The sequence below is a fragment of the Schistocerca cancellata genome, chromosome 5 (assembly GCF_023864275.1).
Source record: "Schistocerca cancellata isolate TAMUIC-IGC-003103 chromosome 5, iqSchCanc2.1, whole genome shotgun sequence".
NCBI classification, from domain to species: Eukaryota; Metazoa; Arthropoda; class Insecta; order Orthoptera; family Acrididae; genus Schistocerca; species Schistocerca cancellata.
In genome coordinates this window covers 487,530,241-487,602,329 of record NC_064630.1, presented here as the reverse complement: position 1 = coordinate 487,602,329, position 72,089 = coordinate 487,530,241, and positions in this window count along the sequence as shown.

The window sequence follows — 72,089 nt, the reverse complement described above, 5'->3', positions numbered from 1 at the left end:
AGCTCATGTACGGTTTTGCAAGCTACACATTTGCTGAGTTTCTTTTCGGAATCGTGCGTGCCGTGTGCTCAGAATATAAATGTATGCATATAAACACAAAAAGATTGAAGACTGGCATAATTATTCTTACATTTTGTGTGCCATAGCTGTGCTGCGTATTGTGTACAGTGATGTATTTGTTTACTTGGTGTGATAAAGCTGGTTTCATGCTACTTCTTCTCAACATATCACATTCTGAGAAATTTGTGATGATGGAGAAGTTAGCAAAGGCCTGCGTCATACTTTGTACCACTTTCGAAACGTCAGGAGCGTAAAATCGTAAGCATTTTTCTGAGTGGAAACTAAGGTGCTGGTTGGAAGATGTGGTCGATTACGTCTCTTTTGTAAGAATCTGTTTTTGACGGTTGCATTTGGAGTTACTCCAATAACTCTTTATGTCGCTTTCAGGAAACTGAATGACTTCACAATGTTTCTACATTAAAAAGTCTAGATTACAGGCGGAAAGGTCTGTAATTCCCTGAGAACAGATAGTTCTTTGTTTTAAATTACAGTTTAAAATTGCAACAGGAGCCCTTTGTACGCAGATTATAAAGTACAAATTACTCTGTGAATCAATCTTATTATAATTTTGTATATGGATAGTCATTTTCGAAAGTCTGTATATACAACAGGTGGTCGCATATTTTAAACTTTAACTTCCGAAAAGCGCGTAGGTGAGGTATAACGTGAAAGTGTGAATTATTCTGATGCTGAATCTTAGAAATAGAAATGTAGAACGATGGTCATGGGGCTAAAGTGCGATACTGGAAACCGCCCCCTCCCACCCCTCTCCCCAACCCCTAGAAATCTTGCTTGTGGTGAGACTGAGCTATAGCAAAGTCTAATTTTTATGTTCGCCTCTTATTTAACCGCATTTTCCCATATTAACTTACTTTTCGTCGTAAAAACTACGCTCTTGTTCAGAAGAAAGGAGAACACCTTGAGCGACAAGAGATAGGACGTTCATATTCACAGAACATGTACATTAGTATGTTATGTAGAACTGATTAGCATTTCAGTCGTCTCTGTTCAACATGTCTCGTGTTGCATAGTAGGCATAGGGCCCGCCATTGGCCCTGACAGCTTTTTCCTAGCGTGATGACATCGACGCGTATAAGACGCAAGCTGTGTCTTGTGGTGTAGCCATTGATGGAGCATCCACCTGGTTCCAAATTTCATCCGCGGTGATTGACATTGGGTCACTGCGCTGCACCATCTCCCACAAATTTCCGACTCGCGAAAATTCTACTGATCTGGCGGGCCAGGGCAAACCAAGTAGGCACGTGCTCTTGCAGTAACAAGTGTTCGTCCAGCTACACGTGGTCGTGCATTGTATTGCTTAAAAATGGCGTCTGGGGTGTACAGCAGAAAGGGCGTGGCTACAGGTCGCAGGATGTCATTCATGTAGTTCCCACTGGTCACAGTGACCTGGACACTCACCAACTGTGATTTGCAGCTGTACCCAATAGCACCCCACACCATATGGCCAGTCGGCGCTTTATGTCTTGTGCGGGTGCAGTCACTGTGATGTTTCTAACCTTGTGTGCGGTGAACCAAAATGCAGCCATCATTTTCAAACAAACAGAACCTGGATTAATCCTAAAACACTATCTGATGCTGTTCTCATCCCCAGTGACGTTGTTCCATACACCATTGCCGTCTAGCATGGTTCTGACATTCGTCAAAGGTAGGCGGAGAAGTCGATGACCCGCACATATCCCACGCCGACGGACTGCCACCCTTGTAGGGTACGATGTGTCACACTGTTCCACGTTTGCGCCAGAGCCGAGGAGGACTCAGGTTGTCCTGAAGTGCCGATCATCTTGGGGGGCTGTCTGGGTGGTGCGATCAGACACGTCTCACCTTGTTCTACGGTCTTCCGTTAACCATTCTACACACACCCGTTGCAGTGACGAAACACTTCGTCTCACGCGAGGAGCAGTATTTCGAATGGGCGCATCACATTCTGCCACGCCAGTACTACACCCTCAAACTCCTGATCTGACGGTACGGTTAGCTCATACAGTCTGCGAGGTATCCTGTGTACTCTCACTCATGAGAAAGACATGGTAGTATATTGGCTATTACTTTAATAAACTTATAGTCAATCAAAAAATTCATGGTATACTGGACTGACTGCGTGGCTTAGAACGTAATATACCTGCTATGTCGGGTGGTGTCGCCCTGCTCAGTGCAACACAGGTTTTGTTTTCAATGTGAAATGAATGATACATATAATCGAAATTAGCGTAAACTTTCTGTAGAAAGATCGTCTCTGAAAACATTGTTGTTCTCTGAGAGTTTAGTTCTCCGTAGGAAAGGCCATGCTAAAACACACGAAAATGGATGCTAAACTAAATTTTACACGCCGTGTCTTCTTCTTGTGAATGACCTGCTAGCGAGCATCTGGAATTGCAGTATTTAAATAAAAGCTACTGATACTGTCAAGAGAAGGTGTATATAAAGTGTAAGTGCGCTATATTCAGAGGTAATATTGTTAATAAACACTAACAGTTGCAAATTCCTTAATTTCCTTACGCACTGTAGCGATAAACGCCCCTTTCTTTGACTTCTGGAAACATGGCGGAGGCTTCTTCAGTTTGCTTCGCTCTGGTCGTGGTGTTGCCTCGCTATGGTATTCTGTCTCTTTGGTTGAGGTATTAGCGTTTTTGTAATTGTTTTTCTCTTTTAAACCTGTCAGTGGTTGTTATTTGCAGTTCATGTTTAGGAGCCTTAAGGCAATTCTGAATCATAGTGGAGCTAATGCCCGATGTCTTTTACGTCGGTAAAAGTGGCTTACTCGCTGTATTTAGTTGTTGGTCTCCATACGAAGTTATACTTCAGCATATTTGAATTTGAGAAGTGTTGAAATTATAAGAACGCTGTGAAACTTTTATGATGTTAAGCGTTGCACAGCGGTGACTGATGTGTAGCTTAATTGACTTCATTGGTTGTTGGTTCTGTTCCTTGACCTGCGTATTGTAATTAGAAGCCGTTTAGTATCAGTATATTGCTCATGTGACCGAGCAGGGGTTTCCATATGAGCCCGAGCGTGCTGGTCACGTTGTACACATTTGACTTTGTAACGAAAACTTTCATTATCATAAAGTATACCGCGAAAGGCCTCTGTCTATCTTTCGTTTTAACAGAAGACTGCAATACAATCTTTCAGCAACCAAAGATTTATTCAAGCCATTTCCCGACATGCTCTTGTGACTACGTTACGGAAGCAACACAAAATCGTCGTCTCAGTATCTTCCTTAATCATCTTAATTATTGAGAGAAAGTTGGGTCGAATTATGATTACGAGTTTTCAAAACGACACGACACACCACGAAGGGATTATGCTAACGGGATGGAAATCGGCAGACGTGACGATCATGTACAGGCAAACAAACAATTACAATTTCAGAAAAAGAATGATTAATTCAAGAGAAAATGCTTTACAAAATGAGCAAGTCAATAATGCGTTGGTTCACCTTTGGCCCTTATGCAAGCAGATATTTGACTTTGCATTCATGACAGAGTTGTTGGATGTCCTGAGGGATATCGTCCATATTCTGCCCAATTGGCGCATTAGATTGTCAAAATCCCGAAGTTGTTGGAGAGCCCTGCCCGTAATGCTCCAAACGTTCTCAGTTGAGGAGAGGTCCGGCTACCTTTCTGGCCAAGGTAGGCTTTGGCGAGCACGAACACAAGCACTAAAAACTCTCACCGCCTGAGGGCGGTCGTAACTTTGCTGAAAGGTAAGCTGAGGAAGGCAACAACACGGAGAGTAGGATATTCTTGACGTACCGCTGTACTGTAAAGGTATCGCAGATTACAGCCAAAGAGGTCCTACTATGAAATGAAATGGCACCCACGAATATCACTCCTATTTGTAGGGCGGGTGACAGTCAGGTTGCTATCTCATGGCTGTCCGGTTGGTCTCCAGACACGTAGTTCTACCAGACACGTAGTTCTAGGTTGTAGGGGACTGATGAAGTCAGCAGTTAAGTCCCATAGTGCTCAGAGCCATTTGAACCATTTGGTTCGACAACCAGGAATGATGGTCTAGCGTGCCGTTTTCATAGCAGGACCCCTTTGTCATTCGCGGCAGCGGTGTGTCCACGATATTTTACGCTCCGTTTCGTTGCCCTTCGTGGCAGACCTTGCATGGGGGCATAATTAAATAAAAAAATTAAAATGCCAATAATTTTAGTTGCTGTATGTCCGATTACGCAAGTCTCGTAAACGGCTGGCCCTGACTAGTAATTGTTACGCTATCTGACTGCATAGAATGACAACAAAGAATGTAAGAAAATTTCTGTTAACACAATTAACTAATTAAGTCCCCAGCAACTATAAAACCTACGAAACCAACAAGCACAAGTGTAGCTGTTCTGTATGTGGTAGTATGACTCAACGCACATCTGGCACGGTTCTTCTTCAACAAGACAAGAATTTTTTAATACCAATTATACTGACGTGATAAAGGAAAATTAGAAATACTACAATTGCGCAAGAAATCAGAATTACACTCTAATACAAGGACACACGCCAGATGCTTTGTTGACTGAACCTGTAATGAAGCATTATTCAGGACACACAAATAATAAGAAAATAAAGAACAGTAGTTAGTTACCTTAATTTATATTGACGAAAAGCACTCAGATCATTTCAATATCTCCATTAGAATAACATCTGCTATCTCTCCCATCACATAGCTGCATAACATGGAACAACACTCACTACTACCTCATCTCATTCCCACTTCAGATACCAGCAGTGTCCACCACGACTGCTCGGCAAGAACTGCTTGCCACTACCTCTCAATGAGCACTACCAGTGGAGGCGGCGGAACAATACTCTCTCTGGCGCGATTTTTGGCGCTGTGGCTCAGTGTAGCCACCTTTCAACCCTCCTAGGCTTATATTTCAGCAGCATAATGCCCGCTCACACGCAGTGTGAGTTTCTACCGCCTGTCTTCGTGCTTGCCAAATCCCACCTTGGCCAGCAACGCCACCGGATCTCTCACCAGTTCAGAATGTTTTAACATGTTGGGCGTGGTCCTCTTACCATCTCGGGATTTTTTGACGATATAACGCGCCATTTGGACAGAGTGCCCCACTATATGCCCTAGGAGTAAACCGACTAACACTTGCATAAGGGCCAGATATGGAGCGGCGCATTATTGACTTGCTCAGTTTGTGAGTTTTTCTTCGTGAATAAATTATCCAATTTTTCTGGAATTGGAACCATTTAGTTCGTTTGTCCATGTATGTCACATCTAACAGTATTTTTGACTTGTAGTGTAATTCAGCGCGTGAACTGGCTGATATGGACATCTTTGATTCCTTCTTCGTTTCATAATGGCTTTAGGCACTCTCTTTCTTTGTTTTCTGATTGCCTATAATTGCTCGAATTAATACAGAACTATAGATAAATTCAGTAGCATATGTTGTCACTCATTCGTAGATTTCCATCAATTGGTTACGTTATGCTAACAGTAACATCTGCAGGAACAATCCTCCTATCTTTGCTATTGTCAACTTTAACGAAAATCATAGGAAAAGTTTTTGTACATCCCAAGTAGTATATTCCGTAAATCCTTCCTATCGATCCCAACAGCATAAAATTTCCTTCCACAATATATCAATGAAGTGCCCCTCCCCGTTTCGCTGAATATTACAATATTAAGACTTCCTAGAGATAACCTCTGCATCTCTACCAATTTAGCATCATATTTACAGCAACAGTACGAGGGAAATCGTAAACGCAGGAGGATAAGTTACGTTAAAGTTCTAGGAACATAAGCCTGAGACTATGAAGTTTTTAATTTACAGCACTTCATTACAAATGCTCGACGTTAACTAAATAGCTACAACTGAAAACACCATCAATGAAAAAGCTGAACCATCTGTTATAAGAGACGAGCACAACACGCGCAAAGGCCTCATATTATGCCGACAGCGGACGGCTGCAGTAACATGAACAGTCTGGTTACATGGTGGTACAGGTGACATTTAAAAGAAGAACATTCACACTTTAAAGCCTACACTATAAAGGATATGGAAATGAAGTCCCATGCTTCTTGATAGAGCGTAGAGGAACGATGCGGGGGACCCGCAGAGTAGTACTAAGCAAGGTCTTAATGGAGGTGGTTTGTCGTTGCCTTCCTTCGACCGTAATAGGGATGAATGGACGATGATGAAGACGACACAACACCACCCAGTCATCTCGGGGCAGGTGAAAATCCCTGACCTTGTCGAGATTCGAACCCGTGACCCTGTGCGAGAACGCTACCGTGAGACCACGAGCGGCGGACATAAAATATATAATGCACAAATAATTGACCTAACTCGAGCAGTTGTTAATAAAGAATATATTGTGCACAACAAGAAGCTTTACATTTATTTAAAACAAATACAGAGGGGTCCAAAAAATCTATCCACTGTTTAAAAGTCCATAACTTGCAAACTAATTGTCGGAGTTGTCTCATTTTTGGTGAAGAGTAGCTTAAAGTCCAACGTTTAAAGATATCACTGTAGGTGTTAGAAATGGTCACCATTAACATCCACACACAAACGATTCCGCCTAACTGCAGCACGAACTACTGACTGCAAAGTGTTCAAATGGATATTTGCACATGAATGTACGATGTATTCTCGAAGTTCATCCAATGTGCGTGGCTTTTGTCGATAAACGACGTCCTTTAGTGTTCCCCACAGGTAAAAGTCCAGAGGAGTTAGATCTGGGGAACGTGGTGGATACTCCACAGCACCTCTATGGCTTATCCATCTTCCTGGTAGATTTTCGTCGAGATACGCCCTAAACGATATTTTGATAGTCGGCTGGGACACCATCTTGTTGAATGTAAACTCTTCCGTCTCCATACAAGTCTCGGATGGCAGGTAAAATGGATGTCTGAAGCTTCTGAAGGTAAACCTCACCGGTAACTGTGCCAGTGGAAGATGGATAGGCCGTAGAGGTGCTGTGGAGTATCCACCACGTTCCCCATACCTAACTCCTCTGGACTTTTACCTGCAGGGAACACTAAAGGACGTCGTTTATCGACAAAAGCCACGCCCATTGGATGAACTTCGAGAATACATCGTACATTCATGTGCAAATATCCAATTGAAACGTTGCGGGCAGTAGTTCGTGCTGCAGCTCGGCGGCATCGTTTGTGTGTGGATGTTAATGGAGACCATTTCGAACACCTACACTGATATCTTTAAGTTGGACTGTAAGTTACACTTTCACCAAAAATCAGACAACTTCGTCAATTAATTTTCCATTTATGGACTTTTAAACTGTGGATCATTTTTTACGACTCCTCTGTATCCACGACATCTACTAAATCATGCCGCGGTAATTACTCGGCTGTTTAATTGTTTTTTAAGAAACCAAGCGCTAACGGTAACCGCCCAGTACCATAGAAATTTACGAACGATAACTGCCGTGAATTAATGACCCGATGGTTTCAAGTTGCTGTAATTTAATGACAGTCTCTTTGAATAAACCGTAGAAACACTTAAAAGCTTCGGAATATCTAAATCACTAAAAGATAATTATATTAAACTTTAAGAACAACATGTAATATCAAAACGCTGTCCTTAAGTGTACTCCGCCCACCGATTAGCAAACGCAACATACGAGAAAATATGTCAACATGAACAAAAGTCATAGAAGTTTTACACAGTACGAGAACCCACTCAATCAAACCAATGGCAAGGAACTGAGTATATTTCATAGACCTCCAGTGTTCGCCTTTATTAACGCGTAGTGATCTTTGCCTTTATCCGACCTCTTACAATAACTTTCAAGTAGAAAAACGCTTTCCAGCGAGAAGCCAGCAGAAGCCTCATAGCGTCCACAGCACGCCACATTTTGAGAGCCACACAGTGCCACCGCCCAGTGTGGTTTCGACGGCCGACTAACGTCGATGCAACAGCGAGCTTACTACCCGGCGACGTATCCGAATACAAGACGGCACCACATGGTAAATAACACGTCACGCTGAGAATAGTACACTTCCGCTGATATGCAATCTAGAATCACATTGCCAACACAGCCGTCGTTACACATTGTCAGTAGGCTGTTTAGGTTTTATGTTGGTAATGCCATGTAGTGCTGTGTATTAAAATCGCTGACTGCGCTGTGCGCAGTCTGTTGCTGGTTGGACTCATTGTTGGAATATTCGCTTGTGTAGTGTTGGACAGTTGGATGTCAACAGCGCGTAGTGTTGGGCAGTTGGAGGTGAGCCTCCAGCAGTGATGGATGTGGAGAGACAGAGATGCAGGGTTTTGAGGGGTTGCTGTGAGCTGACGATCTGGACGTGTGTCCGCCAGAAAAAGGAAATTTGTAAAGATGGATGTCATGAACTGATACATACATATGATGACTTTTGAACACTATTGAGGTAAATACATTATTTGTTCTCTATCAAAATGTTTCATTTTCTAGCTATACGTATCAGTAGTTAGTGCCTTCAGTAGTTAGAATCTTTTATTCAGCTGGCGGTACTGGCGCTCGCTGTATTGCAGTAGTTCGAGTAACGAAGATTTTGTGAGGTAAGTGATTCATGAAAGGTACAGGTTATTGTTAGTCAGGGCCATTCTTTTGTAGGGATTGTTGAAAGTCAGATTGCATTGCGCTAAAATTATTGTCTGTCAGTTTAGTGATGATCAGAGTAGGTAAAGAGAAAACTGAGTTTAACTTAGCTGTTTCTGTATGAAACGACGTAAGAGTTTTTCCAGCACTGTCATTCATAATTTTTCTAACGGTACATTTCAACATGCATCCATACACTTTACTCAACCTGGACTGCTGTCTGCTACAGTCATTACAGCACACTTCGATGCTTCACCATCCAGTGGCTGTCCCTAAATCAATAATCGAGCGAGGAAAACCAAGCGAGTCGGTCACCCAACGGTGATGTTCACTTACCTGGCAAAAACTGTACTTCCTCCAAACTGTGTGCGTCTCCTACCTTCATGTTTTCGGCGCTCAATTCCCATCACCTAGAGGGAGCGATACATACAACGCACAAAGGAAGCAAACCAATATCTGGAATCGATTACAGACCATGTCAGTCAAGTTCTGTACATTGCTCACAGACAGGCACACAATTGATTTTATTTCAAAAATGGCTCTGAGCACTATGCTACTTAACTTCTGAGGTCATCAGTCCCCTAGAACTTAGAACTAATTAAACCTAACTAACCTAAGGACATCACACACATCCATACCCGAGGCAGGATTCGAACCTGCGACCGTAGCGGTCGCTCCGTTCCAGACTGTAGCGCCTAGAACCCCCGGCCACTCCGGCCGGCGATTTTATTTCAGCCTGAAAGATAAGTTCATCGCAGAATGAGTCTACAGGACCGATAGAGACATTTCGTTGTGCATAACATCACAGTTCAATGTGAGTCATCACATTTTAGAACATACTTTAAAGCCATTAAGCACCATCGAGCAGTTCAGTACTTTCTAATTCCCTATAGACGAAAACTACAATTTAATAAATTCAGGATATACAGTGGATAACATTCGTTGAACTGATTGATTTCATATTACATGCACTGGATTAACTTATTATAGCGTTCACAACTCTATTTTCATTACATTAGATAGCAAGAAATATTTTCAGATAGCTTTCAACTGTATGGTTATTAGTCCCTCAATCCGTAGACAACTTTCGAAGACCTAGATGCGACATTTCTCTCATCACGTGTATTACTAGATGACTGAAAACATGACAAAGTATGTATTCGTCATAAACCTAAAATTAACATCCTATTTATAGCACTTCAAAATGGCAAGGATAAAGGGCTAATTGACAGCATTGTATAGACCAGCGCTGACGAAGGTGGTACACACAGTGCACCCAGAAACATTGCCGAGCATGTTCCTTTAGGTGGTATGGGAGTTATGGTGTGGGGTGGTATAATGTTGCATGGGCGCACTGACACCGAAACTTTGAACGCGGTACAGTCGCTGGTCAGTGCTATTGTAACACTGTACTCCTTCCCCATATGCGATATTTCAGGGATGCGTTCGGACTGATTTCAATTTAAGGGCGACAAAGCGTGCTCGCATCGGACAGCGCAAGTGGACGAGTTCTTGGAAGGAGAGGATATTCGGCGGATGGACTGGCCTGTCCGTTTCCACGAATTAAAACCAATCGAGGACGTGTGGTATGCGTTGGAGAGAAGTATTGCAACACCCCGACATGAACCTACGACCACAGAGCATTTGTCAACCGACGCAGTGGCAGGATGGAAAACACCACCACAAGAACCTTACGGCCAGCATGTGCGCACGTTCCAGAGATTGCACTGCCATCAGTGGTGATTATAACACTATTAAAAATCATGTCGTGCCCTTTTTAACGTCCAGAGGGCCTTCATGAATCGCGGTGACTTCTGTGTAATGTCGTGTGACTAGGGCCTCCCGTCGGGTAGACCGTTCGCCGTGTGCTAGTCTGTCGATTTGACGTCACTTCAGCGACTTGAGTGTCGATGGGGATGAATTTATGATGATAATGATAACACAACACCCAGTCCCTGAGCGGAGAAAATCTCCGACGCAGCCCGGAATCGAACCCGGTACTTAGAATTGACATTCTGTCGAGCTCTTCACTCATCTACCGGGGGCAGACTACTGTGTAATTATTGTCTTCGAATAAAAGTGTAATCGTATTTCTTTGAGTTATCTTCTGTACTGTACTGTAGCCGTTCTTTCTATGTATTGTCTAAGTTTCATCGAACTATGAAACTTGACATTGACACATCAAGCGTAAGTTACTTTCGTCCTTACGTTTTGCACACCTGTGTATTAGCGGGTGCAGTAGACGGTCATGAAGAATGCTTCAGTTCCTTTTCATAATCTGATTTAACTGAAAAGGCTACGTTAAATAATTTCGTGCAACAGTCGGGAGTCGGCGGTTGCCCTTTGGGGTGTAAGAAGCGAGAGGTGTGCCCCGCTGGATGGACCGCGTATTTTGCGCGTTGCGTGTACTATGTCGGGGTTGAGTTATCCTCATAGCCAATAAAGTTGTTTTATCGGTAGGGGAAGCCCTGAAAGAATTCGCAACAGCGACCCCCTGCGCGGACGGCGGATTCTGATCGAGTAGTTTCCGGTCATGTTGGTGAGTTTTTAAACCTGGGGTAAAAACAGTCTACACCGCAATAAAATACTTATTTGCAGTGGTAACCGGTTTCGGCCCGAGTGTGACCATCTTTAGACCATTTACACCGAAATACAGACACACAATGATTTAGAGGGAAGTCTGATAACAGTAGAAACATGTGAAATACATGATATACAACCAAAATATAAAAAGAAACTACATGATGAGAGGCTGTGGCTGGTGAACGAAGCAGGTACCGTGGCTCCACGAACGTCAACTGCTGAAGAAAGGAATGGAGCTGCTACTTAAATACGCGATACTTCGCCAACCACATACCACGTTACACCACCAATAGCCAGTCACACACACAGAACGAAAAACAGTTATTACAATAGCGTATATAAAAACAATTACAGAAGCAGGTACATTACATTATGTGAAATAACTGCTGTAGATAGCGTCTCGTCAGTACGTGATAATAAACGTGACGACACATCCAATTATAAACGGTTGTGAGAACATCGATATCTATCTGTGCGGATTTTCGAAAACTCGTAGATCGTACGCCAGCAAATCAAAGTCCATTCTGTATTTATATTATAGTTAAAAATTGTCTGTATATGGTCACATTCGACCCGAAACCGATTACCGTTACAAATAAGTATTTTATTGCTGTCAAGACCGTTTTTAATCCAGTTTTAAAGTATTTTAACTAGATCACTGGTTTTTTCCATGAGAAATGCTTTCAAAAATTGCTGTCTGTGTGAATGTCAAGTAGCTAGCCGGGGGTTATGTTCAATGAGCAAAGTGGACTTTGTGAGGTTTTACTCAAGCAAATAAGTTCCATTTCTTTCCGTGAAAATCTCAGCGTGGTGTTTCTGTGTGACTTCCTTTTTCCCTACTGGCTTTGAACTGAATTTCTATCTTTTGATGAGGATATTATCAATGGGAGATACTAGGGACCAGTTGTAGGCAGTGTCTGAAGTGTTAGCGGTATACATATTGCAATGTAGTGGTCGTACCTCACAATCTCACTGAGAGTATTTTGCTAGCGGGCTTTTAACCTTCTATGGACATAATTATTAAGCAATGAAGACAAAAAGTTACTAAGATTCATAAAAAAACGTATTTTGTCAAAAATTAGATTTTAGTTATTTTTATATATTTTTTAATGTTACAGTTAAGGACGCAGATGAATTAAATGTTGTCTTCTGAAAAAATTACAGTTATGCTTTTCTGACATGTGAAAATACTTAAGAATGTGATACTTTTAATCTTTATTGGTCCTGTTTCGCAAGTTCAGAAAATAGTTTCTTTTCTTCTAGCCGTACAAATTAACATTACACTTCTAGCACATAACTGATAGTCTTCCCTTGCAGTACAACATCTTGCATCTATCTGTCATGACAGCCACAACTGACCAATGTATAATATTATACTAGTGGACAACTTGGCTCTCAGACTTACATAAGAGGTCTAGATATGGATATCTTTTGACAACTAGTAATGCAGGAACAGTTTTAACTAGTCCTGCAGAAGAAACATTGAGACAAAGGTAAAACCATGTCATCGTCGGAACTCTTATTTGTTGCCTGCTGGCCGGTCGCTGTGGCCGAGCGGTTCTAGGCGCTTCAGTCCGGAACCACGCTGCTGCTACGATCGCAGGTTCGAATCCTGCCTCGGTCATGGATGTGTGTCGTGTCCTTAGGTTAGTTAGGTTTAAATAGTTCTAAGTCTAGGGGACTGATGACCTCGGATGTTAAGTCCCATAGTGCTTAGAGCCATTTGAACTATTTGAAACAAATGCAATGATGCTGTGTATGCATCCCAAGTCGGTGGATAATTGTCACAAAACAGCTTTACAGCCTGAACGTGTAATATGAAGCTTTCAAAAAACTTCAAAATGTTGCAACAGTGAGAAAATGTTCTTTGATGTACAAATTGAACACTGTACTGGAAGCCTTACAAATTGATGAGCATTCCCATAGAGGGTTAACTGACTATAAAGTCCCTAGCAATTTAACGCCTGCCCCCACGGCTTCCTCGTGCAAGTGTCAACATACAAAATTGCTCTTCACAGTATGAGACCATGACATTTGCAGTGCATCCCGGAATTTATCGATCCCGATCTTTGAATACAGATAGTTCAGTAGATGAGGAAAGGGTGAGTATTTTTGGACTGACGCTGTCTGGGGCCTCATCTTCATCACAGTCATGCCAGTTTATCTCAGTTTGAGCAGACAATATCTTTCAGTAAGATCGGGCAGTTCATACTCTTCTCGTTTCTTCTCTGCCTCATGCTTGATTCTCTCTCCATAGCATTGTTAGTCGGATTATTATTATGATCCTTATCTCATTGCAATAGGAGAAGCACCTCTCGATTCAGCTGATTAATGTTCGCCTGCGTTTCTTTGAACTGAAGTCCTTCTTCCCTCTACATGGCCTCTTGTACTGACTGGAACAGTTCGAACAGACTCCACAGTATTTCGTAAAGATAGCTGTTCCTCTGCAGCTGTTAGCTCTTCGATCTGCGGTGCTACGAGCACTTTGCTAGCCTCACTACAACGTATTCTGCCTCCTTCTTCTAGTGAAGAAACTCGATTTACTAGTTGTTCACAAGAAGTGACTTGTCCCTCGTTAATGAATTTTATTTTTTCTGCGGCTTCGTCCTGCTAGGTTCCAATTGAGTCCAGAATCACTCGCTCATCTATAATCTGTTTTCTTAAATCTTCTGTGGTCCGTCGGGTCTCTTGCACAAACGATCCTCACTTGTTAAATTCTCGCGCCTGCACATCGGTTTTGTTTGTTCAATTATCCTGGATTTGTTGGCTTTGCGCATCCATCTTTTTATCTACATCCACGAATTGTTCGTTATTTTTTTTTTGCTTCACTCATCACTCGATCTACTAATTTTTGGAAATATTGATAATTTCTTTTGAATTATTGTGATAAAAATGCTTGAAAACCTAATGCAGCGGTACAGAGGGAGTTGGCTTACAATGCAGGACTCTGGACCCCGCTTCCTCGCGCATTAAAGCAGCGAGATCGGGCAGTTCCGACCAGGCTACGCCACGGTTCTAAGCAATTGCCCCTAAGCGAGTCCTAAACTACCCCTACTGCTTCGCATTCCTGACAGGTCGGCCTCCTCACTGTCCAAGAAGCGTATGCTGTTTCCTTGCACCTCGCTAGGGCTGCCACGTCGGTCAGTTTCCTGTTGACTCTCCATATTAGCTCCACTAATTACGCTCTCCAGATTATAACCATCGTGTTCCACTACACTCATCCTAGCTAAACTCCTTGATCATGCGCTAGTCAAATTAGGGATTCCCTAGCAGGTATATAAGCTTTTATTCCTGAAATGCATCTAAAACTTGAACAGAAGAATCTAAGGGTAAAAAGATGCCACTGATTTTGTTACCCCATACGCAAAATCACTTTACCAACTTCTACAACTGCTGAAACAAATTACAGTACAGATGACAGCGTCATGCACAACATCGAGATGGACCAATACATAATCACTGAATCTGAAATCGCTCCAAGAAAATTGCACTAACTAGTTATATGTAGAAGAAACTGAATTTTTTACAGAATTTTTGTTGATTACTAATGTTGTGATTGGAATTCATTAAAAATTTCAGCTCTGTGAAGTTAAATTTTCAATCAGATCAAAAGTTTCAGCCAATGAATATGCACGGGTTACACTAAACGTTCTGACTAAGGACTGGAACGTCTGAAGTAACCGAAATCGTGTGTAAGAGTCACCAACTCATTAGGTGGCGGTATTGTTGAGCTTTCGATGCCAGTGTCAGACTGATCTGCACAGGTTGGCCTGCGCGGTGGATCACTTCTCATGTGGTTATGGTCATTTAATCAAAGAAGTCAGGCAACGTGGACAGGGGTGACCCTAGCCATCATGAGACATGGATATTGCAGATCACAAAAGATAAGAAACAGGGTGTTCACGTAACTATGAAATGGACCAGTGATGCACACTACTCCCTTTTTATTATAAACTTTCCTGCAAACGAACACGAATAACAAATTATTACAGAATCTGTTCAGTCACAAGAAATGCCTGGAATAAGAAAATTAGCAATTGTTGACACACAGCAGTACTAATCTAACACTCGAATGTTCCGGCAAAGACTGGATAGCTTACGTGGATGGGATAAAGCTGTAATCCGCACGTGAATTATGGGTAAATAAATTTACAGTGGATACACTGCCTGAATCCACCGGACGAATAAGAAAACTACACAGGCAAATAACACTGCTGATGTAGTCATCAGTGAGCCTACAGTCGCTCTCTGAAAGAGATTCGTGAACTGTACCTGACTCTAACAATGCGTCTACAAATGCACGGTATTTCCTATACCCTGCTGCCCCAAGCTGGAGTCCCTCACCACGTTTAACACTCATTGGCACTGAGAGTATCGGACGCTATGATCTGCTGCAGTCTGCCAGACGTCATCTCTTTCTCGGATCTCCAGACGAAGTGTGTTTTCTCCCATATCCCGGGATGAAGTGCTCCGCTCGCGATGCCCAGATGATCTGCTCTGCTCTGTATCCCGACTTCAAGTGCATTCTCCACCGACACAGAGATGTTTCTCCTCTCTAGAAGTCGACGAAATTGCCGTGCACTAATGAAAAAGGCTCTGCAGAATGCTCGCCAATCATTTTTTTGCTAACAAGACTATTTCTTCTCCCAGAAAAGATTTTACAACATTAACCAATCGTCACACACTGTTTTCGCGGTTCTTAAACAATTCTGAGTTACTCTCCCACTTTTCAGTTCTCTACTTCAATCATGTATGCTCATCTCCACATACACATTTCTCGGAAACTGGCGCCCTGACTCCTTCTATTCTGCTATTTTTTTCTTGGGTTAACCAATAGTGAGCCCTCTTACAATAGTTAAGGTTCAAATGGTTCAAATGGCTCTGATCACTATGGGACTTAACTTCTAAGGTCATCAGTCCCCTAGAACTTATAACTACTTAAACCTAACTAACCTAAGGACATCACACACATCCATGCCCGAGGCAGGATTCGAACCTGCGACCGTAGCGGCCACGCGGTTCCAGACTGTAGCGCCTTTAACCGCTTGGCCACACCGGCCGGCAATAGTTTAGGCCTGAGGTCATTCGCTCAATGAAAAACGGCGCCAGAAATTCGGCTGGTCCTGTCAAATACGGAAGAAACCCTGTCCACAACGCAGGTCTGTCGCTTTTCGTGGAATGCGGGGATATTTATCAGTCATTGACTTCCTCTGGTCCAGCATTCTCGGAAGGTGTCTCGTCGTTACAAAAGGAAGTTTCTTTTTACTGGATGATACTACTTGCAAAAATTTTGAAAGCGCACGTGTTCGTCACAACATGTTACAAGCCTTCTGTCCATGTAGGCATGGAACCCATATCGCGCACAGCCTATTATGCAAAATACTATAGGAATAGGACCCACAGACGCCAGTACTAACAAATCCACTGTCTCCTGCCGGCCCTTCAGCTCACCTCATCCCCTCATATTTTCCTCTGAAGGGCACACATAATCACTGACCTGGGCCACTGTGCCCAGCCTGGTTCATCAAATACCCAGCTAAACTACACAGAATATTACAAGCAAACCAATGACTTGGAAAGTGAACGAACTAATATAAAATTGGATGGTTTAATCTTGGCATTAACTGGGAATAACAATTACCAGCGTTATTGTTTTATTAGTTGACGACTATAGAATTCAGATATTAATGACTGTAAATGAATTATACAGAATGCACGAGACAGCAATGGACAGAAACACATCAAGCAGAACTTGGGTAATACGGACCGGCAAACAGCTACATTTCTTACAGCAGCAACGATGGATGCTCCGTTGGACCTAGGGAGTCGTCCCATGCAACGAGGAAGCCATCAGCCAACAGGCAGGTGTTACCACAACACATGCCGCATGGCCGAGACAAATGGTGGCGTATGCCTACGGACTGGTGAGCAATGCAGTTTATTGTGGAATGCGGCAGGAAAGAACTGCTGTTACTACGACAGTAGCAGACATAGATTTTTTTAAGCGGTGTAGTTTTATTAGTGGTAGGATTAGTTATGGTAATGCGAAGTAGTACTGTGTTGGATATAACAATGTTTTTTGTATAATTATTGCCAATGTAGAGAAAAAGTATTTTGTAATAATAATTTGTATACACTTCTGAACAATTATTTTTCACAATACGTAAATATGTTAGTCATTTGACGCACATTTCTATTATTCAGGAGTTGCAGCCAGGTTGCCTCCATTTTGAGGCATTCCTTGCTAAACAAATTTTGATAGCTGGCCAACGTTGTAAGACCTGACTTAGAAAACTGGTTGCAGCAAAGCTTCCTTTCGCATATTATTCACGCCAGTCGTTGTGGCCGAGCGGTTCTAGGTGCTTCAGTCCGGAACCGCGCTGCTGTTACAGTCGCAGATTCGAATCCTGCCTCGGGCATGGATGTGTGTGGTGTCCTTAGGTTAGTTAGGTTCAAGTAGTTCTAAGTCTAGGGGACTGATGACCTCAGATGTTAAGTCCCATAATGCTCAGAGCCATTTTCTCCTCATCTACTTTTTCACTGTCATAGGAGTTCACTGCGAAAGGACGCCCTCTTCTCCTAGTTACTGGCACAATATCTTAATGTTCATGTAGTTTCCAAGTCAGCTTCATGAAGCTCGGCAGGACAATCTCCGGTCAAGAACGAGAACTCGTCACCTTTCCAATCGGATAATTCTACATTGCTGTCATTAAGAAGAGCTTATAATTGCTCATCAGTTAATATGCTATGCACTTCTGTAGAATTTAGAAGTTACGGGTATTCAGTATACCATTACCGAAGAGCAAATCGAAATTAGCAAATATGCATTATCACCTGAGATCCTCGTACATGGATCTTCAGAAAGTTTGTTATTTCATAGTAACGAATTAACTTATGCAAATTTGAACTAATTGTCAACATTTAGAAAAGTTAGCGAACGTTAGGTAAGAAACACAGATTCTCAGTGTAATATTTAGATGCAGTAATTTTTACATATGTTTTTGATGTGTAGAAACAGCAATTTTCTGTTTACTACCAGCTGTAAAGTGACACACGAATCGTTCGCTGCAAGGTGCTGCGCCCTTATTTTAAAATCAAGGACTTTTGGGTCCACATTCTTGGATCATTCGTTTATAAGCGGAAAAATACACCTATATATGGAGCAGAAAAGATGAACTAAGGTCCACATGTGTGGACTGGGGGAACGAAGACGTTAAAGTTCTGTCCAGTAGCAGGTCACGAACTGAGACATTCTCCGTACGCTAGTAGTGCTTAATCGATCAAGTATTTTCTCTTAATCACTCTCAATTCCTTCAAAGAAGCTACTTAGATGTCGGACTAGCACTTGTGGGGAAGATCAGAGTCTCCCTTGAACTCATCTGTAGAGTTGTCACTGCAGTGAATTTTATTTCCACTGGTAAACATTTATTTATTATTTACGTAGGAACAGCGGAATGACATAAAACCGTCGAGACGTTGTTGCTGCAAACACTGACGATCACGTCACTTCCAGAGAAAAATTATATCAAGCAACACAGGTCTGAATAACATAGATCTCGAGAGTCTGATTCTAAAATTGTTACACGCTTAGTATTCAGAAGCTTGATTCCATAAATAAGCGGAACGCACAGTAAATAGAAACTCCTGCCATTATACAAAATTAATAGAGTCAGTTTAATAAAATTTAATGTAACACGCCAGCTGTTGTGTGGGCTCAACGGTGAATACAAATATGCAGCAAAAGAGAATTTTTAATTTAAGTAGATCGTAGCACGCTGAGTTATCTTTGGCAGATTGTAGATTACATTACGCATTTTAGCACAAATACGACAGCAATTCTCTAGCTGCATACATTCACTAGACTCTGAGTATGTGTATGGTTCTACACAGAAAATCCTACGGCTTGTCTTCATCTACGTCGTTAATGCTTACCGTGATACACTGCAGGACTAAGAAATTCAGCTGAACAAGGTACGCAAAGAAGCGATACTATCTACATCGTAAATCTTTCTGTTGGCATCTGATAATTATTTCTGGACACAATTCATTACACGTTCTTCATAAAACAATGGAAATTAGTTCGTCATGTTCACCTGCTACACTGTAGCGGTTAGTGTATCTTTTTTATACGTTAAGTTTCTAATTACGTCGGAGTTTAATTCTGGTCTGCGCATTTTGTATATATCCTCCAACTTATCACAGAATCATCATATTTTAAGAAAGTAAAGCAAAAACATGTGTTGATAATGCGAGTATTATAAACTAGAGACGGGTGGTGGAAATAAACGGAGAAGAAGATTAACATTTTCTGTTATATCTGATACAGCAATAGGAACTTACGAGACAACAATAGGAAATTATGGTTTCAAATATACTCTTACAGCAGTTCAAATCAAAACCTTCTGGACGCAATTAACATTATATTTAAGGAGACAAAATGTAACAAAGCTGACAGACGAAAATAACCCAAAGTGGTAAAAATGCATGGGAGAATGAGGAATTGTGATCGTTAAGAGAGAAGTTTAGGTTACGTTAAATAAGATGTTAAAATGTAGCCTCAGCCCCCTTACACGATGCAAAAGTGCCAATGCTGCCGAGTTTCGAAGGAGCGAGGCTTCATCGTCAGGACTATTCTATGAGAATCCTAGAAAATCGATAAAGACAAAAATATGGACAAAAAATGCAAAAATTCCTTTATATTTGTTTTCATCGTTTTATAAGATTCCTGCAGAATAATTCTGATGCTGAAGGCTTGCTCCTGCGAAGCGCCTCAGTTTTAGTGCTTTTGCATTGTGAAAGATGTTTGAGCAAATATCTTTGAACTGAGTTTGGCAATACCAACCTCGTATCCATCACAAGTAAAATAAAATGCATTAAATGGTTCATAGAAATCAAAGAACCAATACAACGGACAATAATGGGAGAGAGGATTATACCTGCAAATTTGGGTGCAAAAAAAGAAAGAATAATAAATTGTAATATTTTGGAGCAACTATAATCATATATATTAGTCCTGTAGGGGAAAGAGGCAGATAAGGAACTTATTTCGTTTGGTGTTGCCATTTTAAGTTTCTTGTATATATTCCGGAGCAAATATTTCATTGAAGAACAGCGAAGGCTGTATAAAATTGAAATCGGTGACACCTAACTTGAAATCTGGTGAATTTAAAACATTTTACGTAATATTTAGAAATTTGTGCCTTTCCTGTCAGTTTCAGAGAGTAAATACGTGCATCAGCTTCAGAATAACGATAGAAGGCTTACTTAATGATGAGTTCTAAGTTGAAAGCCCAATGTGCCATTTGAGAAATATTTTTCACGATGAATTGTTATTGGTTTTTGCTCTAATAATGTGTATTAGTGAATGTACAGCAACCCTGTTATGTGTCTGCTATTATTACTATAAATGATTGTTTTAAGCCAAAATATTCAAACAAATATGTTTTTTCTTTTCTTTTACAAAATATATTGCCTTGTTTTAATAAAGTGATACTTCTTTTCAACGGGTGTCAAAGGACGAGTAAACTACACTGGCGTGCAAAACTTGAAAACGATAGTAACTTTCTTATGATGTGACACTGCAAACTAACATAGCTCGATGAAACTTGGAGCATAAACAGAAAGAACTACTTCAGTGTAGTACAGAAAGTAACTAGAAGAATTAAGCAATGAGTCGAACAGAAATGATACATTCGTTCAAGGACAATAAATACACTGAATTCAGCGCCATTTGTGATGGGACCCTGAATACTATAAACGGAGGCGCATGGTGCTTAATAGGACCTGTTATCGCCACCTATGTCAATGTATGCTCCGAGCTTACATCCCAAAGATGTTCGTCTAGGGGTTGAACCGCACATGTCGCACTACACGCCCTATGTTAGACACTTGTGACCCTTTCGTTGAATTGCCTTCCTGATGGCAAGTTTGCGAAATTGTATGAAGTTAATATGACTTATAATAACAGTAATAGTAATATCGGGAACTAAGTTAACGACCCTTAGATGATGTGAGCCACACAGTTGATATTTGGTTAGAATAATGTTTATTCAGAAAGCGAACTAATAGCGAAAGTGGTCGTATCTACAATTACTATTACACTCGAGTGCATATCCATTTGACACAGTTCGATCATCCATAATCTCATCGCGAATTACAAGTCCAATACTCCAGCTCATAAACTACGGGAAAAGTTTGAGTTCACACCAGTCGCGCGGCTGCTCACCACTCAGAGACTAACTCCCGCGATACGACACAACGCGAAATTTTCTGTCATTTCACTTTCTAGCTACCTAAAGACCGACCGTCTGCTTTCGCGTCTCCACCAGCACTGTCCCTCTGTCCGTCCCCGGCCGCGTTTTCCGCACGCCTAATAACCCCAGTCAACTGACTACCGCAGTTCCGTTTCCTGAAGCCGTCCATCTGATTGGCTACAGCTTATTCTACATTATTTTACATTTCAACAAACTCAAATAGTAAAAGCTTGACCATTTTCACGTTCTAAATAAAGTAACAATAATATCCATTACATAATAAACATTAAATTCCTTTACATTAAACCAATAAAATTTCCTTCTTAACTTTGAATGCCACGGCCAGTAACTTTGCACCAATGTGTATCTGATAAATAAATAAAGAACAAAAGTCACTATTATGTACTAAACTTTACAAATATTCTATTACCTAATGATTCAATAAGGTGTCATGCTGTCATCTTTCAATGTGTTTTGTGTGGAGGAAATGATGATCCGATGCTTAACTGAAAATACTGATAATTTAAATTTACTATACCTTTTAAACAAATAAAGATCCAGAGTTGATATTTACCACATTTGTCATTTTAATGATGCGCTTCTATATGAAATGTCGATCGTTGAGATCGACCAAAGCATTCAGATTTTAGCATTCAGGTCTTTGTTACAAAACTTGTTAATTTCTTTTTAACAGTAAATCCAAAACTATTATAGATATGATCACTATTCAAATTTTATTGGGATCACCATGAACATTTTCGAAGGATGGTAGATTAAAATTACTGTGGCTTCATTCACTGAATTACTACAGAAATAAATAGTTTTCATAAATGTTTCCTTTTATAGCCAATCTTAGACCCGCCATATTCAACACTGCTACGTGTCCCTGGACACAAATGGCTTCTACGGGATTTCTCTATGACGTAGGTTCTCGTCTATCTCAGTCGCACACTTTGGTAACCGTGATAGCGTTACGGAGATGTTTAACAAACTCAAGTGGCAGACTCTGCAAGAGAGGCGCTCTGCATCGCGGTGTAGCTTGCTCGCCAGGTTTCGAGAGGGTGCGTTTCTGGATGAGGTATCGAATATATTGCTTCCCCCTACTTATACCTCCCGAGGAGATCACGAATGTAAAATTAGAGAGATTAGAGCGCGCACAGAGGCTTTCAGACAGTCGTTCTTCCCGCGAACCATACGCGACTGGAACAGGAAAGGGAGATAATGACAGTGGCACGTAAAGTGCCCTCCGCCACACACCGTTGGGTGGCTTGCGGAGTATAAATGTAAATGTAGATGTAGATGTACAGCGCTTAGCCCTCATTCAGCATAATAGACGCCTGTGAATTTCCCCATTTCGTGGTGAACTGCTCTCTTTGTGGTACACGGTCCTGGACGACAGGGTTCGTTTCACAATTCCTGAAGGCTGACTCTTTCGGCCACATATTTAAACGAGAGCAAAGTGCTCGTTAACTCCCAGTGCTCTGCAACGAGTTGCCACAGTGGCCACAAGGTAGGGTGTGGAGTTCTTGAGGAAGGGGTTTCCATTCTTCCACCCACACAATTGACAACTGCAGGATGGTCACTGTCGCACGTGGAAGTGGAGCAATACGCTTCACAACTAATCCCACACGTTGTTGATGTGATTTAAGTCGGGACAACCGGCAGGCCAATCCATTCGCCGAATATCCTCCTCCTAGCGCTGTTCGATGTCGCGCATTATCATCCACAAAAGTAAAATCAGGGTAGAATGCAACCCCGAGAAGACATACATGGGGAAGGAGTACAGTGTCACAGTAACGTTGACTGGCGATTTGGAGATCAGCATGCCGATGCAACATTATGCCAGCCCACGCCATAGCACCTGGACCACCAAAACGGTTATTTTCGACTCTGCGAAACGTACCCTAATATGACGATAGGTGGAGCACGTAATGAACTCAGGAACATTATCTAATGATCGTTTTGGTGCTCCAGGTGTTACAGTGCGACAAAGCATAATGTAGCATATGCATACTGATTTCCTAATCTTTTGACGTGGTACATTCACCGGTCAATATTATAGTGACGCTGTACTCCTGTGCGTCTTTCCAGGGATGCGTTCTCCCCTGAGTTCATTTTTATGGACGGACTTGGATGCCATCTAGCACATGTGTTATGAGTCGGGAAGGCCTATTGCAGCACGTCCACATGCATGATCGACAATCTAGGAGTTGTCAGCCGCACTAGTGGAGAAATGGAAAGCCCTCCAAAGGCACTTCTTATTAGCGTGTAACAGTGCGGGAGCACGTTGCAGAGCATGTATTGCCGTGCGAGGTAACACGCACCCTGTTAAGTACCGTGTCCTGTCTTTTGTAATGTTCAAGAGAACCATCATGAATCGTATTGTATTATAAAGCCTGTTACAAATTGCAGTAAACTTTTACGGAAAATGATGCGACGAATGTGTTGGACCAGAACGTCACGACTGTCATCAGAACACAAGTGAACCCGTTTTTTTGCTAAAATAAAGTATTTGTTAACACTTTGCCGCCCGGCAACACCACAGCGGTGTCGTGCGCGAAATAGCAGTCAACGGCAGGCGACACCGCACTGGTGTCGTGTGCATAGTACCGCTCAGTGGCCGGCGACACTACAGTCGTGTCGTGAGAATAGTATCGAGCAGTAGCCGACGGCAGCACTTTAGTATTTTTTTCATTCTGTTGGTGTTTTGTTTAGGTAACAATGAGTTACACACGTCAACAAGTTTTTTATTTTTATAAGTACTTGTGCACTTTCATCATGGCAGACGAAAGAGACGATACGATTATTTACGATGAATGCGCAGTCGTCTTGTCTGACCTTCTTGACGACTTGGTCGATTGGGAGGGAGACATTGGATATGAAAAAAAATTAAACTGAAGCAGAATCGTCGGAAGATAGTGAAACACATCCAAGAAGAATTCGGCGAACGCTACGGTTGCCAACTGATTCGGATGAATCAGACGAAGAAGACAGACTATGATTTTCTGAGGACCTATAATAAATTTGAAGGATCCTCGGGTCCACACATATTTCCCAAAGATACACAGAGCGTCGTGGATATCGTAGAATTATATATTGGGAACGATCTATTTGAATATACTAGCAACGAAACCAACAAGTATAACAGTCAGCATTGCAATAGAAGGAAACTGGATTTAAAAAATGCCAGATTTGTTGACGTTACGGGACCCGAACTTAGAAAATAGTTTGGGATTCCCATCCTAATGTGAATTGTAAAAAAAGCAAGGATCAATGATTACTGTCAACGAATCCGTTGATAGACACACCGATATTTCTCAAAACGAAGTCCCACAACAGATTCAGACAAATATTATCATTTCTACATTTTTCTGACAACAATAAACCGGATAATGCCGATCGGCTTTTCAAAGTGCAATTCGTAATTGATTATTTTGCCTAAAAGTTTAAAGAAACGTTTAATATAAGTCAAATCATCTCAAATGATGAAGGAATGATACCGTGTCGTGTATAGTTCAGATTTAAAGTTTACAATCCGTCGAAAATTACGAAATATGGCATACTCATTCGGATTCTGTGTGATTCGAGTACGGAATAAATTTCCTCATTCAAGATATATTCCGGCGCTGGACAACCGTTAGCAAGAACAGTGATGTAACTATTGACACCTTCTTGTAGAAAGTGGCATCACCTCTACATGGTTAATTATTATAACATTGTAGAACTTACAGAGAAGTTACCTGAAAAGAAAATTCGAGTTTGTGCAACGATACGGAAAAATAGAGGATTTCCGGAAAAATTAAACGGCGCAAAAGTCAATGTGTTTGAAGCTTGTCATCAACGGAAAGGTGACAAGCGGACACCGACAAGCCAAGTGATACGAATTAGCGCTGCCGGCGCCAAGCGAATAAATTTTTACAAGACGTGCGGACGGCGAAGTGTTAACAGGAAGAAAGCTATGTTGCGATGTCTGTCTTATTGTCAACGTTTCAGACGTTTCTCCTATCTTTTTAGGATAAGTGATTTGAAAAGCATATAAATTTGTCGTATCTCTCGTTTCGTTAAGTCTCGAATGTGACTGAACAAGGTACAAAGCTATGTAAGTAGGCTGTTTAGGTTTTCTTATTGGTAACGCCACGTAGCGCTCTGTATGAAAATTACTGGCTGTGCTGTGTGTAGTCTGTGGCCAGTTTGCATTGTTGTCAGCCATTGTAGTGTTGGGCAGCTGGATGTGCACAGCGCGTAGCGTTGCGCAGTTGGAGGTGAGCCGCCAGCAGTGGTGGATGTGGGGAGAGAAATGGCGGAGATTTGAAATTTGTAAGACTGGATGGCATATATATTATGATTATTAAGGTAAATACATTGTTTGTTCTCTATTAAAATCTATCATTTGCTAACTATGCCTATCAGTAGTTAGTGCCTTCAGTAGTTTGAATCTTTTATTTAGCTGGCAGTATTGGCGCTCGCTGTATTGCAGTAGTTCGAGTAACGAAGATTTTTGGTGAGGTAAGTGATTTGTGAAAGGTACAGGTTAATGTTAGTCAGGGCCATTCCTTTGTAGGGATTTCTGAAAGTCTGATTGCGTTGCGCTAAAAATATTGTGTGTCAGTTTAAGCACAGTCTTGTATAAATGTTCAAAGGGGACGTTTCAGCTATATTGAATAAATCACATAAATCTCGGTACTTGAATGAAGTAGCAACGAGCAGCCAGATAACGGACGTTAGCACTTGTTTCTACGTCTGAAACGGCTACAGAAATACCGGTTCAATTCGTAAACAATTTTCATGCCACATTTTCTTAATAACTGTGTGCCAGACTGCTTGCATGAGGGAGGGTTTTTCCGAGCGTGTATTTGAGCTCGTGCTGAAGGGGTTCCATGCCAAGAACCAAAGAAAGGTTAGCAAAGAGCAAGCGCGGTTGTCTCTTAGAGACTGGCATTTACTAACAGCCGACAGAAGTGGGGAGCTCATCGCTGTATTCCCTTCAGAAGCCGTGACGGGTTTAGTACGATCGCGAGCATCCGCCTGGGATCCGGCGGACTCCCGTCTCCACCGGAGCTTCCTTTTATTACGCCCGCAGGGAAACGGCCTATCGACACGAAGCCACTGAGCACTTCCAGCGACCTTTTTTGCCTTTTGTCTAACTTTGCATCCAGTGGAACGTATGTTTGTATAAAGGAGAAAAAAAGTGTGGCGGCGCGCGAAGAGAGGAAATCTGATCTCCTTTATTGACCAGCTCCGTTCTTTGTTCCCAGTCGTCCCGCGTCCTCTCTCCCGACAGTTCCGAGTATAGGAGACCGCTGGAAGCGAAATTCGTCCAGAGATGAAAGGAGAGATTCACCATATTGAGTCGCTTTATATAGCAACATTAGACCACTCAGACAATTGAACCTTTTTCATTCTTTAAAGTTGGTACGACTTCTTGTTAATGATGGTCACTTCCTCGCTTTCACCCCAGTTCAATAAACTTCACCACAATTTATCTCTTATTGCACTGTTGTGGTTTTACAATCCTTACGCTCTTGATGCCACACTTGTTTAGTTTTACATATAATTTAAATTCTTGCTCTTGGATAATTTGTTTCTTTGATTTCTTGCTCATCCAACGTCGGCTGAAGACTCACCTGAGCTACTTCTTTTTCATTTTCGTCTGTCTTTGCGAAGTACAAGAGCCTCTATTACAGTTATATGGTTAACCTTCATATTTCATCATTAAATTCAATTTGACGTAAATGTTACTTAAGCAGTCTAAGGTTAAGAAACATTATTCTCAAAATTGTAATCACAAAAATAGCGACAACATAAGGAAAAAGCGACCTTTAACAGTTGTTGGAGGTGAGAAGTACGTATAATATAGATGTCTTGCAAGTTGACGAATTTAAGAAGCAGATCATGATTAAAATGGAGGGAGCAGAAAAGACATTTAGATGAGCGTGAGGAAGCGGTGGAATACAACTGAATAATAAAGAACAAACAAGGGCTGAGTGTCAAGAAAGCAAACGAACGTATCTGGGAAAAGAGATAAGCGTTGGCTTCACTGTTACTGCATAAGACAAAAACACTGGGATGACAGCGAGAAGTGCTGCAGCTTTTTCTTAAAGGCCATTGGATACTGAATTTTGCGCAAGATTTTCGGTGGTTTGTTACACAGGGGGGCATCTGCAGGAACTGAAGAAACTGACACATTTACAGCCAGAACACTGGGTCAATCCGATCGTGCGCTGCGATTACGACGAAGTAATAAGTATGGGGTATGAGACTACGGTGCACTGAGAGACCTGTTACATAATCACACTGTGCGGTATTCACTCAGCGCTACAGCCCTCGGCATAGAAATTTTCAGACGGCCGCAATTGCATTATGCAATGTATATGTTACAGTCAAAACCTGTTTTTAGTTAGAACTAGTTCTTACTAGTTAAAACTAGTTTATACTGAGCCATTTCGTCAAAACACATTTTGCCTAGTTAAAACTAGTTTTAAATTACTTTCGCTTTTGACCAGCAGTAAATTCTAGTTGTAACTAAGACTATTAGTATCAACTAGTTTCAGCTAGAACGCTTTCTAACTAAACTAAACAGAACTAGTTTTCACTAAATTTATGTAGGGGCAAATATTAAAATTAGGAGCAACTACGTGTTGATTGAAATAAAAACAGCATTTTTGTATGCTGACAATATTCATCAGATATCTAAGTCATTAATATTAACTACAGGAATACAAAAAATGACCATACACTGGAGAAACATTGTAAGGAATATTACAAAGCCATATTAACAATATTAGTTACGAAAGTGGAAACAAGATCATCATACAGTAAAAGTATATTAATTACTCATACATTTGACAAACGTTGGTACAGTATTAATAAAAGAGAAACGTTACAAAAAAATTTTACAATTAAATTTTGATTATTTGTTGTTGCAAGGCAAACTGTCTTGAAATTTTGAGTGACAAAGGTTTCCTTTTTTCCTACAAAAGCACCTTTTTGAAATACACACCTTCTTACACACACAGTGGAAAAATCCTTGTCCTGATCCTAAGGCTGCCATCTTGGCAGCGGTTCTTAATGATACTTTTGTCTCCGGCAAATCTTTCAGCAGCAAGAATTTTTCTTTGGACACGTCGATTTCGGATCTGGAAGAGAACTTTTAATTAGCTTGTTTGAAAGGCGATTAGGCACTTAATACATATTATAAAATATGTTACAGTGTAAGTATTAAAACTTAAAATATTAATTAATTACTTGAATAGATAGCAACATTTTCAGAGCATTAAATCAATGAAGTAGTGACTACGTCTGACATTTGTCCTTAATTATCGAAATCAATTCAGAAATACATACCTGCAATACAATTTGTCAGGTATCCTGTAACACATGTTACAGTCAAAACCTATTTTTAGTTAAAATACGTTCTTACTAGTTGAAACTACTGATAGCCTTAGTTACAACTAGAATTTACTGCTGGTCAAAAGCGGAAGCCAGTTAAAACTAGTTTTAACTAGGCAAAACGCGTTTTGACGAAGTGAATCAGTAAAAACTAGTTTTAACTAGTAAGAACGCGTTCTAACTAAAAACGGGTTTTGACTGTAAGATATACAATGACGTACAAGGCAGTCAGTGTCGAAACCAGGAGTGTGCTCTGTTACATGTTTCCTGATAACGTGCTTCCAAGACAACTTCTGAGTCCCAAACACAAAATTCACTGTGTGTTTTTCAGTTCGTTTTGAAAAACAACTTCAGTAGAAGCTTTCAAAACAATTAGCAGTCGCCTTCACTGTGCTTTGCGTCAGATCTGACAATCAGAAAACTCTGCTAAGGCTAACACTGTCAGTATCGTAGTTCCACTGTTACGCAACTCTTCATTTCAAGAACTGTAATTAAACCGTTAACAAAGCTGTGTTGTTTACGTAAACATTCGTTTATGTTAGTTATAATTTAATATCAAGTAAACTGATCGATGGAAAGACATTTCCCGGCTTTGGTTACAAAGATGAAATGTTGTACAACGTGTAAACAAAGCCATTTCAGGTCTTTTTATGTAGATGTAGATCGAATTGTGCTTCGGTTCAACTGAAGAGGTATATGCCGTTCAAGAGATAAAATTAAATTTGTCTGTCACGAAAAGCACTAAGTTTCCCTTTGCATTTTCGAGCATCGCCACGCTATCTCAAGGTAGTTCAGTAGACGCACAGTAACTGCCTTCATTAACAGTGAGTACTTCCTGATGCAGTCATCTTTTCGATTTTAAGACGCGTCAGACATCTTTCGAACTCCTCGCTAGACTGTCACACAATATGGGATATACACCAATCAGCCTAAACATTATGACCATCTGCTTAATAGATTGTTTGTCCACCTTTAGAAAGAACTACGTCACTGATTCTGCGTATCAGGGATAAAACAGTTTGTTAGTATGTTGTGTCTAGACAAGACAGCCTAGACACAATGAGAGGGAGCCGAAAGGCACGCGCTTAAACTCACGCAGGCTGGCGTGAGGTCTGAAACAGGATACGTAATGAATGCTATAAAGAAAAGTACGTAGCTTCTGTAATACTTAACTTTAATCCACATTTGTAGAACATCGCTCTTGATGATACATTAATAGAATCTCAATATCACTTGAATGCGGCGCCTTGCTAGGTCGTAGCAAATGTAGCTGAAGGCTATGCTAACTATCGTCTCGGCAAATGAGAGCGTAATTCTCAGTGAACCATGGCTAGCAACGTCGGCTGTACAACTGGGGCGAGTGCTAGTACGTCTCTCTAGACCTGCCGTGTGGTGGCGCTCGGTCTGCAATTACTGACAGTGGCGACACGCGGGTCCGACGTATACTAGCGGGCCGCGGCCGATTTAAAAGCTACCACCTAGCAAGTGTGGTGTCTAGCGGTGACACCACATAGTATGTTTGTGGAGCTTTGTGGCATTAGATGTCTTTTGACAGGTCATGTAATCCGCGTAAATAACAGGTTGCTGATTTGCGTACGCGATGATGGCGCCCAATAGCGACCCAGATGGGTTGCATAGAATTTACATCAAGCGCACTTGGTTGCCGAAACATCAACGTGAGTTCACTATGATGCTCCTCAGCCATGACGTCGGCGTCGGGAAAGACATCGAGCATGAGGGGATGCAGGAGGTTCGCAGCTGTCAGTGTGTCTTCGATTACAACCACAGGTTCCACGCAAGTGCAGGAGAATGTCTCCCATAGCATAATACTGCTTCCTTCAGCCTGTGTCCGTGGCGTGGTGCACATTTCGAGCAGCCGTTTACCTCGATGACGGCGTTCGTGGAGACGACCATTGACTTAGTGTAGCAAAAATGTGATTCACCCGAGGAGCTGACACGTTTCCATTGATCGACGGTCGAATCCCGACGGCGCCGTGGCCACTGCAATCGTAATTGACGATGTCATTGGGTTAACATGTGAACACGTAGGGGTAGCCTCCTGCAGAGCTCCAAGTTTAACAATGTACAATGAACGGTGTGCTCCGAAACACTTGTGGGTGCACCAGCATTGTGCTCTTTCGGCAGAGCTGCCATCTATACTATCTATCTTACTTTACGGAGCAGAAAAGTCTCCCAACTGCACATTCTGTGAATAGTCGTGGACGTCCAACCATCTGGCGCCTAGTGGTAGTTTCACTGTCCATCTACCTCTTTTCGTAGGTGCTCACGACAGTAGCACGTGAACATTCGACCATCTTCGCCGTTTTCGAGATATTCGTTCACAGGCTATGCTTAATAATAATCGGCCCTTTGTCAAAGTCACTTATCTCAATCTCCACTAGGGTGATCCCCCGACCGTGTCTGCTCCACTTAGATACTTTTGATACTGCTTCACGAGCCCCCCACAACACCACTATGCGGCATCGAACGTCGCGGTGGGCAGCTGTCATAATGTTTTCATTTATAAGTGTACACTGAAGAAAATTCGCAGCACCCAAAAATAGAACACAGGCTGATGTAAGGACGAGATAAGCCATTGCAAATGAGAAATACTGGTACATTAATAACCAGTGTAGCCACCGGAATGTTGAATGTAAGCATGCAAACATGGATGAATTGTATTGTACAGGTGCGAGATGTTAGTTTGTTGGATGGAATTCCAAACTTGTGGTCGGTCAATACAGGGACTGTTAGTGATGTCAGTGCATGACACTGCAGTCGTCATCCGATTGTGACTTATATGTGCACGATTGTAGACAAACCTGGTGATCGAGCAGCCCAAAGCAACATAGCAACATGTCGACACCCTGTAGAGCATTTTGGGCTACAACTGCGGTTTGCGGGTGACCATTATCCTGTTGGAAAACGCCTCCTGGAATGTTGTTCACGCATGGCAGCACAAAATCTCGAACAACCAGACGTACAATTTTGCATTCAGAGAGCGTGGGGTAACCACGAGCGCGCTCCTGCTATCATACGAAATCGCACACCATATCATAACTCTAGGTACAAGCTAGTGTGTCTAGCACGCAGACATGTTGTTTGCAGGCCCTCACCTGGCATTCTTCTAAATAACAAAAATGGCTCTGAGCACTATGAGACTTAACATCTGAGGTCATCAGTCCCCTAGAACTTAAAACTACTTAAACCAAACTAACCTAAGGACATCACAAACATCCATGCCCGAGACAGGACTCGAGCCTGCGACCGTAGCGGTCACGCGGTTCCAGACTGAAACGCCTAGAACCGCACGGCCACACCAGCCGGCTTCTAAATAATACACGGCCATCACTAGCATCGAGACATAACCTGCTTTCATCAGAAAATACCGTGCCTTCTAAAGAGCTCGCGCTTCACTTCACCAATCGCAAATGGTGGTGGTTTTGGGTCAGTAGAATGCACAGGCCGTCCGGCTCGTAGCTATATTTGAAGTAACTGATTCGTAACCGTTCGGTGTTTCACTGTGGTGCCATCTACTGCTCAAATCGCTGTTGAAAATGCAATACGATTCTCCAAAGCCATAAGGCGAACACGATGGTGTTCCGTCTCGGAGCCCGGTCTTCTTGCGATCGTACATTCTCGTGACCACCACTGCCAGCAATCATGTACAGTGGCTACATTCCTGCCAAGCGTTTCTGCAATATTGTATAAGTAACATCCAGCTTTCCGTACCCCTGTTACACGACCTCGTTCAAACGCAGTGAGGTGTTGATAACGGCGTCTTTGCCACCTTAAAGGCATTATTGACTAACATCACCTCTCCAAGTCCAATCTCAAAGGTAACCAATGCTCACAACCGTTACAGCGTGTAATTAAAGCAAACCGAATTCGCATCCTCACAGCGGCGCTTCTAGCTCCACTCTTATGCAATGGCGGGACATTTGAGTAGATACACTCCTGGAAATTGAAATAAGAACACCGTGAATTCATTGTCCCAGGAATGGGAAACTTTATTGACACATTCCTGGGGTCAGATACATCACATGATCACACTGACAGAACCACAGGCACATAGACACAGGCAACAGAGCATGCACAATGTCGGCACTACCACCTTTCGCAGCAATGCAGGCTGCTATTCTCCCATGGAGACGATCGTAGAGATGCTGGATGTAGTCCTGTGGAACGGCTTGCCATGCCATTTCCACCTGGCGCCTCAGTTGGACCAGCGTTCGTGCTGGACGTGCAGACCGCGTGAGACGACGCTTCATCCAGTCCCAAACATGCTCAATGGGGGACAGATCCGGAGATCTTGCTGGCCAGGGTAGTTGACTTACAACTTCTAGAGCACGTTGGGTGGCACGGGATACATGCGGACGTGCATTGTCCTGTTGGAAGAGCGAGTTCCCTTGCCGGTCTAGGAATGGTAGAACGATGGGTTCGATGACGGTTTGGATGTACCGTGCACTATTCAGTGTCCCCTCGACGATCACCAGTGGTGTACGGCCAGTGTAGGAGATCGCTCCCCACACCATGATGCCGGGTGTTGGCCCTGTGTGCCTCGGTCGTATGCAGTCCTGATTGTGGCGCTCACCTGCACGGCGCCAAACACGCATACGACCATCATTGGCACCAAGGCAGAAGCGACTCTCATCGCTGAAGACGACACGTCTCCATTCGTCCCTCCATTCACGCCTGTCGCGACACCACTGGAGGCGGGCTGCACGATGTTGGGGCGTGAGCGGAAGACGGCCTAACGGTGTGCGGGACCGTAGCCCAGCTTCATGGAGACGGTTGCGAATGGTCCTCGCCGATACCCCAGGAGCAACAGTGTCCCTAATTTGCTGGGAAGTGGCGGTGCGGTCCCCTACGGCACTGCGTAGGATCCTACGGTCTTGGCGTGCATCCGTGCGTCGCTGCGGTCCGGTCCCAGGTCGACGGGCACGTGCACCTTCCGCCGACCACTGGCGACAACATCGATGTACTGTGGAGACCTCACGCCCAACGTGTTGAGCAATTCGGCGGTACGTCCACCCGGCCTCCCGCATGCCCCTATACGCCCTCGCTCAAAGTCCGTTAACTGCACATACGGTTCACGTTCACACTGTCGCGGCATGCTACCAGTGTTAAAGACTGCGATGGAGCTCCGTATGCCTCGTCAAACTGGCTGACACTAACGGCGGCGGTGCACAAATGCTGCGCAGCTAGCGCCATTCGACGGCCAACACCGCGGTTCCTGGTGTGTCCGCTGTGCCGTGCGTGTGATCATTGCTTGTACAGCCCTCTCGCAGTGTCCGGAGCAAGTATGGTGGGTCTGACACACCGGTGTCAATGTGTTCTTTTTCCATTTCCAGGAGTGTATTATGTTTCAGATGTAGAAACACGCCCCCAACTCTCAATTAAGTCGCACGACTCCTTCTTCATGTTGCTATTTTTTTCCGTGATGTGTTCAGATGAGGGACTGCTCAGAGTATTCACCCCGAATTTTTTATGTGAAAATTCTTAAAGCTTTTTCATGAAACATACATGACTAACATTCTACGCTGTTGTTCTTCACGTCTTCGTATTTGCAGCCCTGTGCCATTAAAGAACTCCAAACTGCAGCGTGTAACATGGCGTTGTGTAACGTAGTTGTGTTGGTGCGTCAGAAAGAGCATGCTGTTGCCGAGTTTCGAATTCGAAGAGTTCGTCCACACATGGGACGTGCTCTCCTTAAGCATGAGCGCTGCGACATCTGCAACAACCCGACGACTTCGGTTCACTGTCATCAGTCATCCACCATCTGTCCCACCCCATTCTCATCTGTTTCCGAAACTTAAAGAACACTTTTGATGACTTCACTTTGGTAGTGGTGAAACGATGCTAGTAAAGTGAGGTTGTCCCTCCATCAACAAAGACAAACAATCTACAGGGAAGGTATCAACCAACTGATTTCTTATGAGGAGAAATACATTCGTCTCATGGTGACTATGATGAAAAATAAATATGTAGACATGACAAATAAATTTGTAGAATGTTAACAACGCACCCTTTAGTTAAAAATTCAGGAGTTTTTATATAAAAATTTGGAGATATTACTTTTCACCACACCCTGATGTATGTAAAGGGCGGTCCATTGATAGTGACCGGGCCAAATATATCACGAAATAAGCGTCAAACGAAAAACTACAAAGAACGAAACTTGTCTAGCTTGAAGGGGGAAACCAGATGGCGCTATGGTTGGCCCACTAGATGGCGCTGCCATAGGCCAAACGGATATCAACTGCGTCTTTTTAAATAGGAACCCCCATTTCTTATTACATATTCGTGTAATACGTAAAGAAATAGGAATGTTTTAGTTGAACCACTTTTTTCGCTTTGTGATAGATGGCGCTATAATAGTCACAAACATATGGCTCACAATTTTAGACGAACAGTTGGTAACAGGTAGGTTTTTAAAATTAAAATACAGAACGTAGGTACGTTTGAACATTTTGTTTCGGTTGTTCCAATGTGATACATGTACCTTTGTGAACTTATCATATCTGAGAACGCATGCTGTTACAGCGTCATTACCTGTAAATACCACATTAATGCAATAAATGCTCAAAATGTGTAACGACATTCTTCTCAACAGCTAGTAGTTCGCCTTCAGTGAAGTTCGCACATCCATTGACAATGCGCTGACGCATGTTGTTAGCCGTTGTCGGTGGATCACTATGCCAAATATCCTTCAACTTTCCCCACAGAAAGAAATCCGGGGACGTCAGATCCGTGAAAGTGCGGGCCATGGTATCGTGCTTCGACGACCAATCCACCTGTCATGAAATATGTTATTCAATACTGCTTCAACCGCACGCAAGCTGTGTGCCGGACATTCATCGTGTTGGAAGTACATTCCGTCATGCAGTGAAACGACTTGTAGTAACATCGGTAGACCATTACGTAGGAAATCAGCATACATTGCACCATTTAGATTGCCATCGATAGAATGGGGGCTAATTATCCTTCCTCCCATAATGCCGCACCATACATTAACCCGCCAAGGCCGCTGATGTTCCATTTGTCGCAGCCATCGTGGATTTTACGTTGCCCAGTAGTGCATATTATGCCGGTTTACGTTACCGTTGTTGAAAGACGCTTCGTCGCTAAATAAAACTCGTGCAAAAAATCTGTCATCGTCCCGTAATTTATCTTGTGCCCAGTGGCAGAACTGTACACGACGTTCAAAGTCGTCGCCATGCCATTCCTGGTGCATACAAATATGGTACGGGGGCAAAGGATGTTGATGTAGCATTCCCAACAATGACGTTTTTGAGATTCCCGTTTAGCGAACAATTTGTCTGCCACTGATGTGCGGATTAGCCGCGACAGCAGCTAAAACACCTACTTGGGCATCATCATTTGTTGCAGGTCGTGGTTGACGTTTCACATGTGACTGAACACTTCCTGTTTCCTTAAATAACGTAACTAGCCTGCGAACGGTCCGGACACTTGGATGATGTCGTCCAGGATACCGAGCAGCATATATAGCACACGCCCGTTGGGCATTTTCATCACGATAGCCATACATCAACACGATATCGACCTTTCCCGCAATTGGTAAACCGTCCATTTTAACACGGGAAATGTATCACGAATCAAATACCGTCCGCACTGGCGGAATGTTAGGTGATACCACGTACTTATAAGTTTGTGACTATTACAGCGCCATCTATCACAAAGCGAAATAAGTGGCCCAACTAAAACATTCATATTTCTTTACGTACTACACGAATACGTAATAAAAATGGGGTTCATATTAAAAAAAAAAGCAGCTGATATCCCTTTGACTTACGGCGGCGCCATCTAGCGGGCCATCCATAGCGCCATCTGGTTTCCCTCTTCAAGCTAGACGAGTTTCGTTCTTTGTAGTTTTTTCGTTTGATGCTTATTTCGTGAGATATTTGGCCCGGTCACTATCAATGGACCACCCTCAATGGACCACGCTATATATATATATATATATATATATATATATATATATATATATATATATATATATATATATATATATACTACTGGCCATTAAAATTGCTACACCACGAAGATGACGTGCTACAGACGCGAAATTTAACCGACAGGAAGAACATGCTCTGATTCCCCCCACCTGCTCTCGACTGTGGTGTCACATTTGCCAACTTTTTAGTGCAGTGTTCCAGTGACTATTCAGTGTTGTTTGTCTTTCTCGTGTTGCGAACAGAAACCATGCTGTCGCTAGGTGTGAATTTTATGTCTTTTGCGAACAGAATCCAGACTGTCGCCGTGTTTTTTAACTGTCTATTGTTTTCCCTGTCTGCTTCGTATGTATTATTATTAGCATCATCATCCCTCTGTTGTTTGTTTTAAGTTCCCCGATTTCTTTTCGCCTTGTTACTCTCTAAGTCTCCGATTTTATCGCCTGTTTTTTATTATTATTTGTTCTCCTGATCTTTGTCACAAAATCTGTAGGCTGAAGAGCGGCATACTAAGCTGCTGCCAGCCCGCCCCCTTCGGGGGGAATTGAAATTCAATAAAGAAAAAAAAATAAATAAAAACATGCTCTGATATGCAAATGATTAGCTTTTCAGAGCATTCACACAAGTTTGGCGCCGGTGGCGACACCTACAACGTGCTGACATGAGGAAAGTCTCCAACCGATTTCTCATACACAAACAGCAGTTGACAAGCGTTGCCTGGTGAAACGTTGCTGTGATGCCTCGTGTAAGGAGGAGAAATGCGTACCACCACGTTTCCGACTTTGATAAAGGTCGGATTGTAGCCTATCGCGATTGCGGTTTATCGTGTCGCGACATTGCTGCTCGCGTTGGTCGGGATCCAATGACTGTTAGCAGAATATGGAATCGGCGGGTTCAGGAGCGTAATACGGAACGCCGTGCTGGATCCCAACGGCTTCTTATCACTAGCAGTCGAGATGACAGGCATCTTATTCGCATGGCTGTAACGGATCGTGCAGCCACGTCTCGATCCCTGAGTCAACAGATGGGGACGTTTGCAAAACAACAACCATCTGCACGAACAGTTAGACGACGTCTGCAGCAGCATAGACTATCAGCTCGGAGACCATGGCTGCGGTTAGCCTTGACGCTGCATCACAGACAGGAGCGCCAACGATGGCTTGCTATTGCCACATGAATTTGGAGGTACCACCCAACCTTAAAGCATACGACTTGTAATATCTAATTTTATTAGTCTGAAAATGATGCAGATACTGGTGTAATGTTGTTCAGTACGCCTTCCTCAGTCACCTATCCGCACCTACGTCCATTACACCCTGTAAATACAGGGTGGTGAGAGAACGTCTGAAAATATTGTAAGAGGGATGCAGGACGTGTTGAGATATTAACTGCTAAGAAAAAACATCTTTTTGTTACTCCGTTTCCGATTTAATTGGCGTGGATGTCAGTCAATAAGGTAGTTGCAGACGCTAAAATGTGGCAATGCGCAGACATTGCTTGCTCTAACTGCTTCGACAAGCCTTACAACATAATAATTGGAAGTAGGGAGCAGTGGAAGAAAACAGTTCGAAACCGTATGGGGGACATCGTGTGGTTCACCGATGGGTCAAAAACAGAACAAGGTGTTGGGGCAGGGTTGTACGGGGTTCAGCCAAGACTGGAGAGCAGCATCTTTCTACGGAAACTTGCATCTGTATTCCAAGCCGAAATTACTGCAATCGAGGCATGTGTGGAGGAGAATATGACTAGGTGCTACAATGATCGAAGCATCTACATCTATTCAGACAGCCAGGCAGCCCTGATACCATTGGCAGCTCCTGCAAGAAGATCTAAGATTGTTGCAGATTGCTACAGGGCTCTGGTGGAGCTATGGGGTGTACCTAAAGTGGTTCCCTGCCCACTCAGGGATCTGTGGCAATGAACAAGCCGATAGATTGGCTAGGATGGGGCAATAACTCCATTTATTGGACCGGAACTTGTCTTGACAATCACCAAGGCTATGATCAAATTAGAACTACGGAACTGGCTGAGGAAACAGCACGTAGAATATTGGACCAAGGTCCATAAACAAAAACATGGTAAGGTAATGATGCCCAAGCCATGTTTTAAAAGAAGCTCTGTAATCCTGGGATTGAACAGGAAAGAGATCAAACTTATGACTGGACTGATGACCGGCCATGGGAACTTCAAAAAACACCTACACACAGTGGATATAATGGAAGAGGACCCTAAATGTAGGATCTGTGATGAGGGTGAAGAAACTGCATCACACCTAATCTTTGAATGCATTGCATTGGAGAGTAAAAGATACAGAATCTGCGGGACAATTAGACCTGAAGAAATTGTGTCTAACAAAAAACTGGCAGAGGGACTCCTGGCACTATTTGAGGGCACTGGTTGGCTTTACTAGATTTACAGGGAGCGATACCGCACAATAAACATAGTTTCGGTGCGGGCAGTGGCGGGTTAGACCGAAGCTGTTTTAGCTCTCCTGTTAAAATCAAATCAAATCAATTGGTTGCTCTGTGGTTTAACACTTGTTCAGATGCTTATTACCGGTTAAAATGTGCCTCTTTCAAAAGTGAAAAAATTGAAGATATTAAACCAAAAGAAGAACACGTTTGATGACACTATCTCTGGAAGTTTTCTTGGATTTGTGTGCTCAGAGATCTGACTGACTGAGATCTGACACACCATATTCAGCAAGAACCATACAAGCTTTACTGATTGTTTCTGACCACCCTTCAGTGTGTTAGGAGTATAAATGCAGATATTTTTATTGATATCTGAGGACAGTGTATCGAATAACATTACATCAAATTTACTTTGTTTGCAGGCTAATAATTACAGCTACTACAAATCGCATGCTTTTAGACTGGATAGTACCTCCAAGTACATGTGGCAAGAGCAAGGCATTAATGCCTATTTTAACCTGGGGAGCAAGACAGGTGTTGAAATGTTGATGACTGGACGCAAAACTGTGAGTCTATACTGACAGGAGTAGTCCACTTAGTGGTGCAGTTATGTCTTTGTACAAAACATCAGGTCGTAAATTATGCGTGTGCGGGAAGACTGTGAGACGCAGTTAAAAAACAACTAACACACTGAAGTGCGTATATATTTAGGTACCAATGATTACAATATCTGCACTTTTACTCGACATACGCTGTACCTGGATCTTGTGTGAATGGCTATAACATCTCCCTTTGTTCTTCCATTGGCAAACGGCTGCTGGGAAGAATGACTGTCGATTAACCTCTGATTTTCTCGTTGTGATCACTTCACGACCTGTATGTGGGTGAAAGTAATGTGTTGTCCAACTCTTCTTGGAACAAAACCTCTCGAAATTTCTTCTTCATGATGCACAACGCCTGCCTTACGTCTTGCGTCTTTTGCCACTGGATTCTGCTCATCACATTCGAAATTCTTTCGCGCTTACTAAGAGGTACTGTGTCGAAACGTGCAGCTCTTCGTTTGATCTTCTCTACATCTTTTATAAAATCAGTCTATTAAATCTTAGATTAATGAGCAATACTAAAAAATCATTGTGGCAAGTGTTGTTGTAAGGCACTTCAGTCACGAAAGATTTACATATCCTTACGATTCTTCCTATAAACTTAAAACTGGAATTTGCTTTACCTACGATGTGATAATTCCACTTTAGGTCACTGTGGGTAATTCTGAATAGTTACTATTGAAAGCAATTTGGCGCCAAATAATAGACCAAAAATGATATTTTCACCTACCTCTATGCTATAACTCGTTACATTTAATTACGTTCAGGGTCAACTACTAGTCCCTGCACCAAGCACACGCCCTTCGATTCAGTATTTATTTTTCTTTCGGCGTTATTCAGTAGAATACTTAAATATATGTTGCAAACAGAAACGGCCCTATAAGGCTTTCATGTACTATTCCGAATATTAGTTTCACATCTTTTGATTTCAGCTCATTAAGAACAACATGCTGAGTTCTGCATGACTGGAAGACCTGAATCGGGTTACACACCTGGTCTGACACACGGTAAGATCGTATTTTGTATACTAAACATCAGTGCTGAACTTTATCGAACCCTTTCCAGACGTCAATCAGTAAGGCATCAAGCTGTTCAACTTTCGCTACGGCGCTCTGTATTTGATGCCTGAATGGAGTGAGATTTGTTTCGCAGGATTTTGCTTGACAGTATCCATAGGGAAGCTCAGGGCAGAATGGGATACCGGGTCTGAACGGAACTGTGCTGTTTTGCAGATTGGAGAGCACAACAATCTAATTTAGTGACCGTGACTGTAGCTAAGTCTCTGAATGGAAGGAAAGATGCGACAGCCTTTTCTGCTTGATTTGAATGGCGACAGGTAAGTGAAGGGTTGTTGTCCATGTCTCAATTTGTGTTGTTATAACATTTGGTAAACTTCAAAGCGAGATAAACCATTATTTGTTAATTGTACACCCATAAGTGACATGCGCTCTTGAGGTGCATGGCATTCGGCATATGTTAGTAAAATAACACCTCTAAGTCGATAACTTACTATGCTCCACAAATGTTGGAAACATGAAGTGTGTGCCACCCGATGTAGCCGCCCGGTCGTCACGGTTCGCGCTGCTCCCTCACCGTCGGAAGTTCGAGTCATCTCTCGGCAATCACTGTGTGTTTTGTCCTCAACCTAAGTTAATTTAAGTTAGATTAAGTAGTGTGTAAGCTTAGGGACCGCTGACCTCAGCAGTTTCGTCCCATAGGGACTTACCACAAATTTCAAAATTTTCATGAAATGTGCTCTTGGGGCGGAACGGCTCTATAGAGAATGGGATAGTGTCACACTGTGCCTAGTCATTTTTTAATGCAAGCAAATTTCACGGTATACTTTGCTCATTTCCCCCAGTTTTTCCAAATGCTATGGACTTACTTTAGAAGGATTGATGGACAGTATCTGGATATTAAATCAATAGCAATGAAACATACAGACAATTTGTCTTCACAAAAGGGAGTTTTAAAAGCTTCTAAGGATCTTAACGTACCCAAATCAATGTCAAATGATACATTGGTAAAGCTAATAATAATCCCATACCAGATGGAAAATTTAAAAGGGTGTTACTGCATAGCAAGAAGAGTAGTTGGCAGCGTTCCTGAAGCCAATGGATACCAGACTCTGAAGTTCAACGATGTTCCATTGTTGTATCATCAGCCTATCAACTAGCAGAAAGAAATGGCTTACCACACAGATTTGACAGAAAGTACATCTGGTGCACAAGCAGTTGGGTTCAATAAAGAACAGTAACAGTAATTCAACAGTAAGCATTAAAAATAAGTGCACATTTTAAAAGAAATTACAGCATTTTCTTGTAATAGACGATTTTTTTTATATTTTGTATATTCCTTAGTCGAAATAGTTCATTAAACCACTTTATGTATTAATTTTAATATGATAATTTCAACGTTTAGGCAATAATTTCAAAAACATTTCCAATTCCATTCTGCCCCATGGTTGAGGCAGAACGGGGAATATGCAAACATTTCTTCGAAAAAGTGTAAAAGGTACATAACACATTGTTATAAGCAATTTTCAAGTAAGGTACATTAGGGTATACTACAAGGTGTTATTTTACAAGTTTAAGAAGCGTTTTCTTATGTTCCTATATTTTAAACAAAACTTGTTCTGCAACGTTTTCCCATATTGAGTTTTGTAGATGTAATTTTCGTTCACCAAAAACATCAGGAAATGTGAGCGTGGAACGTGTCTCGTCAGTTTACAACTGATTGCCGTCAGCGACAGTGATCTAAAATTGTGTGGGACTGTCCGAAATTTCACATTGGAAAGTTAATGGCCTGTACTTTCTTCTAGTTGCTTGGGACTCGACGTTACTCCGGCAACATACGATGAACAGTTATTAGAAGAGTGGATAGTTCATTCGCTTAATCTCTGTCCGGCGAAGACATCTTTCCACTATTGAGGCATTTTATTTGACGTTCTATTCTGCCATCACTTATTACAGTATCTGCCATTCTGGCGTCCCTATGGCCACTGAAATCAGGAACCGCATTACAATTTCCCGCGAAGGAGCAATTTCGTAAGAACGAATCCAGAACTTCATCATTCTGTCATCTCTTGTTTCTGTAGCAGCATGGTTTCGACCGTTTACTGACGTGTTGTGAGACCAAAACCAATTACAATTTTTATTTGTTCAAATGGTTGAAATGGCTCCAAGCACTATGCGTCTTAACATCTGAGGTCATCAGTCCCCTAGACTTAGAACTGCTTAAACCTAACTAACCTAAGGACATCACACACATCCATGCCCGAGGCTGGATTCGAACCTGCGACTGTAGCGGCAGCGCGGTTCCGGACTGAAGCTCCTAGAACCGCTCGGCCACAACGGCCGGCCAATTTTTAGCTGTATTTTAATTTTAGCTACATTTTAATTTGCAGTCCTCTCATTCTTTCTCTGTCTATCGCACACGCATAAACATACACACAATAAAACACACACGCACACACACACACACACACACACACACACACACGCGTGAGTATGCGGCGCGGACGCTTGCAAGTACACGAGTAAGCATGTCTATCTTTTTCAACAGAGAAAAAACTATTACGTCACATTTGGCTCCCGCATCCACACTCGGGGCAGGATTGCAACACGTGAATATGAGATTAAGAAGCAGCGCTTAGAGCCCGGTCAGTCGAAGCAGCTTCATGTTAAAAAACAAAAGATATGTCTGTCGTTAGTCAATTGTACCGAGGAGTTGCAGCATGTTACAAATTATGATTCCTTATTGGGGATTCGGGTTTCCTACATCGTACATTTTCTGATAAGTGTTTCTTGCTCTAGACACATATGTCTCGTGCGAGTGTGTGTGTGTGTGTGTATGTGTGTGTTTGTGCGTTTGTATTTGTGTGTGTGTGTGTGTGTGTGTGTGTGTGCAAGTTTCATTAATGGTGATAAAAGTTTAGGTACTTGTGATGCACGGACTGACAATGTTCACAACCACACACAAATAACTAGAGGGAAATCATGTAAAGAAAATCATGAATTAGGTTCTTAGAGTATGTGGCAGGATAAGTGATAATATTAGATTAGCAGTTTCACTCTAGACTCGTGACATTATGAATCTATGACTTAGAACGATGGAAATTATATCTTTGTTAATATATCGGTTGTCTTCTTAATGGACGCACCTACACTCTCCATTTTTGCGGCTAATATTGACCATGTCAGCTTTACTGGGCCCCCATTACTGCGAGCTCGTCGTAATTAGTACAGTTAGCGGCCGTGTTTTGCAGTGACTGGTACGTCGCAGCAATTTATTTCTGTTACCTAATTAGAGCGTGAAGGCAACTGAGGCGTGTGTGTTTTACTGATGACTGATACATCTCCTAGAGCGCTTCGCGGACCGCGCCACTAATTACAAAATTCTCTGTATCTCGAAAATAGCTTATGAAAGCATTTACGGCATGTTAATTACTTAAAATGAGCGCGTTTCAGATGCGCAGTAAGGGTAGTCAAATATCTGGCACAGGTAAATATCGCTTAAACGGACCCTCGATATGCCTACGCCACGAAGATAGCTGGTAATTAGTACTCTGCCTGGTGCTACACTACCATAAAGTTTAACAATTATAACCTCTACGGTTAGCGTCTTCCAATAGTAATGCGTCTCGCTTACGAACGCAGCCGGTGATTAAATTCTCAATAAAAATCATAAGCAATAGTGCCCGAAGATTTCCGCTATGGGGAGTGACTCTCGTTCTGCCAGCGGCCTTATTGCAGAGTGTAGAGAAACGGACAGACATTTTGGGTCACCCCTCTGGTGGGAAATTGCCCCTAAAGGAAATAGAAACCGCTGCATTAGAGATTCATAATGCACGTCCACAGGGCATGTGGCCTGTCATTCGAAAAGTGTCACAACGACCTCTGCATTGACAAAAGATTCCACATTAGTGCCCCATTAGGATCTCCAGGAGGGGCCCGACACGCGGGAGGTAGCCATGAGAAAAAGAATGAATAATCAACGAAACGTAGCATTGTATGGTTAATATTTTTGTCAGGTGGCTTCTTACACCCGTCAGATATGTAAAGAACTACATTTTCAAACATCAGCTTAAAAATAATCCTTTGTTAACTACCAGTTTCCGTCACTAAGACTATCAACAGCAGAATCAGAAATGCAATGTACACATTATCTTCAGCAGATAACATTAACACAAAAGTTGAACAGATATATAAATGCACTTACAATCGCAAATACATTGGATGGAAAAGGAACTCATCTTTCTCTTAGATGTTTCGAAATCCTCAACCTTTCAATGATTGTACATGACCATCTAGTAACTATCATGGCCTTAAATAGCAACCAACTGGTCTTACAATAACACACTACCATATGTACAGGAACTTTCATGAAAAATTATCATAGTTGATTATAGAACACTAAGAAAACATGTTCACATGTTCACTATGTACTCCAAAGAATTCAGTGCTAAATATGTACTACCATATTCAGTTCGATTGCCTACAAAGATATGCACTGCCAGCAGTGAAAAGACACCAGCATGTAAGATGATTCTGCAACATTAACGCTACAAGCAGTAATTAATAAAAAGTACACAGGCAAGTCCTTCAGCAACACATGCATTTCAAGAAATATTATTCCAACTTCCGCAAAACTGATGATTATATTCCGAGTCTCCATACGGCTGATGATATAATCACAGTGTAACACGATGTTTTCTAAGATATACTTCACTGTTTCTATAGTTTTCACGCTGGCATTGTATGTCTTTGCAAGCAATCGACATTGAATATGGTAGGGTATATTTTGAATTGTATTTCTGGGAGTTGTTTCTGAGCATGTGATTCGTAACGATCATTCTTCATGATAATTCTTTTACATTTCGTCGTGTGTCATTGTAAGATCAATTTGTTGCTGTTCAAGAGCATGAAATAAAATAGATGGTATTGTAAATTATTGTAACGTTGAAGACTTGCGCAAAATTTAGGGGAAAGATTAATTGCTTTCCCATCTAATATACTTGCCTTTATAACAACTTTTACATTTTTCTTTAACTTTTATGTTAACGTTGTTTACTGGACATACTGTGTACATTGCAATTTTCATTCTTCTGTTGATAGTCTATCAGCGGTGATCGTATGAGTGACCAAAACCGAAAGAGAATAAAACTTTATGTGTACAGCTGATGGTTAAAAATGCAGTTTTTTTTAAATACTTGGTGGGTGTAGAAAGTTACCTCACTAAAATATTAATTACTACGCCTAAACCGGCACATAAAATGAGTTTCCAATATCAACACTGCAAGCTGAAATTAATAAATAGTGATAGGCATTTTTCTTCATCAAGAGAAACATTTCAAGAAATATCATTCCAACTTTTGCAAAAGTGTCGGTTATGTTACTGGGTCCCATACGGTTGACGACATAATCACATTGTAATACGACGTTTTCTAAGATATACTTCACTGCTTCTGCTCTTTTGAGTGCTGGCAGTGTATTTATTTGTAGGAAATCGACGTTGAATATTGTGGGTCATATTTTACATTGTACTGCTTGGAGCTCTTAGTGGACATGTTATCGGTATTGTTCTCTAGTCAACTCGGACCATTCTTCATGGTAGTTCCTTTACATTTGTTCGAGTATTATTGTGGGATTAATTTACTGCTGTTTAAAATCGTTATACCAAGTAGAAAGCCATGTAAAACCATTGCATCGCTCAGAACTTTCGAAACATCTGAGAGAATGATGTATTGGGTTTTGGAAGTACTTTTATATTTAGCTTAAACTTTTGTGTTAACGTTATTTGTTGGAGGTATGTGTGCATTGCACTTTTAATTTTTCTGTTGATACTCTTCCAGTGGTGGTCTGAGTGACAGACACCGGTAGAGAATGAGAAAAAATGATAAACGGGAGTAGGATTCATTACGATGGGAAACTAGGTCAGAGAATGATTTACTGGGAACATCTCAGTTACAGCGTTATCCGCATCACAAATAGAAAACCAATGCCTACAACAATAGTTCAGGTTTCCATTACGATGCCACAAGCAGAAGATGAGGAGATAAAGAAAGCATATGGGGATATTGAAAGGGTAATTAAATACGTGAAGAGAGAAGACATTGTAATCATCACGGTTGATGAATGCGGTTGTGGGGGAAAGAATAGAATAAAGAGTTGTGCGGGAAAGAATACAGTAAAGAGTTACAGGAGAATTGGGCTTGGTAGTAGCAATGAGGTAGATACGAGATGACACTCATGATCGAGCAACACAATCACAAAATTTACTACTTTCAGCAGGTTAGTAAAATCCGTGGAATTCTAAGACTCTAGGGGTACTTTCGTGCCGTCATAATCACCTATCTCCCGTAATTGCGTATCAGCAGCGTCTTACTGAAAGTCCCTGAAATTCCAATAGGCGGAAACAAGTTCAGTGAAACTGATTTAGGCTCCGCACTTGATCACCGATATTTGGTTCAAATGGCTCTGAGCACTATGGGACTTAACTTCTGAGGTCATCAGTCCCCTAGAACTACTTAAACCTAACTAACCTAAGGACATCATACGCATTCATGCCCGAGGCAGGATTCGAACCTGCGACCGTAGCAGTCGCGCGGTTCCAGACTGTAGCGCCTAGAACCGCTCGGCCACTCGGCCGCCCATCAATGTTTGGAGGACAGATTATTGTATAATACTAAAGTTCAACGTCCTTACGCTTTTCTTTAAGGCAAATCAACTTGAGCTGCATCAGAGCAGGCGTATACCGAAACAGTCGTGAATCATTTTATTGTAGAGCGAAAACGAGTTCAAGTGTACGTCTATTATGAATTGGTCAGCGAACGCCCAGAGGTGCGTTGCCCTAATACACTGATTGAGGCAGCTGCCAATCTCAGCGTGGCCCTCAATGTCAGTATCAAATAACTACATACATTCCATGCGATTCACTAACGCGACCGATGCGCTCCTCAGCCTATTGTTCAATACGCGCCGGTATCATTCGAAACTTCACCGGTGCTTCCGTCAGTTCGAATCACCAGCCCCCAGCGGTTGTAAGTTGATATTGGTGGTTTTCTTTCATATACCAGACTGCTTTCCGCTGTGACAGCCCACCGCTCCACGCCTCACCGAGGCACTGCAAGTGGCTGTTTTGCTGTTACAGACGCGCTCTGTTGCTGTGGAAGGCAATCCCGCACTGGTGCCAACAGCCGAACGAGGCGGGAAAACGACTGTGTCATGAATCGCTACTTCACGGCATGTAATTCTAGTCTGTACCCTTACTAATGATTGCCTCTTCCATGCATTTTATTCCTTCTTTCGGTTTCTCTACTTACATTTTCTTTATTAGTAAACACAGGGTGGGTGTATATCCTCAGGTCCACTGATAATTTCACTGAATGTTTCTTTCATGTTACCATCAGTACCTAGTCCACACAATCACCTGTCACTTTAAATATGTTCACTTCCCATTCCTCAGGGAGCAACACTTTATTTACTTCACCATAGGAAATCTATTCAGCTACGCTGTAATCTCATTCATCACTCTCCAGAAAAACACTATTAACATTAAATTCTTCATCTGTGTGACAATAGTGTCCGTAGCTGCTTTATAATTCTAGAGGATATTCTTGTCTGTCGTTGCAACTACAAAAATGCGTAATTTTTTTCACCAAACGCGTTTCGCTTTATTGAGGTAAAGCTTCATCAGTGGTCTGTATTTAACTTATTTACATTTTGATCTGCTTTTTGGATAAAAAACAGTTCGTTAAGAATAGGTTGATTTGTACGTACGTTTATTTTTCGGTTGAATTCTCGCTTACAATGGGAAATGTCGTCTGCTAGCACGTCGTTGTTTTTCTATGTTAGGCACTGATAATTCTGGTCTAATTTTTAGATGTTCTGCAGCACTATGCATTCCTCACAACAGACTTTTATACACAGCACAGTATGCTGTTAGTTTTGTACTTCAAGTATGTGTTGTTGTTTGTGTTTTGTAGTGTTGCCAACATAAACTTTCCACAACTTTCAAACTTCCACTACTTTATTTGACCTACAACATTTTTTTAATATTAGAGTATCCTATACAATAGCTTCATATTTAGCAGTTATATATAACCACTCGCTCACAAAAAGATCCGTACCTAAAGACTGGAAAATTGCACAATTCACACCAATCCCCAAAAATGGAAAATAGGAGTAATCCGTTGAATTACAGGCCCAATACACTAACATTGATTTGCAGTAGGGAACATATACTGTGTTCGAACATTATGAATTACCTCGAAGAAAACGATTTGTTGACACATAGTCAGCACCGATTCAGAAAACATCGTTCTGGTGAAACACTACTAGCTCTTTATACTCATGAAATTATGGGTGCTATCGACAGGGGATGTCTAATTGATTCCATGTTTTTAGATTTCCAGAAGGCGTTCGACACCGTTCCACAGAAGCATCTTCTAACCAAACTTCGTGCCTATGGGATATCGCCTTAGTTGTGCGACTGTATTCGTGATATCCTGTCAGAAAGGTCTCAGTTCGTAGTAATAGAAGGAAAGTCATCGAATGAAACAGAAGTAATAACCGGCGTTCCCCAAGGAAGTGTTATAGGCCCTCTATTGCTCCTGATCTGTAACAACGACATAGGAGACAATCTGAGTAGCTCTATTAGATTGTTTGCAGGCGATGCTCTCATTTTCCCGTTTTGTAGTCATCAGATGACCAAAACGAATTGCAAAATAATTTAGCTAAGCTATCTGTATGGTGCGAAAAGTGGTAATTAATAAAGAAAAGTGCCGGCCGCGGTGGCCGTGCGGTTCTGGCGCTGCAGTCCGGAACCGCGGGACTGCTACGGTCGCAGGTTCGAATCCTGCCTCGGGCATGGGTGTGTGTGATGTCCTTAGGTTAGTTAGGTTTAAGTAGTTCTAAGTTCTAGGGGACTTATGACCAAAGATGTTGAGTCCCATAGTGCTCAGAGCCATTTGAACCACTTGAACCAATAAAGAAAAGTGTGAAGTTATTCACTTGAGTACTAAAAGAAATCCGATAAATTTCGATTACTCCATAAGTCACACAAACCTGAGGGCTATAAATTCAACTAAGTATTTAGGGATTACAGTTACAAATAACCTAAATTGGAACGATAACATAAATAATGTTGTGGCTAGAGCAAACCAAAGGCAGCGATTCCTTGGCAGCACATTTAAAAAGTGCAACATAACCACTAAAGTACTGGAGTACTGCTGTGCGGTGTGGGATCCGCATCCGGTAGGACTGACGGCAGCCATTGAAAAAGTTCAAAGAAGGAAACTTCGTTTTGCATTATCGCGAAATAGGGGAGATAGTGCCACAGACATGATACGTGAATTGGAGAGGCAATCTTTAAAACAAAGGCGTTTTTCGTTGCAACTGGATCTTCTCATGAAATTTCAGTCACCAGTTTTCTCCTCGGATTGCGAAAACATTCTGATGACACCCATCTACATAGGGTGAAATGATTGTTACGATAAAATAAAAGCAATCAGAGCTCGCACAGTAAAATTTAAGTACTCGTTTTTCCCGGCGCCTTTCGAGAGTGGAACGGTAGAGAGACAGCTTGAAGGTAGTTTATTGGACCCTTTGCCAGGCACTTTATTGTGAATAGCTGAGTAATCACGTAGATGTAGATAATTTGTGCTTTTGAGATATTGGGCGATTGAAGACAATTCCATGAAACTCACAATCGTAATTTGCTGAGCTCTGAAACTTTCAATAAATCTGTTTTATGTAATATATTTGTCACTCTACCAATCGTTTCCACACTTTCCTAATCTAAGGATCGCAATGCCTGTGCGCATCGACGGATCCTTTCTACCACAACGTATTGATACTTAACTACTATCAACTGATGACAGATTAATACTTAAAACCTCCTTTACTTCCAGTGACTCTTTTTCCAACACAAGAATTATGTTGCTTGCGTCTCTTTCTCCAAGAGCGCCCACCACTTCACCTTTTGCACTATCTGTCAGATACGCTAAAGGCACCTCCTTTCTGACAGTTTGTGTATCGGATTGTGCATTCAATGCCTTGGAGATACTCACCATTGTATTTATCTCACCATTTCTCTTCACGTCATTTCCATCCCTCTGGACCAGTGCACCCACATAAAAATATCTCCTTACCGTCTCTATTAATATTACAAGTATATTTCTCCCATTTCATAAACTTTTTAAGTGCTAATTAAAACGTCCTCACAGCTCATAATTTCCAAAAACAGCATCCATTCAACAGACTTTAGGTTGACCATTTTCATGGACTTCTTTTTCTCTATAATGTTTTTTAAGTATCATGATTCAATTACTTGCAGATTTTCCGTCATTTTCGTAAACTTGACATATCTTCCCTGCTTGAACTGTCATCATTACTCTCTGTTCTACTTCAACCTTAAATCCCCCATTATTTCACAACTGATTCGCACTCCAGTTCCCATTTGTTTGATGATTGTGTCCTCCACAATCATTCTGTATGTGTTCTCTGTTAAACGTGAGCTCTTCCGATTGCAGCTTATAACACAAAACCAGTTACATCTTGTCAACGAAATAAATAATAACTCTTCCCCGTCCATTTTCATTTCGAATACGTTAGATCGTTCCACTGCATTCGCTAAACCAGTCTTACATCGTTCGCGGATGGAAGAATAGATTTTCACACCTGTATTCCGATTCATGCATTCCATTTCCTGCGTCTCCATTCTCTTCCTAAGATCTCTCGCTACTGATTCATATTCCTCTGTTACGTTAGACTTCACTCCTGAAATTCGCTCGTCAAACCGAAACACGGATTTTTCCTACCACACCGTAGGTCACCAATGCGATCCTAAGTAGGCTGGCCACAACTGCCTGAGCTTCTGGCACGCTGTTCTTCCATAGACTCGTCTTCCTGGCCTCTGACGCCACAAAATCGATATCAGAATGTACCTAACAAGTATAGTGAAAATTATTTAATTTAAAAATGCCAACTGGAAGTATGTTAACCTTTTAAATGTTTGTAGAGTACGAGTAACTTGTTATATCTCGATCATTTGCATATATATAAAATATTTACATTGTCTCTCTTGGCAAGCAGTGACCATCTTCAGATGTGAAGCATTCACTAAAGAGCTTCGTGCAGTTTATATTGGAAATGCAGTCGGCACTTCCAACATGCTGTAGTCTACAAAAATATATCAGTCAACATACATGTTAAAAAACTCTTTTTATATGTGCCGGAGCACTTCATATAACATAACTCGTAGGGTCATCGCTCCAGAGTAATTCTGTCCTTTTACTATCTTCGTGTTGGTATATTTACGTATATTTGTTTTATCTGCCACCTGTAACAGTCCCTCAATATGAATATTCTCCGTCAACAGCTATATTCTGGCAGTCTCCGAACGGAAGACATTTCCCGCCTCCAGAATACTGGTCCTATAACGGTATTGCTATTATATCCAAGTGTTAACTACTTTCTTCCAGCAGCCGCTCGCCATTCAACTATGCCCTCACATCAGTTTTCGGCTCACTAGAATCCACTGCCTCAGTGCGGAACCGGGCCACGCCATAATAGGTCAAGTTAGAAAGGGTAATTGAGTTATGCAATACATTTCGTTTAGTAATAATAACTACACTCCAGAATGAGATTTTCACTCTGCAGCGGAGTGAAAATCTCATTCTGGAAACATCCCCCAGGCTGTGGCTAAGCCATGTCTCCGCTATATCCTTTCTTTCAGGAGTGCTAGTTCTGCAAGGTTCGCAGGAGAGCTTCTGTAAAGTTTGGAAGGTGGGAGACGAGATACTGGCAGAAGTAAACCTGTGAGGACCGGGCGTGAGTCGTGCTTCGGTAGCTCAGACGGTAGAGCACTTGCCCGCGAAAGGCAACGATCCCGAGTTCGAGTCTCGGTCGGGCACACAGTCTTAATCTGCCAGGAAGTTTCAACAACTACACTGTTTAAAAGTCGCAAGAGGTGAAGGTATACTAGGAAATCAGCCCCAGACACAGGAAGACTGTAACTCGTTTATGTTACAGACAGAGATTTCATATTCAAATATGGGGATGTAAGGCGTACCGAGTAGCAGACATATACTCGAATCAAGGAATGTAGATCGAGAGAATCGTTTAGAAGAGTCAGTGTTGAAGGAAGTTCGATACTTAAAGACTGAGCAATGATGAGATGCGTTTGCAGCTCTCTACGGCTCTAGAAAAGACATGATCTGGGGGTGATCTGGGCTTGATGTCCGGGGACATAGGTAGAAGGATGGAAACACTGAAAATACGTTGAGTAACAAAAGAAATACTTCAGTTAATCGGCATAAGAAGGAGATACGAAAAATATTCACGGACGGACGGCAAATAGTAAGTCAGTTAGGAATGAAGGAAACAGAACGTACAGAGAAGGCCAGACGAAATAGCTGCAGAGAAAATGTGAAGAAATCGAAGAAGAAATGGTCATCCGCGTGACTGGTTCAGCATATAGACTAACAACAACTACTTTCAGTGAAAGTAAATGCAAGGACTTCACCTTAACCCTTCGCCTGCAAGATATATTGCGAGGACGTTAACAACAACGTCGAGTAAAATACCTCATGGGTAGTACGTTCCACGGAGCAACGACCTCTCCGATACTGAGAGCGTGACAGGCTAGAAGGATACACTAGCTGGGGATAAGCATTAGTTACAACGCTTATGTTCACTAAGACAATTACGAGGGCAGATGGTTTTCCATCCCACGTTCTGCGCAGACTGTTAAGAATGCAACAGGACACCACTGTTAAACCCAGAGAAGTGGCAAAAGTACACTGCAGGCCTTTACGAAAGGGGGGAGGGGGGGCACCTGTATGACGAGTTAATAGAAGAAGAAATGGAAATCGAGATGAAAGGCATAGGGGGTCCAGTATTAGAGTAAGAGTTGAACAGAGCGTTGGAAGACTTGCTCACAAATAAGGCAGAGGGGATATATTACATTCACTCGGAGTTTCAAAAATCTTGGGTGAGGCGACTATCTAATGAATATGCAAGTTTATTTGTAAAAGACTGATATTTGCGTGAGCTATATTGCGCAACAAGCTTAACTTTTTATGCATCCGAGTTAACTGTTTTTGAGTCCTCAGTCATCGGAATGGTTTAACATTCCCTGCTACGAATTAATTTTTGTGCCAATTTCTTCATTTCATAGTATGATTAACCTCTACGTACTCAATTATTTATTCGATATATTCGGGTTTCTGTCTTTCCCTACGGTTTTTACCCTTTACAGCTCCCTTTAGTTCCATGAAAGTTAATCCCTGATCTCTAAACACACTTACTACCATCTAGTTCCGTCTACTTGTCAGTATACCAGATGTTCCATTCTTCACCGATTGTACGAGAACTTACTCATTTCTTATCCTATCAGCGCACATAATTATCAGCTTCATTCTGTAGAATTACATGCTATTCTCTTCGAATCTTCTTTTGCGGTTTTCTCACAGTTCATTATTCATTACCATACAAATCTCTGCTTTAGACGCACATTCTCAGAAATTTCTTTCGCAATTTGACGCCGGTGTTTGATACTAGCAGAGGTCTCTTGGATAGCAATATCTTCTCTCATTTGCTAGGATGGTTCATCAATCATGTGTTAGTTTTACTTCCAATGTAGAACAATTTCTAAACTTCGTCATCACCAACTTCGATGTTAAGTTGAACCCTAACGTCAGCCTTATTCTCCACATTTCTTTCGTTTTTCTTCGTTTTAATCTCAGTCCGTGTTCTATACTCATTGGACATGTAGTTCTTCACATTCATTCACGACAGCGTTTATTATCACTGACATTCTTTTACTCTGAATTTTAGTCATACCGTTTTACTTTTATTTTATTTCCATAATTAATTTTTGGATGTATAGACTGAACAATGGGGGCTAATGACAGGGTCCCAGCCTTATACACTTTTTATTCCGATAGCTTTATTTCCTGGTTTTCCATTCTTATTTTCTCTCTTGCAACCCTAGCTGACCAGTGTGTCAGCCTGCCGTTTTAAGAAGAAGCGGTGCACGATTCTAAATTATGACTGCTGTGAAAGATGAGCCCATGCCTCTCTATCACACAACCAAATGACGCGATTTCCAGCTGGCATGGAGTCGTCTTGAGCGCCTGATTACATTGGATCAATCAAGACGACTCCATGCCAGCTGTAAATCCTTTCTTGGTGCCAGCATCGTCAAGTGATTACTTTAGTGCTGCAAAACTTTGTACATCGAGGTTAGGCCACGGTGTCTAAATGGGTATGAAAGAAACTCAATTCAGGGAGTCAGATATAAGTTTTCGGTAAGTGTCATGATTACCGTTTTTGAAAGCAATAGGTTTACCTGCCTGTCAGGCTTATAAAGATCACTAATTTACTTTTCTTTCAGATGCCGCGACGACGAAGTTTGTTATTTGCTAATTACGAAGGTACGAATGGTGGCGGTTCTCAGCCTCAAGAGGGCAATCGATAGTGAGTGTATGAAAAGGTAACAATGAGAGAGAGGATTTGTATAGCAAGGGAAAAACGACAGTGGACCAGTAATCTCGAGAATCGACGATCGAATTATGGTCCATACATCACGATTTCCATGATTTCAAGAAATCGTTTACGGTGATCACTGGATTGACCACATAAAGAAATCCACAACTCATTTCTCTTCCAATCCATAAAATCAAATACGAAACCGTGCCCTCCACCCCCTCTCCTCCCTCTATGGACCTTGGTACGCACTTAAGGTTAACGTCCAGCCCTAATTAGTTCCTTGTAAACAATTAAGTTCATATTTCCCACAACAGAGCTCTCACCGAACTGATTCCTAGTAAGGCTAATACAACCCTCTGAGATGTCTAATCCAGTCTGAATCTCGTTTGGGAATTTATCTTGTGGATACATATGCGTGAAATTGTTCCTGTCATGATATGTACTCGTACAAATGTGACAGTTATATGTTAAAACTATCTATCATGTTCTAAAACAATAGTGCATGGAGATATGAGATTGTAGGATAACGTTGATTAAGTAACGTACTAATTTCGAAGTGAGACCCGAACTGTCAACTTACTGAAAATCCTGAAGAGAGTGAGAGTTTCCGAAAGTGTAACTGTTATGCTGCTGGCACAGAACTCGACAGGAAACTATGGGTCATATTGAACAGAGCTTGCCCAGTGCGAGCTCTGTTCAGTTTGACCCATAGTTTTCTGTAGCACTTGGCATGGTCGATGTACAGACTCACTTCACAAGTGAGGTGCTACAGAATCTCCAGTTTGGACTGTGGGCTCCGAAACAGACGATCAAGCATTGGAGATGCATGCCCCATGTGTTCCTATCAAGGGAGTTGGAGCGAATCATGAAAGCTGACGATACAGTTCGTATGTGGATCAGGAACTTATATTTCTACATGTTTTATGTGTATTTTTGTGTAACTGTATTCTTATTATACACATATACTAATGTTATGTACCTGTATTTTACACTGGATGTGAGCCATACTAATAAATAAATAAGTAAATAAATATGTCATTCAGAAGTCTTGAGTATCAAAAGAAAATCAGTTACTCAGAACGACTGCAGATATATACTGAGTGTACGGAACGCATATCGGATCATGCAGTCTGTGCATGAACAGAGTGTGCCAAGAGCCGCTGCCGGCCGCGGTGGACAAGCGGTTCTAGGCGCGAAGTCCGGAACCGCGCGACTGCTACGGTCGCAGGTTCGAATCCTGCCTCGGGCATGGCTGTGTGTAATGTCCTTAGCTTAGTTAGGCTTAAGTAGTTCTATGTTCTAGGCGACTTATGACCTAAGATGTTAAGTCCCGTAGTGCTCAGAGCCATTTGAACCAACAGCCGCTGAAGGGACATATAGCAACGGCGGATTAATATAGAAATGTTGACAATTCAACCGTGGCTGAGTACAGTCTTACAGAACACAGTGAAATTACATTATGCACTTCAAATGTGTGAACAGGCTCTGCTTGGTTCAAATGGCTCTGAGCACCATGGGACTTAACATCTGCGGTCATCAGTCCCCTAGAACTTAGAACTACTGAAACCTAACTAACCTAAGGACATCACACACATCCATGTCCGAGGCAGGATTCGAATCTGCGACCATATCAGTCGCGCGGATCCGGGCAGAAGCGCCTAGAACCGCTTGGCCACCGCCAGGCTCTGCTGTCAGTTATGAGCTGTTTTATCAATTCCAACCATGAGTTCCATGCGGTTAAAGCACCATGAGACTGGAATAATAAGGAAATAATTACAGCTCAAATACGAGAACCCAGTGAGCTGCAGATCTAATACCGCTAAAAGATGAGTAAACCTGAAAAACATTAAGACTTCCTTTGTACAAGGCTCATAGCGTAAAGTGTGGGACACCGTTGTCATGTAAAATGATGGCGGAAACACCTTAGCCATAAAGTAAATGTTAACGTAGGGAAACCGTAAAAAGAGATAAAAAGTTAAAGTGCAAAAACATTGAGTATAATGAATTGCGTGGCCGGGAGAGAGTGAGGGTGAGGGGGGGGGGGGGGGGGAGCCGCGAATAAAATATAAAAGCAATGAGAAGAAGTGGGGACTGATGACCATAGATGTTAAGTCCGTTAGTGCTCAGAGCCATTTTTTGAGAAGAATTTGTCATGTAATTAAAAAATACTATAACGGAAGGAAGAGCCGGCGCAGAGGTAAGTACACGTTCACAACCATCAAACTGAATGAGGTGGAAATGCAGCGCCCTCGCCGGGCGTAAATTCGGAAGTGGTTCAGCAACGTTGTGGGTGAGCTGAGGGCCAGCCAGACGGCGATGCTGAAGCAGCGGGAATATAAATGAAGGACAATGGATTGGTAAGGAAGGGGGATAGGAAAGGAAAGGGAGGATGTTGAATATACGGGGAATCGTTTGTGTTAACATGAAAGAATAGGAAAATGGGAGAATAAGAAGAAATGGAGTCACCTGAGGTTCACCATTTCCATCTCTCTCACATGAACCTCACGTCACAACATTTCCCTTCTGTCCCGCCTTCTTTATATTCTTTCGTATAAACACATAAAGTTCCCCGTATATTTAACTTTCTTCTCTTTTCTCTTTCCCTCCCTCCGTCCCCTCCCCCCCCCCCCCCCATCTCACTCAGCCATTCCTTCCTCCCCATTCCCTTAACAGTCATTGATGTCTACTGCCCCATCGCAGTTGCCTGCCTACCCAGATGACTAGGCTGTTTCCAGTGTCGTTGTGCATGACAACCTGACACTACACTTAACGCTTTCACCGTTCAACCAAGTAAGTTTTAAACTTTTTCAGGTTCATTCACCTGTTTTCAGTATTACAACCACTACTTGGTAATTTAACGTATTTTAGCTGTGATTATTTCCTTATTCTTCCAGTCTGATGATTAGCTAACTGTGTGGAACGCCTAATAATAATTAATAAAACAATCACATAATGTGAAGCAGAGATTGTTCATTCATGTGAAACAATAAATGCAGTTTCTTGGTCTGCCATAATTGAGTGGAATATATCATACGTATGGTAAATATATCATCTCGAAATTACACTATATGATCAACAGTATCCGGACACATGGCTGAAAATGACTTACAAGTTCGAGGCGCCCTCCATTGGTAATGCTGGAATTCAATATGGTATGGCCCACCCTTGGCCCTGATGACAGCTTTCATTCTCGCAGGCATACGTTCAATCAGGTGCTGGAAGGTTTCTTGGGGAATAGCAGCCCATTCTTCACGGAGTGCTGCACTGAGAACAGGTATAGATGTCAGCCGGCGAGGCCCGGCACGAAGTCGGCATTCCAAAACATCCCAAAGGTGTTCTATAGAATTCAGGTCAGAACTCTGTGCAGGCCAGTCGATTACAGGGATGATATTGTCGTGTAACCACTCCGCCATTGGTCGTGCATTGTGAAAAGGTGCTGGATCGTGTTGAAAGATGCAATCGCCATCCCCGAATTGCTCTTCAACTGTAGGAAGCAAGAAGGTGCTTAAAAAATCAGTGTAGGCCTTTGCTGTGATAGTGTCATGAAAAACAATAAGGGTTGCAAGCCCCCTCCACGAAAACACGACCACACCGTTACACCACCGCCTCCGAATTTTATTGTTGGCACTACACAAACTGGCAGATGACGTTCACCGGGCATCCGCCATACCCATACCATGCCATCGGAACGCCGTACTGAGTACCATGATTCGTCACTCCACACAACGTTTTTCCACTGTTCAATAGTCCAATGTTTACGCTCCTTACACCAAGCGAGGCGTCGTTTGGCATTTACCGGCGTGATGAGTGGCTTATGAACAGCTACTCGACCATGAAATCCTAGTTTTCTCACCTCCCACCTAACTGTCATAGTTCTTGCAGTGGTTCCTGATGTTGTTTGGAATTCCTGTGTGATGGTCTGGATAGATGTCTGCCTATTACATATTACGACCGTCTTCAATTGTCGGCGGTCTCTTTCAGTCAAAAGACGAAGTCGGCTTGTACGCTTTTGTACTGTACGTGTCCCTTCACGTCTCTACTCCACTATCACATCGGAAACATTGGATCTAGTGATGTTTTGGAGTATGGAAATCTCGTGTACAGACGTATGACACAAGTGATACCCAATTACCTGACCACGTTCAAAGTCCGTGAGTTCCGCGGAGCGCCTCATTTCGCTCTCTCACGGTGTCTAATGACTACTGAGATCGCTGATATGGATAACCTGGCAGTAGGTGGCAGCACAATGCATCTAATGTGAAAAACGTATGTTTTTGGGGGTGACCGGATACGTTTGTTCACATTAACAAAGTTTTTAAAATAGAATGTGTAGCAACAAATTAAACCTGTGTAGTTGTTTTGCAGACGAAGGTCTTTGGGCGACAACGTGCATTGTTAAAGATATCAGTCAAAAACATCTCGGGTTAATGTCAACATAACCATTAGTGTTGTCGTTGTTGAGGTCTTCTGCCCAAAGACTAATACGATGCAGTTCTCCATGCTGGCATGTTCCCCGCAAGCATCTTCATTTACGAATAACTACTGCAACCTACATCCATTTGAACCTGCTTATAACGCATTTGAATCCTGTTTACAAAGAGTAAATGACAGTACTTAAGTTTGAGAAATACAGATGTGTCGCAAGCAAAGAGCGACATAAGAAATAAACAAGTTTCTCCAGTATAACAATTCCAAGAGTGCGCTACATAGAATGTACAAGCAAGTAACGAGCTTTGACGCTTCTATTCGGTCGCTAGTCTTGATGCTTCTCTTCAACTCGACCGCGACCAGTTGGGCGCGGCGCTTATGTTCTCCCCGCATAGAGACCCCTGCTGTCGCGTTGTCGTCTTGGAGAGGGGTCGGTCAGCGTGCAATTGGCTCACGTCTTCTTCACAGCCGTCTCTGCTCTCTCGTTCCCCACTGGCGTGCCGGCGCTTGACTTTAGGCCGTAACAATCTCTTAGTCTGTATCTACGAGGGTAATCCCAAAAGTAATGTCTCCTATTTTTTATAAGTACCTAGACCTGTTCATTTCTACGATGGTTTAGATCAGTTTACGGCTTGACCATTTATATATTTTTCGACATAATTACCATTCCTGTCGATGCATTTTTGTACACGCTGTGTCAGTTTTTGTATGCCAATGTCATACCAGCTCGCCTCCATGCTTTTCAGAAAGTTATAAACCTCTTCGTTCACCCCCTACACTTCACTCCATTACCAAATTTTCGGTTACCTGATGCCTCAAGAGATTTTCTGTAACGTGTACGCTTCTTCTAGTCATGTTGTGCACTTCCCTTTTTCTTCAGTTCCTCATTAGTTAACCTACCTAACCACCTAATCTTTAGTATACTTCCGTAGTGCCCCATTCCAAAAGCGACTGTCGCCTCCATATCTGAGCCGGTTTCGTCCTCATTTCACTTCCTTGCAAGATAGCACTCCAGGCAAACCTCTTCAGAAAACACTTCCTAGAACTGAAATTTAGATTCGATGTCCACAAATTCCTCTTTATCGCAAACGTTTTTAGTTTTATATTTTCTCAACTTCGGCCATCAGCAATCATTTTGCTGACGAAACAGCAAAACTCATCTACTTTTACTGTCTCATTTCATAATCTAATTCCCGCGATGGCACGCAAGCCACCCACTGTGAGGCCTAAGGTTCAAGGAGGGAGGGGGGGGGGATTGTTGATAAAAGAAGCATATGTAATTAAACATTTACGTAAGAAGCGTTTTTATTTCTTACTGCCTGCCAAGTATCACAGAAATGAATGTTTGCCGACAATATGCCGAGTTTCGAGTTGTGAATTAGACTGTTTTAGTTGTCCCCAGTCAATTACATTTGTGACTTTATGAAAACGTGTTTTGACGCCGATTTCATGCAGTAAGAATATTGACAAAATTTTGATGATTGTGCTGTAAAAGACAGACATTTACTCATGGTACCAGGCAGTCAACAACTGATTTTAAATAGTTACTATTCATAAATAAAAATTATTACATCTCTATTATCATTTTCAGTAATAAAACTCTGTGGTGGCACCAATATAATGTGTGGATGTCTTCAGCTGCTTGATTTTATCACATGTCATTCAATCAATCTCAAGTCACCAAAAAATTCCTACTCTTGGCATGACATGTGTGAGCACTAAAGAAAACGCGTTGGATAACATTTCGGCTGCAATACTTCATTTAATGTGTAGAGGCAGAGCTGAAGGGACCGATGATATATCATTTTGAAAGCCCTCGAATCACTCGAGGAACTGACCACATTGCTGTAGTCAGTTCCCAAACCCTAAACTACGACCATACCAGTTGACGTTTGCGTGATGTCGATTGCAATGATCAACCTCTGCTGCGTAGCACCGAATACTCGATCAACAATGTGTCACTCTCTTACAGTGAGTAACAGATGATTGTCATACCTTTTGAATTATATTGTGAACGTACTGTGAAAGGAATACCTGAACTGCCCCGACCGGCGTAAGACTAATGTTGAAAGGTTCTACCAACGACAGTATTCGAACCATGTAACTACATGTCGAGAGTCACAGTACTAATTTCTGATATTGCCTTCAATGTGGTCACGAGTGGGGTATGTAGTAGATAAGCTTCAACATTAGACGCAATTCGAGACTCGCGCAGTACCCTCTTCAATGTTTACAGAAAAACTTGGAGTGACCTGCAAAACCTTCAGGCTTGACACTCAATATTCGTGACATTTTGACTATATCACGTTCATCGTGCGTCACATTTTATGTTACAATGACAGCACATCGAAACGGCCATACGTAGCCTTCAGGAACGAAACGAGTCAGTAAGGGTTATATCTTCATTGGTGTGGCAACAGGTCTCTTCCTCATCAGACGTAACAGAGTCTGAAATATTAACGTACTCTAAAAGTAGAGCGGCTGATCCGATCGAGTCGATTTCCTGTCGGGCCGAGGGACAGCGATTCCATCTGAATTATGCACACGGCATCACTAATGACTAGCGCCCTGATGGCCTCCAATTAAATTACGGCCGCGAAGCAATTTCCTGGTGCCCGATAGATTCGCTCTTGCGACTCCTTATCGTAGGGAAATCAACTGCACTGACGTGTTTTGAACATTTGTTCCGGTTAAGAGGGTAGAATTCAGAACTAAAAGGACTCGATGTTATACACAATTCACAGACGGTAACTTCACCGACAGAAGTTGATGTACGTTTAGTGTCTTACGTCTACCGTTCTATTTCGTTTCTCAAACTTACTGTTTCGTCAACCGCTCCTTTCACTAAACGGCCTCTTTACCGTATCGGAATGTATCTATGTACGTTGGTCATTCTGAAAAACTGTCCTCGTACTCCGAGTCCAGTTTGACAATCCACGTTTATCAACAACCAGATCGGCTATCCATGGGGCCATCTAAGCCTGGCACAATAGCAGACGTTTTCGTTAGCCGTCTAGAATAGAAAATATTCAGCAGACAGGTACTCTGCTTGAAACACGTAGTGTACTACAAAAGATATATAAATGAAAAATTAATTTTAATCGAAGGTGACACCAATCACACTTCTAACAACATTATTTTCTATTGTAACCTACACAAGGAAATAAATTTCACCATTTAAAACAAGAAAAATTAGCATCAACTTCCTAGATTTGTGGAAAGAAAATGACGACAACATGCATGATTTTAAGATATACAGGAAAAAGACGAAACAGACAACCTCCATCACCACCGTCTATGTTACATCATGACTCACAGATGTACATCCGAAGATTGCGTAAAAAAAGCGATCAAAGAGAACAGGGAGAAGGAATCAATGGGTATTGCTTCAACGGTTCAGTGATAGACTAAAACAATGCAGAAAGGAACAGAAAACCAGAAATTCCTGGCTCTGTGGAAGGAGCTAATAATACGACAAATGTGTGGCCACCACGCTATCTGTTGGTAATATATCCCAAGAAATAGCAAAACCTACTTAGGTCACATAAACTGAAAGTGGGTTCCTTCACAAACCAAAAACTTAAAAAAATAGTTCAGATGTATAACAATAAAGAAGATAAATTCCCAGGTTCAGGAAAACATAAAACTTGTCCTACGTACTAAATAGCAAGGACTGCCACGAACGGTTATACTTTATACACTGAACACATCAACTGTTAAACACATAACCATTTCACAAAAACCACGGTAGTAACAAACATGAAAAACACTGGATACTCATTCACAAACACAGAAGAAGAACGTAAGAGACTCCATCAACTTCAAAAATCACACAAAATAGGTTTCACGGAGGAGCAGTACATTTTTTTACGCCACAAAAAGGATTGAGAAGAAGTTCTCAGTGACAACATGCAATAACTATAGTAAGTCTATAAATATGTTCACCATTTCATACACTTCACTCAGTGTTTGCAATTAGGTAGAATATAAAATATTATCGATAATTTACATAATGTCCAAGCTCTTTGGAAAGCCAGTGTCGTAATCTCCTTCAACCACTTTTTAGTTTCATGTAAACAAATATGGGAGTTTTGGTTTGCGTATGTGTGTATTTCTAAACAATACAGAAACCACAGTACCTGTAATCAGGTCCACAAAATCACTATTTTCTAACATAAGTACATAAAAGTTGCATGATTTGTTTCCTAATCGCAGTAAAACCAAGAAAAGACGACTGCGGGGGAAGAGGAGTAGAACAACACACAAACAAAACCACATAAAATAACGATGTTTATATTTGCACTTGATAACGAGAATAAAATCACAAAACGCATATTACTATACACCAAAAAAGTAACTGGCGCAGTGTTTCATTGTTTAAATCGCCTCTCATTTCTATTTAATCTGTTTCGGCAGATATGCGACAGCCGTCACATTATGAAACATAAAGTTATATTTCAAAAGAAACTCGAAACACTTAAATTTTTTCCAGAGTAAATAATAATGAAAATAAATCTGAAAGTATATATGAAGCAGTCTAAAGGAATACAGGAGATACTTTCAAGAGTCAGGGTTCTTCAATTACTAAATAGAGTATATGCTATAAGAAGCATTACATTTGATCGTGTTTGTTGTACTGTGCCTTGCACTGTTGCTAGGGTAGCATCACCAGGCTTAAGTCGGAGGATGGCTACACTGCCTGGTGCCTTGTGGTCTGTCCTCTCTAACTGCGGAATTGTTTATGTGGCTGTAGTGGGGTCACGTAAGTGATTAATCACTCACTGCATCGAGCAGTGACGGAAGGCGGTTACTCGTTCATTCTGGAGGAACCTTGTCACAAGTTGTGAATGTGGTTTGTTTATAGGGATGGCTGTACGAACTGGGGGATCACGATCCTACAGTGTTGTGATTTCTGGAGGTTGTGCAGTCTGAAATAACGGCAGTGATTATGGTGTATCTAATGACGTGGGATGCACAGAATGAATTCTGCTGCATGCTTCACATAAAAACGGGTATTGAGATTGGGTTAGTTACATTGCCATATTATACACACATGCTCATAAATTAAAGGTAATTGCAGAATTTGGTGCCACTTAACGTGGCACTACACACAACTGGAGCTAATAGCATAGGCACATAGGGAACACACACGAAAAAGATCTGTAAATTCACGGTATTGGTGATAAGTTGAAGAAACCGTCCTGAAACACATGAGCTACAAAACGTCAGTTTCCTGTGCATGCATCCCGACATCAGTAGGGGATATGATCACCATGCACACGTACACAGGCCGCAAAACGGTTTGGCATACTCTGTATCAGCTGGTCGAGCAGCTACTGGGCTATAGCCTCCCATTCTTGCACCAGTGCCTATCGTAGCTACTGAAGCGTAGTAAGGGTTTGAAGACGTGCAGCAATACGTCGACCGAGAGCATCCCAGACGTGCTCCATGGGGTTTAGATCTGGAGAACAGGCAGGCCACTCCATTCGCCTGATATCTTTTGTTTCAGGGTACTCCACCACGATGGCAGCTCGGTGGGACCATGTGTTATCATCCATCAGGAGGAACGTTGGACCCATTGCACCACTGAAAAGAAGGACATACTGGTGCAAAATGACGGCAAGATACACCTGACCTATTACAGTTCCTCTGTCAAAGACATGCAGGGTATACGTGCACCAATCATAATCCCACTCCACACCATCAAACCACGACCTCCATACAGGTCCCTTTCAAGGACATTAAGGGGTTGTTATATGGTTCCTGGTTCACGACAGATAAAACCTGGTGAGAATCATTGTTCAAACTACACCTGGACTCGTCCGTGAACATAACCTGGGACCACTGTTCCAATGAAAATGTACTGTGTTCTTGACACGAGGCTTTACGGGCTCTTCTGTAACCAGGGATCAGTGGAATGCACCTTGCAGGTCTCCCGGCGAATAAAGCATGTCTGTTCAGTCGTTTGTAGACTGTGTGTCTGGAGACAACTGTTCCAGGGTCTGCGGCAAGGTCTCGAGCAAGGCTACCTGCAGTACTTCGTGGCCGTCTGCTGGCACTGATGGTGAGATATCGGTCTCTTGCGGTGTTGAACACTGTGGACGTCCCGTATTGTAGCGCATGGACATGTTTCCTGTCTGATGGAATCGTTGCCATAATCTTGAGATCACAGTTTGTGGCACAAGTTCGGCCCGTGCTACGACCTGCTGTGTTTGACCAGCCTCCAGTCGCCCTAGTATTCTACCTCCCATAACGTCATCAATATTTGTTCTTTGAGCCATTTGCAACACACAGTCACCATTAGCACGTCTGGAAACGTCTGCACACTTACTCGCTGCACCGTGCTCTGACATGCAACGTGTTGTGGACCGACGAAGCTCATTTCACGCTTCGAGGGTCTGTCAACGCCCAGAACTGCAGAATTTGGGCTACCGAAAATCCTAGAACTGTCGTGGAAACTCCATTGCACGACGAGAAAGTCACAGTATGGGTTGGATTTACCACATCTATCGTTATCGGGCCTTTTTTCTTCGAGGAAATGCGTGATTCTGGTTTTGTAACTGCTGCCGTGACGGGTGAGAGATACTCCGATATGTTACAGAGTCGCATCATCCCCAGCCTGGCTGATAAACACCTGCTGGAACGTACGATGTTTATGCAGGATGCCGCTCCACCCAATATTGCGTATGCGTACTGCTGCCAGCGCCACCATGCGACGACCGCAGGTCAAATGCACGGCATGGTAATACCACGAGGTAATTTAAACTTGCAAACTGCCCACCAGAGCGTTGTTGCACCATGGAGCAGCATTATCCTTAATTTATGAGCATGAGTGTAGTTACCACTCATACGTTGTGCGCCAAAAGACTATTTACACTGTGTTCACGGATTAGGCCGTACACTGTGTTTGTGTAATTCTTCATAGGGACTGACTGTATCAGTGTGCATCATCAACAGGCAATTGTCTTATCACTTTATAGTGTTTCAATGAATCTGACTGCTCACTACATTTTAATGTTCGATAGCGATGGGCTTTGTACGAGTGCAGGTCGTTGATGGCTTTTTAGACTTGTAGATAACACTGCTACATTGTCTGGTTATGCTAAGAAGCCATGGTTTTCTGTTTCTAGCGCTGAGTTTCACGACCGTCTGTGACACTTCCTTGTATTTGTATGAGCTGGAGTGGACTGACGTTCCTATGCCAAAATACATGTTATGACTGGATGAATACTTCAGATCAAAGGGACTGTGCCATGGAAGCTACTTTTGTACTCAATTCATATTGGTTACCTATGTGAGTGTAAACTGTTGAAATGAGCGTGGGTTTTTCTAAAATACAATTAGATGCAAATTTTATTAGATTTTAAAGCAAATTAATGCTCGTATTTTAAGGAATTCCATTAGAGACAGTTTTTGCAAATATTTCACGTTTAAAGGTGAGTATAAATTGGATGAACTTGTTCCATTGATCATTATGCTTAGGTTTAGTTTCTTGTGATACTAAATACTGTAGAATTTTAGTGAGTCACAGTGTTCTAAACATTTTGCTGTCCTCAATTTAATGTCATTTTTTGTGACAGGTTTACCATTCAGTTCAAACTGCACCTTTGTATTGGCTTAGACTGAATTTTGGGTACATTATTGAGCGTATCTTGGATCAGAAGAGATCTCCACCCCCTCGCATTGTTACGGATTTATAGGTCAGCCCTGCAGTATCCGTTTTGTCAATTGCCTCCAGCACTAATACAGACATGAGTCGAATCCACAGCTCGTCGTGTTGCGGCAGTTCTGCGCGCTCACGGGGACCCTACACGATATTCGACAGGTGTGCGGTTTCTTTGGGTTTTCAACGTATGTTCATGTAGATGTAGATGTAGGTTATGGAGGAGGTGTAGCCAGAACTTAAAGCAGTGATTTGTGTTGTTCAACGCAGTAGGAGTCACGGAGCGAATTTTGGCTTTGTTGATCCGCAGACGGCTTGCTACACTTGTAGACAATATTGCAGCACTAAGTAGCTACGTCTTCCCGTTTTAATACTGAGTTAAGGATCGCCTGTGACATTCCATTGTATCTGTGTGGGCTGGAGAGGACTGACGTTCCTATTCCAAGTATATCTTATAGCGGAATGAACGCTTAGGAGCCAGTGGACAATGATACACCAGCGGCCATTACATTTGCTACACCACGAAGATGACGTGCTAAAGACGTGAAATTTAACCGACAGGAAGAACATGCTCTGATATGCAAATGATTAGCTTTTCAGAGCATTCACACAAGGCTGGCGCCGGTGGCGACACCTACAACGTGCTGACATCAGGAACGTATCCAACCGATTTCTCATACACAAACGGTAGTTGACCGGCGTTGCCTGGTGAAACGGTGTTGTGATGCCCCGTGCAAGGAGAAGAATTGCGTACCATCATGTTCCCGACTTTGATAAAGGTCGGACTGTAGCCTATCGCGATTGCGGTTTATCATATCGCGACATTGCTGCTCGCGTTGGTCGAGATCCAATAACTATTAGCAGAATATGGAATCGGTGGGTTCAGGAGGGTAATACGGAACACCGTGCTGGATGCCAACGGCCTGGTATCACTAGCAGTCGAGATGACAGGCATCTTATCCCCATAGCTGTAACGGATCGTGCAGCCACGTCTCGATCCCTGAGTCAACATGTGGGGACGTCTGCAAGACAACAACCATCTGCACGAACAATTGGACGACGTTTGCAACAGCATGGACTATCAGCTCGGAGACCATGTCTGCGGTTACCCTTGACGCTGCATCACAGGCAGAAGCGCATGTGATGGTGTAATCAACGACGACCCTGGGTGCACGAATGGCAAAACGTCATTTTTTTCGGATGAATCCAGGTTCTGTTTACAGCATCATGATGGTCACATGCGTGTTTGGCGACATCGCGGTGAACGCACATTGGAACCATACTGGCGTATCACCCGGCGTGATGGTATGGGGTGCTATTGGTTACACGTCTCGGTCACCTCTTGTTCGCATTGACCGCACTTTGAACAGTGGACGTTACATTTCAGATGTGCTACGACCCGTGGCTCTACCCTTCATTCGATCCCGCCGAAACCCTACATTTCAGCAGGATAATGCACGACCGCATGTTGTAGGTCCTTTACGGGCCTTTGTGGGTACAGAAAATGTTCTACTGCTGCCCTGGCCAGCACATTCTCCAGATCTCTCAGCAACTGAAAACGTCTGGTCAATGGTGGCCGAGCAATTGCCTCGTCACAATACTCCAGTCACTACTCTTGATGAACTGTGGCATTGTGTTGAAGCTGCATGGGCAGCTGTACCTGTACACGCCATCCAAGCTCTGTTTGACTCAATGCCCAGGCGTATCAAGGCCGTTATTACGGCCAGAGGTGGTTGTTCTGGGTATTGATTTCTCAGGATTTATGCACCCAAATTGCTTGAAAATGTAATCACATGTCAGTTCTAGTACAATATATTTGTCTAATGAATACTCGTTTATCATCTGCATTTCTTCTTGGTGTAGCAATTTTAATGGCCACTAAAGTAGTTAAGTTTTCATTGTCCACATGGTTCTATGTAAATTCAGATTTGTTACGGATCTGTATGTGAGTTGTTGAAATGAATATTTATTTTTCTGAAATACTGTTAAAACCTGTTAAACTGATTAATTAATAACAGTTCTAGCCTGTCTGAATTTTCTGACATAGCACGATATTGTGTTAAAACAGCTGATGACTAATCACTGCGAGTAGCTTGTCGAAGTTGCTGTCATCAGGGACGTCGCAGCCTCGTAGTTTGTGTCATCATTCCAAACTTTCTACTGTAGCGCACAGAATACAGGTATGACGTGCTGTACACCTGGCACCTAGTAACAGTATACAGGGTGTCCCAGGTATCTTGTCCACCCAAAATATCTCTGGAACAATAACAGCTATTGGAAAACGACTTTCACCGGTATCAATGTAGGGCTGTGGCCCATGAATGTACATATCTGGAAACATTCTAAAACGAAAGCATATGTGTTTTTTAACACAAACTTAGTTTTTTTTAAATTTATCTCGTATATTTTTCCTTCAGCAATCCATAGCATGACAAAGCACATACACAATGGCGTTGATTGCATCGCAATATTCCCATTACATCCCGAGATATTAAGACGCGAAATTGACGCTTGACACACCCGACATGCGCTGCTAGCGCACGTCCTGAGGCTCAGGCGTGAACCCCATGCTGCCCGTAATCGCGATGTGATTGACATGCGTAATTACACTTCCATACTTTTCAAGAGGTCCGAAACGAATAATACGGTATGCTGCCATCCTGCATGAACGTCGTACATTCCAGCAGGTATTTATCCCATAGGTTAGGGGTGATGCGATTCTGTAACATATCTATGTACCGTAACGTTAGTCACAAAGTTATCTTCGCTTATCGTTAATCATTTACTAAAACGGTAATGCCGTTCAACGTTAAAACTTCACTTTACTGTAGATCTAGCGCAAGTGACAGTTAATCATTCACTCGTAATAGTAAAATTCATGTTGATGGTTTTAGTGAAACGAGCAAGTGGACTAAAAGTTTTACCGTTGTTTAGGTAAAAATATTTTGATTTGGGAAGTTCAGGTGGGAAATAGAAGATGAATGTAAACATGTTTAACCAATTGGTTTTATTATCACATAATTATCAGTGTTATGTTTATCTAATGCGTTAAATGACAAATTGTTGCAAACAAATGTTTCTTAACATCACTGGGTAAAATGTCCCTTTGTAGAAACTTCCACTGTGATACCAGCACTACATACTAAACATAGCGTTCACATCTCATGCTCAAAGTGATGCCCATTGGCTTGCATAAATAGGGTCACTCTGCGGATGAAGGATGCCCTACTTCGTGCTACTGTTTCCTCTTTGATGGCTGTACAAGCATCAATAATTCGTTGCTTCATGTCCTCTGGTGTTGTTGGTTCATGTTGGTAAACAGCATCCTTCACTGCTCCCCAAAGAAAATAATCCAGCGCAGTAAGGTCCGGAGATCGGGCAGGCCACCTAACTGGGCCATCTCCTCCAATCCACCTACCAGGGAACTTACGGTTCAGAAGTCGTGCTCGTAAGGCGTTATGTGCAGGGCATCCGTCATGCTGATACCACATGACCATTCTCCGGTTCAGAGGTACGGTGTCCAAGAGAACAGGAATATTGTGTCGTATAAATCTGGAGTAATGTCTGCTATTTTGGATGCCATTTATAAAGAAAGGTTCGATAATGCTATCTCCAATAATCCCACACCAAACATTAACTTTCCACGGACGTTGATGCTCTACCTGACGGAGCCATTTTCGATTGTCTGCGGACCAATAATGCATATTCCTCATATTGACAATTCCTTTGTTGGAGAATGATGCCTCATCGGTAAAGAGAACATCTGCAAAAAAATTTGGATTAGTTAAAAGTTTTCGCTGAGCCCACCGACAAAATGTTACCCTATTGCGGAAGTCATTTCCATGAAGATCCTGGTGTAAATGAACATGGTAAGGATGAAATTTATGACGTTTAAGAATACGCTGTGCAATTGATTTCGACACACCAACTTCACGTTCAATTTGACGTGTGCTGATTTGAGGATTCACAGCTATGGTAGCGAGCACAGCAACTTCAGCACGTTCATCTGTGCGTGTTCTAGGACGATGTCGAGGTCTTGGATTTAAGCTTCCCGTTTCACGTAGACGAGATGTGAGACAACCAAACATCCGGCGCGAAGGCGATGGCTTGTCAGGGAATCGTCTTCTGTACAGTCGTTCTACCTGAACAGCATTTCGTCCACCTACAACAGGGTACAGTACAGGTATGTAGAGTAGGGTAGAAAACAAACGTATTAACTTAATAATCATAATGTTCGCTAACAGTACTATCAACAAACAAGCAATCTCATAACGTATTTCCCGTCACCGTACATTCTCCATAGATCAGCAGTAGTTCTACCATATCTTCATGTGTGTACATTATACTATACAGTATAAGTTCCACAACACAACGTTTTCACAATGTGTACAACCTCCGTGCCGTCACTAGATTACTCTGATGCCCGACTACACTGGCAAGCGGTGTACTGCACGCCAAAGCAACAACAAATGGAATGCTCGTAGGGTGGTGGAGTACAGGAGTTTGCATGGGTCGCAAATCATAAGTGGTAACTGTGGCAGTAGTGGGAACTACGTTGGACACTTGACTAGGTAGAACCAGACCCTGCGTGACACGCACAATGAGTCATATAACGCATTAGATAAACCTTATTTGGGATAAATAAGACAACCT